The sequence below is a fragment of the Miscanthus floridulus genome, chromosome 2, assembly GCF_019320115.1.
Source record: "Miscanthus floridulus cultivar M001 chromosome 2, ASM1932011v1, whole genome shotgun sequence".
Lineage (NCBI taxonomy): Eukaryota > Viridiplantae > Streptophyta > Magnoliopsida > Poales > Poaceae > Miscanthus > Miscanthus floridulus.
The window spans coordinates 12,955,692-13,012,465 of NC_089581.1; the positions used below are offsets into that span (position 1 = coordinate 12,955,692).

The 56,774-nt window shown below is 47.8% G+C and overlaps 1 protein-coding gene and 1 pseudogene across 1 annotated transcript; one reads left to right on the top strand and one right to left on the bottom strand.

The window, feature by feature from the left end:
- The first annotated feature begins 22,190 nt into the window (after positions 1–22,190).
- LOC136517335 (uncharacterized) lies at positions 22,191–29,470 on the top strand. Its single transcript, XM_066510889.1, has 7 exons — positions 22,191–22,365; positions 26,088–26,157; positions 26,958–27,017; positions 27,108–27,222; positions 27,896–28,011; positions 28,150–28,274; positions 28,997–29,470. Exons 1-7 carry the CDS (start codon positions 22,289–22,291, stop codon positions 29,115–29,117), a joined length of 684 nt encoding a protein of 227 aa, XP_066366986.1. The 5' UTR covers positions 22,191–22,288; the 3' UTR covers positions 29,118–29,470.
- Positions 29,471–29,598: 128 nt separating this feature from the next.
- LOC136517345 (uncharacterized) lies at positions 29,599–30,396 on the bottom strand (annotated as a pseudogene).
- Positions 30,397–56,774: the final 26,378 nt, after the last annotated feature.

The window sequence follows — 56,774 nt, forward strand, 5'->3', positions numbered from 1 at the left end:
AGGAGGTAAGGGAGTTGGAAATGAAGTACCTCTATTTTGAGAGGGCTTTTTATTTATGATGCGAAATATAGGATCGCCTTTCTTCCTTTGGTTATTTGGTATATACCGATATACCTTTTTGCTTGATGTAGTCTCGCCAACTTCTATCTTGGGATATTTTCCTCTAATGGTAATGTTGGTTTCGGCTTTGAGACTTTATCAACATGCTCAAAATAGAACTTTGCGTCAGCATAGAAGGTTTCCGCCGTGGTAAATGGCTTCTTATCCGCAAAAATCCTTATTATATCTCCTGAAGGATCTTTGTACTTGATGCATTGATGGAGAGTAGATGGAATAACTTTATTTCATGTAGCCATGGGCGTCCAATGAGAGCATTATATGAGGTTGCTGCATCAATCACATAAAACTTTACATATGTCGTGAAACTTTCAAACTTTAAAACTAGACATATGGTACCCAATGCTTCTTGGCCTGATTGATTGAAGCCATGGATGACAACATTCGAGTGACATAAATCTCCTTTGGAATATCCAATCTTTTTGAGAGTGCGCATGGGCAACAAGTTTATGGCTGAACCACCATCAATCATTATACGATTAATAGGAAGATCGTCAATTTCACCAAGCATGAAAAGGGGCCTGTTATGTTTTGTATTCCCTAATAACAGATCCTCATCACTGAAGGTAATACTTTGAGCTCGAGCTAATTTTACTTCTGCTTGTGAAACCTCAACCCTATAATCTTCAGGAAATGAAAGTGCGGTAATAAATGCTTTTCGTAAATCAGAAGAGAGACACAAAGCATCATACACAGACAACATTGCTGGTATTTTCTTCAAGTGCGAGATTACATCATATTTGACCGACACATTGGGAACATGGTCAGTTACATCACTCGGAGTTACATTTGGGGGATTTCTTTGTTGAGGAGATGGTCTAGGCAGTTGACGGCCTGATCTAAGCTGAACTTCATCAACTTCTAATGTCTCTTCTTCAGGGAAGTGAAGAGACTCGTCATCATCATCCTCAAACATTCCGATGGGGAAGGCATCGTACTTTTCGAGGGGGTCGGCCTCGCGCTTCTTAATATTTTGGTAGAAGCGCGGGCCTTCGCCCTTTTCCATCATTCGTCGTAGAGCAAATCGTCTTGAGAGTTGCTGTCGACACTCTCCGGATCTTTGGGAACTTGATGGTCCTCCTTTTGGGGAGTGGATCCATCGAAGGAAAGTCTTGCCTTCATGCTGGCACTCAGCTTGCTGTTTTGGATATCCTGAGAAAGACACATTAACATGTTCAGGTTTTGATATCATATATTGATCATAACTTGGCCCTATTTTTGGAGCTGCACGACTCACCAAATCATTTTGAAAGGTGGCGACATTTGACGTTGCCGTTTTCTTCCCTTTCGTCATGTCTTTCTGTTGATCAGCATCTAAGGTGCCTTCATCTATGAGCTTTTGTATTAAGTTCTTGACCACAAAGCAATCTTTCAGTGTATGGCCTAGGATGCGATGGTAGTGGCAGAAATTAGGATCATCAAATTTAGAAGCTTCCTCGGGCCTCTTTGGTTTAGGGAGCTCAATGAGTCCTAATTCCCTCAATCCCATGAACAGATCATCCACTTCTTCAACAGGGAAGGAATATTTCTGATTTTGTCGCTCACTAAGAGTTGGTCTCCTAGGAGCGGGTGCACCTTCTTTGTTTGGCATTCTTGTGGACGTACCCCCAGGTTGGAACTTTCGGGGTGCCATTGTTGCCTCCATAGCTTGCACTTGTTTTGGCTTGGAGGAGGTGGGCTTATCTCGTGGGTTACTTTTGTCCAACGGTGCTTTATTGAATGTCCTTGGCGGACGAGACAGGTGATGCATATAATTTTCTATGTCTGTAGCCTTTGAAGACAACTCTTCAAAAGTTATTGGCCTCACACCTTGCAGGTGAATGGCCATGTCTGGACTCAAGTTGTTCATACACATACGAACCGCTTCGGGTTCGGTGATTGGCTGTGGGCAGTGGAGGCTTAAATTCCTCCATCTATTTATGAAGTCCGCAGCCTTCTCATTTGGCCTTTGCATAGTTTGAGTGAGCTCAGTTATTCCCACCATCCTTTGAGTGCTATAAAAGCGCTCTAAGAAGGCGTCCTGCATTTGTTCCCATGTGCGGACTGAGCCTGGTGCCAACTTGCTATACCATGTGAAAGCTGGACCTGATAATGTTTGCACAAACTGACGTAGGAGGAGAGCTCCATTATGCGCTGTATCTTGGCACGCAGCGAGGAAATGAGCCACATGTTCATGTGGTGACCCAGTCCCATTGAACTTGCTGAATTGCGGCTGGCGATAATTGCTTGGAAATGGTATCATATCTACTTCCGGCGGATAGGGCTTGACATACCCAGGGCGCATGGAGTAATGAGTTTGCATATATTGCGCTTTCACGCCCTCGGAAATCATCCTTTGTATGCTTTCAAGGGTAATTTCAGGTTGAGGGTGGCGATGAGGACCATCCTGATTTGCCGAAGGATGAGGAGGAGGATCATTCTGACTGGTCGATGCATTGGCCCCATTTGTATTATTTCTGGCGTTGGTCACCTGCTCGCGGAGTGCGGCCAACTCTTCTTCTTTTTGCTGCAATGCAGCCATCATTTGATTCATTTGCTCTTGCACGGATTGTCCATCATTGGTGGCAAGGACTTGTTCAGCCTCGCTAGGCTCACTCTCATTATGCGAAGAGTGTGAACCGATATCACTTGGGGCTTGTGGATCTTCCCCGTTTGGTGGGTTTGGATCAGTTGAGCCTGCAGTATCCAATAATTCATTTTCAATATTAGAATGATCATTAAATAGGGGATTATAAGACCCTACATAGATCGCATGATTTTGTAAATTACCAGAACTTGTTTGGCTTCGAGTCACCGGACGATGACCCAATGGAATTTGGTTGCGAGGCTTCTTCCTTTTAAAGTGGGTTGAAGCTGAAGAAGCATCGCTTGTGTTGCAATCCTCTTCCTCAACACCCACCGGCATAGACGAAAATACCTCGAAACGATTACTCACAACCCTTTTATGAGGGGGTTGATAAGGCGTTGTTGTCGCACTCCTCAATCTCGGAGCGATTATCCTGATCTCATTTTGGGTGTCGCCAGTGGGTGTTGAAGATGTTTCCCCTTGCACCCTGCTAGAGGTAGAGTTTGTCGGGATTGCTAGCTCTCTTTCTTTTAAGCTAGCACGCTTTGCACGTACATTTGCAGCTTGCTTTGCATATTTCTTTCGCCGTGAGTCCTTCTTTATGAACTCTTGGTACTCAGGTGATTTGGCTAGAGTCTCAGCACGACGCATGATCTCACCCTCAATATTATCCGAGGATGCAGATACTCCAGGTAACAATTTCCTTAAATCTTGGCATATAGTTCTTTCTATGGACGCTTGGAAAGCTTGCCTTGCAGCATTTCGGATCCTGTGATACTCCCTTTTTTGTTGGGCTAGGAGTGAATCACAAACGTGAGCCCTTTGTGCATCGGTCATTGAGTCAAGTTCATTGGAGAAGTCATCCCATGATTTAAGGATGTTGTGTTGCTCTTGGCGGTGTCGCTTTGGGGACACAGAAGCTTGTGCAGAAGGTCGTGATAGCGCCACCTCTGATGATATGGGATCAGAGAGTGTTGCAGCAGGATCCACATATCCTCTCTTTATATCATTAAGGGAGAGGTGAATCCCCTGCCACCGAAGCTCATGCTTTGGCTGATCATAGCTGGGATTGCAGACCATGGTGGGAATGAATTCCGGGGCCTCGGCCCGGAGTCGGCTCTTGGTCGATGAGTCACTCTCGGATGATGATGTAGACTCTACCATCATTATTTCCACCCTATCTTTAGGATTGCTTCTATCGTCATCACTTGTACTAGCATGGAAACCATGGTTGCGTAGCAACTGCTTATGGAGTTTTTGCTTTTCTTCGGTACCTTCCTTTTCAGAGAAAGCTTGACTCATAGCATGAGAAAAGGCTTCATTCCACATCCAGTTCTTTCGCTTTGCAACACCTGGGCAAGCTGGGCAAGCTGGGCAAGTGTGGATTCTTTTTGTCTGTTGATTCTCGATAAAACACAACTGTACGTGTTGATCTTCTATGTCTTCAATGTCACCCGAAGAGTCAGAGCTAGGGTTAGGAGACTGCACGAAATGAAGATTACAACCATACTCATTCTGCAACATCTCTCCGATCATGTATGGCACGACAACATCGGTGGATGCATATTTGATTTGGTCGTCTGTCAGAAGCTCATTGTCCCACTCTTTATAACGGAGTGCAGTACCCTTTCCTTCCACAGACACGCCCAACAACACTTGTGCGAGAGTCGCAAGGCTTGGCACATTGTCCCAATGCTTGCCTGGTATTATAAATGGCACCATGGCTTGCAGCTCTATCTTGTTAGAAAGTTCAACTTGGTGACCTTCCCGTAGCCGATCCAGGTCATTAGCGATTGCAACGCCAACGAAAACATGGTTTTCGTCCGCAAGGAAACTTTTGAGATCATCGGGGATGATGCCGGCGTGGCCGACCTTGAAAAGAAGACACTTCTTGCCAACACATATCTGAATAAGGGCTATTTTCTTGCGGTCCCACTCAAACCACTCGGTATCTAAGCCAACTATGAGGGCCTTAGACTCCTTACTACGGACATCTCGCAGGAAGTGCTCCACCGTTGTGGTTGAGGATGTGACCGTGACCAGGATTTCATTACCACCAACCATGAACATCTTTTCTTGGTCCATGGAGTGAGAGGGGTTGTTGTCAAGATTGGATGACAAATTATTTTTTATTACCCCGGCCTTTCCTTTGCTAATAGAAGCCTTTTCCTTGTTGCTAGGCTGTGGGTTTTGAGGAGAATCCCGCAGCACTATCCCCCTACTTGGAGGTGGAATATTTGTGGTAGGTGCGATCTTTGTTGGAGCTGCCCCCAGTATGCCTGGAGCAAGCTTGGGTGGACAAGCCCCCAACTTGTTAATAGTTGGTGGCGTTGGTGTTGTCATTCCCCCTTTTGCTTTTGCAGTTGATGAGGAGGATGCCATCAGTGAAGTCGACTTGGCAGGCGACGCCCTCTTGGTGCAGACAGGCCACTCCCCAAGTGTGGCGGGGCGGAAGCTCCGCGCCACCTTGGAGCTTGAGGGTTTGGATGAGCTAGCAGCCACAACATTGGTAGGTGCAGCCTTGTTGACAGGTGCGGCCTTGCGCCAGTTGGTGGCACGTTCATTAGAGGCCATCCTTGCCTTGGCAGCAACTCTCCTTGCCCGTCGCTTAGCAGCTTTGGACGTTACAGGAGTGAAGCCCTCCTCGGGCTTGGAGTCAACTTCTTGGTCTTGAGCAACCACAGCTGGAGAGGCAGCTGTGGTGTTGAGCGAACTTGCGTTGTTGGAGACAGCAGGACCCATGGGCACATCGACCCAAAGGGAGCCAATGCGGATGGTGACGAACTCTTGCACACGTCCAGCCATACCTTCATATATAAGAAAACCATATATGAGTCTTCTTGAATGCAAATATCTATGCATAAAACTTCATTTGACATTTTAGGTCAAAGCCATATGATGCAAACATGATGGAACTCAAAGATGAGGTGAGAAGTAGGTCCCACTGGGCGTGCCAGAATCTGATGGCGGGAAAACGGGCGGCTAACGACCCGCCTCCACGTCAGCAGAGACAAATTTAATTTTGGTGAATTTAGACGGGACAAATATAAAAGAACAGGTAATGCGAGTCCATACTTCCATAATTCTTATATTTTCATAAAAATTATGTTAATTACATCTCCGAAGAGAAAACCCCTGATTAAGAGTTCCAACATGATTACATGATGAATAAAGATTACATCATATGGCTTCCTATTACAAACTACAAAAGAAAACAAATTCTTCAGTCTTGTAGTTGCCGATGGATGAATATGAATTTCTCGATGAGCTACTTCACTTTTTTAAATATATGAGTGGCGGATAGCTTGTTTGGGTCTTTTAGTTGAGTATGCATGTATTTAACTCATGCGTATTTTGAGTGTATATCATGTTATTTATTTGGACCATGACATAAGGCTAGGTCTTAATTACTAACCCGGCATATGATTTCTGCTTAGTTGATTGGACATAGATGCCTTGCATGCATTTTGACATATGCTAATGTCGACGGAGGGACATTAATTTACTTGGTTCATTATTATATCACGTATACATGGACGTGATTTATCTTAGAGACTAAATTTGATATAGTCTCGTGCGAGACCATGGATTAACATATTTTGACATATACGATGCACTCATCATATATATGGTGCGATATTTCATTTGGGCTTAAGCTAGGACGACATTTATTTTACTATGGCCGAGGTTGCGTCACCGGCCTCGGCCAGGGTCTATGTAATTATATATATTATTTCATCAAGGTCAGCGTGCGTACTAATAGCATGGTGTTTGACCGTGGATCAGCACGTGCAATCTCATTTATTTAAATTTGATTTGGTTTGGTTTTTGATTTATCAGCTAATTAGGCACAATCATATATGAATGTTGTCTAACTGAGATGCAATATTTGACGTGCCCATATGGTGCACGGTATTTATAGAGAGTCTATGCTTGGCATGTATGACTGGTTTCGGGAAACTATGACAAATATTATTTATTTTAGCCAGAACGCCGCAGCCAGTTAATTAGCATCTGGGTGATGGACGTGGCATGGACGCATGGGATTTGGCATGGAAGGACTAATTTTATTTGATTCATTTTTGTGACACAGCAGGATCTAGGTTCAAGGATGAAGACCACCTAAGCACATAAGGGGATATTAATTCATTTATTAACTTTGGATAGTACGGCGACTATTAGGATGACGATCATTTGATTTTAATTTATTTTATCTTTACAAATTTATCAGGTATATGAATCAGCTTGGCACTTTTCTGTTCATGTGGCTTGTGCTATGGTTTGATGCCGAGACTTGCTAGCGGCGTGCAGATGTATGGACTAAATATGCAATGCATGGCTGGATCGATATATAGGTATATGTGCACATATATATATATGCTGGCTAGTCAATCGATGACGCACTCCAGGCGCATGCAAGCTAGTTAGTTCACAAAGTATGGCTGTTCTAATATACATCACATGTACATGTAGACGCTGGTTAGCTACTTATGCAATGCAAAGAAGACAACTGTCTAGAGGACTGCATATACACATATACTGCATATGGGCAGCGCTTTGCATGGAGTTTGCATCTATCTCTGTGTCTTTCCGAGCAAAGGTTCCTGTTGATTTGAACCCATGCACAGATTGACTGCAGAAGATGAAGATCTTTGCATGTTTGAGGTTTTAGCTCTTGTTCTAGAGAACAATGCTCTTCCCTGTCCGGTTTGCACGACAAATCCGGCATGGGGTCTTGAGACATCTCATAGCAACTTGCCCGATGGAGCCAAGCCGCATCTGAGGTCTTGATCTTGGAGACGATAGCTCTTGTTCACGAGAACAAGGCTCTTCCCTATCCAGTTTGCATAACAAATCTGGCTTAGGGCCTTGGATCATCTCATGGCAACTTGCTCAAGAGAGCAAGGTTGCGCACGAGGTCTTGATCATGGTGTTGATGAAGTTGTTGCCGGACGCCGCCGTGGAGCCGTGAAGATGAAGACGTGGAAGAGGATCAGCAGAACGCCATGAAACGCCGCTCACCTTCTTCGGGATGCCGGCGGACGGACGACGCAGCGGCTTCTTGCGAGGGGCCGACGGACGGACGTAGCAGCTCCTTGCGAAGGGGCCGCTGATGTGTGCTTCGACGACGCCGGAGGGCAGCAGCACGACGGTGAACTTCCGGTGGGCGGTTAGCGCAGCCTGACGGCACTATGTGTTGAGTGATGCAGCGAGGCAGCCTGGAGGCGATATGCAGATGGAGCGGGGGCAGCCTGGAGGCGATATGCAGATGGAGCCGGGCTTCTCTCTACTACTGGCCATGTATTTATAGGCCTAAAGCAAGAGCAGTTCCGTGGTGTTTTGGCGCTCTTTCCTTTGATTAACCGGTGCCGGCGCCAAAGTTTGAATCAACGGGAGTGGAGATCGTGCAGTCGTGCGCGAGCGGTGTCGACCAGACGCAGCCCTGTTTGAACGTGTAAGGCGCGCAACTGTGAACTCTTGAACCCCTTGCCTGACAACTGGTTTTTTGGGCCGTTTATTTATTCTTTAATCAAAGTAATTATGGAGAACGTACAGTCGACATCTTCTTGTGTGGGCTGGGCCGCATGCACGTACGTGTGTTACGTATATGTGCTGGCTAGCTAGCTTGTCAATTGTGTACAGATACGTATCGTATATACACACGTACGCTCATGGCCATAATTTAATTAACCCAACGTGTGTGCGTGTCCAAACGCATTTGCTTCTATATATATGTTTTTATTTCCTTGGAATGTAGATAAACAATATACATCTCTCCTCCTTTTGTGAATGAACAATATATGGTATACAAATATATACGACGGGTATATATTTGCATAGGCTTTCATCTTTGTCATGCGTCTCTTTTAGATATATTAATTTCATTCTTTTCAATTATGTTTTATTTTATGATTTCTGTATATGGCATATAACCATCTGAATTATTTATTATTTTATCTCTCATGGCATAAATATTCACATGTATTTAGGTAGGCCAAAATTTGTGCCAACACGGACCGCTAGGTTCATGGACTTCATCGCCGAACAGTTGATCGGACTGTTCGCTGATCGCTTCTAGTCAATGCTCACTTCACCGCTGACCAGTTCACCAGACTATTCGTCGCTCATTCTTCATCATCAGCTTCGCCGGGTACTCCTCGGCGCTCGGTTTCTTCGTCCTCGAGGACAAAGTGGGCACACTTCACCGCATGGACGTTGTCAGCTACGTCGGTGCTAGGACCTCACCAGATTCGTCGGGAACTCCTCGGTGCTTGGACATCGCCAGCTATGCCAGGGACTCCTCAGTGCTCGAATATCGCCAGCGACGCCGGGGACTCCTTGCTCCTCGGTGCTCGGTCATCGCCAGCGACGCTAGGGGCTCCTTGCTCCTCGGTGCTCGGACATCGCTAGGGATGTCGGGGACTCCTCGCTCCTCGGTGCTTGGACATCGCCAGCGATGCCGGGGACTCCTCGCCCCTCAGTGCTCGGACGTCGCCAACGATGCTGAGGACTCCTCACTCCTTGGTGCTTGGACATCGCCAGCGACGCCGGGGACTCCTCGCTCCTCGGTGCTCGGTCATCGCTAGCAACGTCGGGGACTCCTTGTAACACCCTGATGTTATGCCAGCATTTAGGCACTGCAAATCATGCATATCATGCATCATCAAGCATCCTAATCATACATGCCTAATCATGTAAATAATAACTGAAACACTGCTTCGAAACATACAAAACATGCTCGTGAAACGTAAATGTTGCATACACTTGTTTAGAGTTATTTTGCCCTGATTATGCTTGCTAGGTTAGTAGAACTTGTTTGGCAATGATTGTAAATCATCTAGAATTATTTAGTATAATTTTTGGAGCAAAGTTGGTATTCAAATTATTGCCAAATTTTTCTTTAAAAATAATTCTCCAAAATTAGGGTTTTGAGTTAAAATTTGACTTTAATTTTATAATTCAAAATCTATCAAGAATTGGACTTTGGTCATAAAAGCAAAGTTGTAGAGAATTAAATTCTAAGCAACTTTCATTTTTGGGACAATTTCAAAAGATGTCATCTTCTTGCTCAAAAATGATATTTGAAAACTGGTATTTAAAAATTTCTTGAAAACATAATTTGAAAAAAGGCTTTTCTCCTTTCACGGGCCGCCGCCTCCTTTCTCGGCCCACGGCCGAAGCCGGCCCGGCCTGTAGCAGCGAACCTCCCGCGCCCGCGCCAGCCCACCTCGCCTCAGCCCAGCCCAGCCCCGCGCGCGTCTGGCCTGCCTCCGTGCCGCGCCACGCCCGTTCCCGCTCGCCGTCCCGACCACGGCAGAGCATGCCCGCCGCGTGGCGGCCATGCGCTGGCAACGCTCGCCGTGCATCGCAGCCGGCCTGCGTCCGCTCCCACGTGCTTGCCTTCATCTGCCGAAGTCGCTGCGCTCCTCTCCACTCAATCCCGCCCGTTTCTCGCTCTCCCGTGCTCGCCCCTCCTCTCGTCGCGGCAGAGCACAGCACCGCAGTCGCTCCGTCGGTGACTTGCTCCCCTCCCACACCTCCCTCCTCGATTCCGCATGCCAGCAGCTCTGCCTCACTCCCCGGCACCTGGTGCTCGTGGTTGTGACGTCTTTAAGCCAAGGTAGAGCCATTTTGCAAGCTTCGCCGCCGTCAGCCATGGCGCCGCCGTGCTCGGCCGTCGTGGAACTCACCCTTCCTCCCCTTCTCCACCCTTCCTAGCTGCCTGCTCAAGTTTGGCACTTGCTTGCGAACCCCATGTGCTTGCCTGCTTGCCCTGACCTTGCCGGCAATGGCCGCCGGCCCGCTGGCAGAGCCGCGCCGCCGTGGCGTCTCGACGCCGGCGTGAACCCCCTTCGCCTCGGCCGAGCTAGGCCAAGTGGCCATGGGCTGAAGCCCCTGCCAGGCCACCGCACCCCCTTCGCTCGGTCTGAGTGGGCCAAGTGTGGCCGTGGGCCAGCTGGTTTCCATGGGCCGGCCCAGTAGCAATAGGAAGTTTCATTCTCAGTTTTCGTTATTATTTGAAAAGAGAAATGCTTTGGAAAATATTTGTATACTCAAATTTGCTCCAAATCTGTTGAAATAAATTTGTATAGGTTCCTTGTCACCAGATCTACATGAGAAAATTATTGCATGTCATTTTTGAGATACTTTTCTGTAGAACTTTATTTAATCCTTGATATTGCTGATAACTTAAAAATGTGTAGAAAAACCTATAAGCTTTAGAAAAATATGATTTCCAAGTTATTAATCTTCTTATGTAATGTACTTCCTAGGAAAAATATGTGTCATGCATGTGCTGTAGAAAAATTATGAGGTGTAGTTCAAGTGCCTTTAATGGCTACTTTTTGTTATTTTTGCTAGAGAGCAAACTTTGTATAAAACATGCATGTGATATTTTTTGTACAATAATTGTATGCTATGAAGATCATAGGAAAAATACTAACTCTATTGTTTGACACTTTTTATAGTACAAAGTATTTTCATGTTCATAATCATGTCATAGCTTGTTATTTTTGTTTAGGCTAATCCACTCATTCAAATACCATGAAAATCTGATAGTAGACTACTTAGGGTAGTACTATGCTATGGTAATTTTCTAAGATTTCTCTAAGTAATAAAAATAGATGTTACTATTCAAACCTATTATTAATTAGGGTTAAATCAAGTGTTGCTTTATGTGTGATTAAGAAATTAGTGAAGCTTTGGTGTATCTTTGAAGCATTTAATAAGATGTGTTGACTTGGCATATTAGTAGTAGTAAAGAATGCAGTAGATGACATGTGCTTGTAGTATATGTTCTTAGATGATGTTGACTACCTTGCATTCAAGCATATCCATTGTATTCATCTCATCCGATACACCGATTGCATAAGCACTTACGCACATTGCATCATATAGGATCGCAAACCGAGAACCCAGTCGTCATACCTGAGGAGCCCGAGGAGCAGCTCGAGGTGCAGCCACAGGAAGTGCCCGAAGCCGACGAGGAGGACGTTGAGGAACTTTCGGAGTGCCCCGATCACCGCCCGAGCTCCTTCGAGAGAGGCAAGCCCCAGAGCATTTTCTCCCGGTTTGCAATTATTAATTCAATGCTTTACTTTAAATGATGCATTACGTTCAGGAGTTGTTTGCAACCGTTGCTGTATTATACCTTGCCTACCTTGTTATACTATATCCTTGTTACCCTGGTATCCGCAATCGAGTCAATGCTTAGCTGGCTTAGACCGGTAGAAGTCGGGTGATTTCCTGTCACCTACGAGCTATAGGTGGTTACCTGGATCTGCTTGGATGACTATGAAGTCATGGTATAACTAGGTGTTAAATGAAGTTGAGACCGGACGGAGACTTACAGAGTTTTGAACTGTAGTGCTTTCCGTCTGTGTCGATTAAGGACCGACCGTTGTTGGGCCTCGAGTCATGTTGAACGCATGCCTTACATTTAGCTGGCCGGATAAAGTACCTTCCGACCGTGAAGCTAGGAGATTATTCATGCCGAGTAGATTGCCCGCAGCGCACTGTGCCGGAGCAGGTGTGGTAGGACATGGGGGCGAGATGATAAGACCAAAGTGCAGTCGGTCGGCCCCCGGGTACATGTGGTTCCTGGCAAACTCAAGATACCTAGATAGTTGACTCGGTGATCAATACCTCACTTTAGCGGGTAAGTGAGGTTTATGTAAGGAATAAATCACCAGCTGGTTAGGAATCGATTCGAATCGCCATCGCTCCTAGATAGTGAGCACTTGACTTGAGTGACTTCATCGTAGTAATGTTGATGGAACACTTGGACAGTTATAATGAATATGACATTATGGAAGTTGTTTAATGATCATTGGTTATCATTATCTGCTTAATCACATGTTTGCTCTAGTATAGGTGCAAATCTAGTCGACATGTTAATAACAATTAACTTGACAATAATGCTTTTGAAAAGGTTCTTGAAATGCTAAAAATGCTTCTTTTTGCAAATAAGTCAGCTACCCTACTATAAAGCCTTCATAATCCTTGGTGTCACTTATTTTTGGTTATGTCGGGTAAGTCTAGCTGAGTACCTTCTCGTACTTAGGGTTTTATTCCCACTTATTGCAGATGGGCAGATGTATTATGGCTACTGTATCAACTGCCTTTATCCTGCGATGGGTGATGCTTAGAACCATGGGCATGGTCATTCCTTATGTCTCGTCTGATGCTTTTGTTGGAGATGATCATTAGCTGGCACTGTAATTGAACTCCGTGTGAGTGTGTGTGGTTTTGAACAAATGGCTTTCGCTACTTTTATTCGAACTCGTTTTGTAATAACTATGTTTAAACTCTGATGTATCTGAGATGCAAACTTTTATGTAATATGTGATGGTGACCGCTAAACTTATTACGATCTTGGCTAGAATGGAAGTTGGTTTGAAATCCTTTGTGATTTCACGGACTACCGGGTTATACGGGCTTAAGTTTGCTAAATCGTCTGCTCTGGCGGATGATTTTCTTACTTAATTTTATATAATTGGTCGGTTCTGTTACACTCCTCGCTCCTCAGAGCTCGGTCGTCGCCAGCGACGCCGGGGACTCCTTGCTCCTCGATGCTCGGACATCACCAGAAACGCCAGGGACTCCTCGCTACTCGGTGCTCTATCATCGCCAGCGACGTCGGGGACTCCTCGCTCCTTGGTGGTCGGTCATCTCCAGCGACGCCGGGGACTCCTCGCTCCTTGATGCTCGGTCATCGCCGGCGATGTCGGGTACTCCTCGCTCCTCAGTGCTCGATCATCGCCAGCGACGCCAGGGACTCCTCGCTCCTCGGTGCTCGGTCGTCGCCAGCGACGCCGGGGACTCCTCGCTCCTCGGTGCTCGGACATCGCTAGCTACGCCGGGGACTCCTCAGTGCTCGGATCTTGCTATGTCTCATCGGTGTGCTATCAAGCTGCTCCATGCTGTTCAGATCAGGGTGCTGATCTTAGGCAGCATGTCTGGGGTCTTGATACGTGCATGTCAGACGATGTTGGCAAGCTTTCAGACTTCTTTTTCTTTGACCCTGCTACAAGATTCATTCTTCATCTTCCAGCAGGCTCGAGGACTAAGTGGGCACACTTCACTTTGCGGTGAATGTGCGCTTTTCTTATCTCATGGCTATGTCCGGGAACTGGTTGCCTGCTCGGCTGGTCTTCTACTTTCTAACCCTGGCACCACGTGACTACATCACCTACTGTCAGGCTCGGGGACTAGCTGTGAGGATCAGCAGGAGACGCCTTAGGCCATAGCACTAGGAGAAGAGGAGCAAACTCTCGAGGACCTCCCTAAGTGCCCGGATCACAGGCCAACCTCTTTCCTCAAAGGCAAGCCCCGAAGCATTCTAAGTCTCCTATGTTTTACAAAACTTCACTTGATAGCTTTATGTTTGATGCATTAGGTTATAAGAGTTGATTGGAAACACTTGATGCATAGAACTACCTTATCTAGTTACATATACCTTTAACCCTATGTAGGTTCAGGATCGAATATATGCTTAGCCATGCTTAGACTGGTAGAAGTCGGGTGATTTCTTGTCACCTGCGAGATATAGGTGAATACAAAAGCACAATTAATTATATTTGCTGCCGTGGAAAAAAACCGTGGGGGTAATTGTGGGGGTATGGCCCCCGGTATCCACAAGGCAAAACATGGGCCGCACCATCGACGGTGGCCCAGCCCACAAGATCAAGGCGTGCACGGCGCTGCTCGACGTGCACCGCAAGATATTGTATAGTACCAAATAGGCTACTTTCCTTGTAACCCTGCCCCTCCAGAGTATATAAGGAGATGTAGGGGTCCCCTAGTGGACACCACGATCGATACATCTCATACTCAATACAATACACCAAAGACACAGGACGTAGGGTATTACGTCGATCAGACGGCCCGAACCTGTCTAAATCGCTGTCTCTGCGTCTTGTGTCACCATCCGGTTCCTGATCACGCGCACCTCCACCGATCAATCTACCATCGCGGGATACCTCTCGGTGGACTGCCGAGCATCTTTTGTCGACAGTAATGTAAATGGAGGCCGGGCGGAGTCTATGGGTAGGTTGCCTCATGTGATTCTGTCTGTGCCGATTAAGGACCGTACCGTTGTTGGCGCTTCTGACAAGATTGAACGCATGCCTCTCACTTAGCTGGCTGGATAACTCGTTCTGACCGCGAAGCCGAGTAGCTCAACTCAGGTCAGGCACCGTTCTGTAAAAGTGCGCACTCTGGATGGTAATAAGGATGTGCGGGGAACCAGACGTGAGCCCATGGGCAGGTCAGGCCTGAACGTCCTGGCAATTGGTCGTCTCTGATTGTGCAGCGCTGGGCGAACCCACGAAATATAGACCTGAGTTGTACCAAAGATGACCGTTGATCTAGTCTATATGGGTTTGTGTTAGAAATATATTCCTAGCTGATTGAAATCGATTCGAATCGCCGTCTCTCCCGAACAATATGAAACTTGGCTCATCCCAACATCGTAGTAACTGTGTTATGAAATGATGGTTATGATGAACATGAAATTACTACACCGGCTATGGTTACTACTGTATGCTACTAAACGATATACCACATATTTTGCATAGGCTAGTTGCTAATCTATAGATGAATAGCTATAATTGACTTGATGACCGAATTATAACTGTATACTTGAATTGGTAAGCTTTTTATGTAAAATGTTGTCAAGTTAGCTTCACTTATAAAGCCTTACATGATCCTTGGAGTCACTTTATTTTTGATTTACGACAGGTAAGTCTAGCTGAGTACCTTCTCGTACTTAGGGTTTTATACCCATTGTTGCAGATGGTACAGTTTATCATGGCTATTGCAAAAACTGCTTCTGTCCCGCCATGGACGAGTAGTGAGCCCTGGGCAGGCATCTCTTATTAATCCTTCTCATATGCTTTTGTGGAAGTGTGATCAGGGGCTGGCACTATGTTTAAACAATGTTGCAGATGTTGGTTTTCAAACTTTTAATTTGCTTCTGCTACTATTTTACTCTAAATCATGTACGATCCTGGTTGTATGTTGATGGTTAATCGAGACCCTTTGTGGTACTCGACGGACTACCGGATTTATATGGGCTCAAGTATGACAGTGCGACCACTTGCAGGCTATCATTATACTTGTGCTCTTATAAATTAATCAACTCTGCTACAAAATTCCTAATGGGCCACAAGCTAACAGGAAAGCAAGCTCGGAAGGCGACTAAATTGAGGATGCAAGCAAGGCCGAGGTATATGTGTATGTATATGCATGCACGAACACGTCATGCATGCCACGTCCGACTACCAGCTTCCGCCTCGACGACCGACCGAGTTTGACTCCAACTCTGCCTCACCAAGTCCAACTCTGCCGGTGCCGACTATGACTTCGTCTCGCCGAGTCTAACTCCAATTTCCAGCAGTCCTGCCTGTGCTGACTCTGTTCTGCCGAGTCCGACTCCGTCTCTACTCGGCAAACACTTGGCTCGATCAAGGATCTACCAGAGGGCAGTTCAAGACATGCAAGCTACAAATTTGTGCGTATATTCCTGCGAATTCGTGCGTGTACTCGTGCGAATGTGCATGTGTACCTGTGCACATACAACCAGCAAGTCAATAGCAAAGTAAGCTATGGGCGACGTGTACACACGTATACATCGTTACGACAAGCATACACGTGCATGCTTATGCGAAGACGATCATGAGCAGGCAAACAAGAAGACCGGACATCATCTACAGGACCATAATCATCGACGAGTTCTGTGATCGAGTTTGACTCCGCCTTCACGCCGAGTTCGACTATATCAGAGCCAACTCCAACTCCAATGGCCACACATGCTGTGGATCTCTAGTGGGCACTCGTCTCCAATCGTCATCCTACGATGGCACCCAGACAATACACGCCACGGCACTCGTTATCCGTCGTCATCCCACGGTGGTACCCGGACAGCACGCCGTGTTCACGTCAACGACACGTCGACTACTCCACTCAGTCATCAATCAAGCTAAGTCACAGTTTTAATATTTTTCTAAATATTCTTTAATTTTTATATATCTCTGGATATTATATATGTGCCTCCTTGACCATACCATACTATAAAACTGCGTTCCAGACTACTCACACAGCTCCAAGTTTGTAGTCGGGACTACACCTAACATGCGTTCCATACGCATTCTCTTTTTTCGTGAAGCGTCGACTGCTTTAATCTTCTCTTAATGGTTGCAAAAATACTTGAGTAGTGTGAACTCACATGTGACGCATTGTTTACTCACACGGCTCACATGGTCACGGTCATGAACCTCACAACCATACGCCAGAGATACAAGTGCTTACACATACAGGGACAGCTACTTGGAACATTTACACAGCCCAACAAGAGTAAGACGCGCAAATTTTTACATGTCTTTCATAATACTGGGATCTGCTCCCGACTTATTATTTTACATACATGAGACCTGCTCCCGACTTGATATCCCGAATATCAATAACTACAAAATTTATATATTTATCTTACAGGGAACCAGATCTGGGTGAGGTACGCACCTTCGCAAGCTACTTTACTCGGACCACTACTTCGTAGGGTGAGGTATGTGCCTCTACGGGCTGCCTCTCGTTGATAACTCGCCGCCACGGCTCTTGTTGGCCCTCATCGACGACTCGCCACCATGGCTCGCGTCGACAACTCGCCGCTACTGACCACCTCGGCTCTCGTCGGTTCTTATCGACAACTCGCCGCTACCGCTGCCTCGACCCTCGTCGTCAATGGCTCCGGCAATCGTTGTTAGCATACACGGTGGTTATCACCGTCAGTATGCAACGACCCCGGTCGTTCCTTCTCACTACACGGACGGGTGGCCACTCCGCTACCTTACATCCACTATAGAGATATGCCGTTGATGGCTCACATCTCTGCGACTAATGTCGCATCTATTTTATAAGGTAAACAACCTAGCGTTGTTCACACCTTCGACAAGTAGCCATGCTGCTACTTTCTAAACTATGAGATAGGCCAGCTATCCACACTGCTACATATCTCTCTGACTATGATGTCGCCACCCAGCACGCAATCTTGACAAGTTGCATACACTAGATACTGGGCTATATTGCCTTTTTGTAAGGTACGCCGACTACTCGCACGGCTATACATCTCTAACTACGATTGATATCACTTGGTACACAGTCTTACACTGCATACGCCGAGTACTTGGATGTATTGCCCCTTTAGAGATACACTGACTACTCAGTCGGCTCACGTCTCTGCGGTTGGTGCGTGCCGCTAACCGATATTTAGTTAACGCTATCGCATGTCGTCCTGGGAAGGGTGATTCCTGGAAGCAAGGTACCTGATTCATTCGCTACAGGACGGGATCCCAACAGTGAACAATAGCTACAAAGGTCCCTTGATACAAGTGGTATTACGCACTTAATGCCGACGGAAGGGTCTAACATGATTTCCATCATAATGACTGCGTCGACAGCTCTTTACTCGGCTAACTTGTCTTATACGCCTTTCTAAGGACTATACAAGGCAAAAACAATCCCACACTAGAAAGACTACAATCTTATTTAAAGATTAACAGTCTAAAGCAACTTTTTATAAACAAAAGTTACTCAAACAAAGTCAACCCCCTAGAGCACTCGGTTTACTAATAGACTAACAGAATCTATTGATGATTCCTTACAGTCTTACATTGTCTATAGGCTATAAGCTAGTCTACAACAAGTTTAACTGATTAGCAAACGTGTAGGCTATCTCTTCAACGGCGCGAATGCCAACAGAGAAGCAGTCGACAAGTATCTTGATTTACAGTGCTTAATGATGCACTCGGACAGACTCGTCCTAAGTCATCCAAAACCTTTCACTCGGAAGCATCTTACTCTGCGAGCCGACTAAATGAGTTCAAAAATAAAGTCCAGATTTCTAGTCGGCCATTACCATGGCAAGTCGACGTCACACAACGGCGTCCTTCATCAGCCTGCGACAGACAACATGCAATGGGACTTCTTGACTCGGAGTTATTGGAAGTGGCTAAAGATGGCAACGGGGACCCGCGACCCGATACCCGACGGGTATTTACTCCATTAGGGTCTAAATATTGGACTAAACACACTACCCACGGGTACGTAAATGGACCAAACCCTTCACCCATCGGGTACGCGGGTACGGGTATATTCCAGCAGTCTCCGTAACCGTTTACCCATGGGTGAAAAATACTCGGCCATCTGAAAGAGATCAATGCTCCGTGGTTAGACTATAGATTCTGAAAAGTAATGCAGGTAGAGAGAAACAAATATGCTTACCAGTTACCTTGGTCATATTTGGTGCAAAAACCATAGCAATGTTGCGAGCATTCATCTTGTTGTAGCTTTTATTTTCCACCACATCTACCATGAGATTGATGGCCCATTCAAGCAATGCTGCTTCAACAGGAGGTAGGGTACATGCAAGATGGCTACACTCTTCTTCAGTGTTGCAGTGCATCACTTGTTCTGGAGTCAACGAGTCCAATACTCCACTTGGAAGTTCCCGAAACCATGTATATAATTAGTAACTTCTACATTAATCGTGACTAATGTAGAGGAGAAACTAAATGGAAATGAATCTTAATTTGCAGAAGATATTATTATATGCTATTATTTATCTAATTTTATGTGCTCTGGTTAGTGGTGGTTGCTGCTGAGTTGTTGATTTTCATGTGCGTGAATAAATTATTGGCGGGTACGGGTGATCCGACGGGTATGATTTACCCGGCCGGGTATGGGTCTGGGGAAAATTCCCCACCCATGACGGGTATGGGTATTCTGACGGTACCAAATTTTTATGGCGGGGATGGGTCTGGGGTGGCCATACCCGATGGGAATTTACCCATTGCCACCCTTAGAAGTGGCATCCTACACACTAGCTCACCGGAGTTCACTGGAATCAACATCGGGAAGCAAGTCGGTGATGACGAGATCGGCATCAGTCTAGCATGCATCCCGTATGGACGAGTATAAAGTCGGACAAACAACACATGCTAATAATCCGGCGACAGTGCCATGTAGCGGCACCCCATAGCAAGTGAGCCCGAGCCGCTGTACGAGTTGCTAAGTCACAATTTTCAAACAAGCAATACAGCAAGGAAATACTACACATCAGCCATGCAAAGTCGAGTACAAATCCTGCTTGCACGTGTGCATGCCTGTATGCATCAGGCATCCAGGAGTTGGCGTGTAGAAGAAGCAGCCCAGGCATTTATCGTGCTCAGCAGATATGGTGGCTTATCCATGATACGGGCAGCGCCACGTCGACGACCACTATTCCACTAAGCAGGGCCAACTCCACATCAACCATGGCAGAGGTGCCTGATCAATAGCACGCTTCGGTAGCATCAAGCGGCTCTTACATGCAAATCCGAGTTCGAGTCCAGTGCTGCTGCCGTGCACCGCGGTACCGGTCCGTCCCGACAAAACTCGACCAACACGGCACGCATACACGGGTCTCAAGATGTATGGAGTACACATCAAGCCTTCAAGCTGCTGGTGATCCGAGAATGAGCTATCTAAGCCGGTGGCAAGGCACAGGCAAGCCAGTCGAGCAGTAAATCAGCAAACACAAAGCAAGACGCACAGCCTACAGCAACATGCAAGAAGACGACAAGCTTGAAGCTGCTGGGAGATTTAAATCATACATACGTACACGCTCTCACGACAGGCGTACATGTATATGCTCATCCATCTACTCGGATACCACGACACTAAGCTCGAGGCTTGGCTATTATCACGGCCTACTCGGCTTCACTCGAACTACGCTCGGGGGCTCGGACTCAAGGATGGAAGACCAAATTTACAAGCATTCTACCACTCAACAAACGGTCATTGATCATTATCTTCGGAGCGATACTCGCCTGCACCCTTGAGGACATCTATAAGATCCTATAATCGACTACCGAGTAGTCGGATTATAGGCTCAAAGGCTACGGGATATATATCCTCAGAGGATGCATTCAAAATTCTTCGAAAAGGAATTAAAGACAAGACCCTCCAACTCTTTGTTCTAGACAGCAAGAGGCTTGAGGGCTACACTCAGTGAGTGCTCTTTTTTTCGAAAAGTGCACACCACTCGAATATTTCAAGAAGCACTATATGGTTTCTCTCAGACGAAGCTTGTTTCTACTCGGCAAAACCTAGAGGAATAAGAAGGCTTCCAAGATCAACCATACAGTGCTCGGGGGTTTGTGGGACATAGTCCTCGGGTACCCCGTAAGGAAGGGAGAAGATCTAGTTCAATTAGAAATTCTCTACATGTAATTCTAGTAATATTGCTACCATGTAATCCTACTAGGACTCTTACATTGTACCGACTAGGAGACTTGCCTCTTGGCCTATATAAAGGAGGGCATGGCTCCCTAGATCGGCAGAGACCAAAGCACACAATCATACCAATCAATGCAGCAAAAGGCTACACGCCGACTAGACGTAAATGATATTACTTGATTACGAGGGCCCAAACCAGTATAAACTGTTTGTCTCTTTGTGTTTACTGTCGAGTTCTGCGTACGCCGAAGCCCTTCGAACATCGTCCCGGGTAACCCTGTGACGAGTTGTCGGTCATCAAACACCGACAATCGGGCATGCAGGGACGGCGACGCGAGGCCCAGATCCTTCCCTGGTGGTGGATCCGGCAACCCGTGCAAGAGATCCATCAGTGACAGAACGTTCAGGTGTGGCCTAGATCTAATCGACGGCGAGGAGCAGCGGTTCGCGCAGCTCCACCGATGGCCCCGGCGAGCAGGTGACCGGATCCAGCCAGCGGGCGCCTGGATGGGCTCGATAGGCCTGTCCATGGATTTTCCTCTTTTTTGTTTTTTTATTTAATTAACCAAGGCGGACAGACAACCGCCTCGATAGTTCGTGTATTAACCGTGACCTTTTGTTCGAGGCGGTTACGGTTGCCCGCCTCGGTTAATCCAAAACGCCCACATCGATTAAACTTATCGTAGTAGTGTAAATCGCAAACAAGAATGGAACAACGGCAACGAGTAATAGGAAGAGGGGAGCACCACCATGTCGTGAGGTTGAGACGGCGTTGTTAGCGGGGGCGATGACCAGTGCGGCGAAGTGGAGCTCCCCGTGGTCGCACGCACAAGGCTAGGGTTAGGCTGCACGTTCGCTTCTCCCTCTCCCTATTCGCACTTGCCGCCACCGTCATTCGCCATTTCTACTTCCGATAGCGACGGATTCAGTGCCCGACTGCACTATCGAAAGTCCGAAACAGATAGAAAAAGGAACAATGATTTGGGATTTAGGTGCGCTATTAGGAGAGGGACTTCGGTGGAGGCGGACCCGTCGTGGAGCGGCGTCACGCACAGAGGGTGTAGCATGACTGGTCGCTAAATGGAGATTGCGTTTGAGAATCTGGTGTTACTATTTGTTACTATTCGTGAGCATGCCAACTGACCTGCAGGCTGCAAATTCATGGCCCAGCTGTGTGGGCCCACAAGCAAAAAAGCCTAGCTAGCATTCCGGGACATACTTGGGAAGAACCGGGTCTGAGTTGAGCCCAATTGCCCCGTCCCCAATCGTCTCGCACGTACGGTCTCTCAGGCACATCGGCCTCGCCGCTGCAGAGACGACGGCGGCGGCGAGATGACGGTCTTCCACTTCCTCAACTGCGCCTTCCTCACGTTCGGCCCCCACGTCGTCTACTACTCCGCCACCCCCCTGTACCTGCCTTTCCCTGTTTCGTCTCTCTCCCTCTCTGTCTCCGTGAGATCCGTATGCTAAACTTGCGGGATCTGCGTTTGTTAACTTGATCTGGCCGCTTTGTTGCGTGATCTGCACCGGAGTTTCTGAACGCATTATTGTGGGAGTTCTATTTTTGACCCAGCTTGTGGGATGGGGTTGTAGTCAGTGCAGTTGCAGTGAATTTCGCAGTGAACTTGGTTGGCGAACTTACGTTGCATTAGTTTGAGTGGATTAAGGTTTTCCATTCGAATCTAGTTAGCTGAGCCGCAATTATTGTGGTGTTGTTTGTTGGGATTCAGAGCTTAGTTTGAGTGGATTAAGGTTTTCCATTTGAATCTAGTTAGCTGAGCTGCAATTATTGGTCTTTTAGGAGCTGTACCTGTCATGTAAGCTCACTTCATTAGTATATCTTTTTGTGGGTTGGGAGAGCAATATGATCGAGTGGAAGGCGCCGGTAAACTACACACTAGCAATATGAAATGATGCTACTGATTGTTGAATCTTGTGAAGAACTTAATGTTACCAGAGGTGGAAGTAAATGCTTACTGGATCCATATTGTCTGTCAAGACTAGAGAGTAACCACATGTTAATTATGAAATTGTCAAGTACATTCTGCAGTGGAAAAGATTACATTGAAAGTCATGTAAATAACAGGCCGACGAATTGAATATTAAATGGTTGCTAGTATAGTGTTTTTTCTGTAGGTTTCTGGTTGTGGCGACCTGCCTTTTCAGTCACATAAAGGTCTGAATATCTCATTTCTCATCTAATACAATAGTCACATCCAGTTCAACTAAACCCGTCACCCACTTGAGCATTGCCGGTGGGGCGTCTACCCATAACCCATGGAACATGTAGACTAGTTCATGGATTCTTGGCAATGTATACCTAGCTGACCTAGTTTTATCTGAGCATACGAGGACCTTTACCAACATTTGAGTACGAAGGAAGGAGAGAAGGACATTTATAGGATGGCTAGGGTTTGTGAGAGAAAGACAAGGGACTTCAACCGAGTTAAGTGCATTAAGGATGAAAGGGAGCATCTCTTGGTGAAGGATGATGAGATCCGACATCGATGGCAAGAGTATTTTGACAAATTGTTCAATATCCCCGTCCCTCTGTAGCATTGATCCTAAATATCGAAAGGTATCCTTCCTAGGCACTACTTGACCTTCCAAACTAACATCTTCCTCCTCCCGAGTAGTAGTGCCGAAGTCACATCTCATATACTCAGTTTTAGTTCTACTAGGTTTTAGACTTAGTAGAACTAAAACTGAGTATATGAGATGTGACTTCGGCACTAATACTCGGGAGGAGGAAGATATTAGTTTGGAAGGTCAAGTAGTGCCTAGGAAGGATATCTTTCGATATTTAGGATCAATGCTACAGAGGGACGGGGATATTGATGAAGATGTTAGCCATAGAATCAAAGCAGGGTGGATGAAGTGGCGGCAAGCGTCTGGTGTCCTATGTGACAAAAGGGTACCACAGAAGCTAAAATGCAAGTTTTATAGGATGGCGATTAGACCTGCTATGTTGTATGGTGTAGAATGTTGGCCTACGAAAAGACGACATATTCAACAGCTAAGCGTCGCGGAAATGCGTATGTTGCGTTGGATTTGCGGTCATACAAGAAGGGATCGAGTTCGGAACGATGATATACGTGAGAGATTAGGGGTAGCGCCAATTGAAGAAAAGCTTGTCCAACATCGGTTGAGATGGTTTGGACATGTGCAACGGAGACCTCCAGATGCACCGGTGCGTAGTGGAATCCTAAGTCAGGATAGTAACGTGAAGAGAGGCAGAGGAAGACCGAAGTTGACTTGGATAGAGGCAATAAAAGGAGACTTGAAAGGATGGAATATACCCAAAGACTTAGCCATAGATAGGAGTGCTTGGAAGACAGCTATTCACGTGCCTGAACTTTGATTGCTTCTGTTGGGTTTCAACTCTAGCCTACCCCAACTTGTTTGGGACTTAAAGGCTTTGTTGTTGTTGTTGTTGTTCAATAGTGAGAATACGGACACAACCTTTCAGTTGGATGACTCTTTTGATGACACCAATAGGCGCTTTGTGCAGAGAATCCAAGAATCTGAGGTCAGAGAGGCGTTGAAAATGATGAAAGGAGGTAAGGCGATGGGACTAGATGGTATCTCAATCGAGGTGTTGAGATGCCTCAGGGACATAGCTATAATATGACTAACCAAGCTGTTCAACCATATTTTTCGATCGAACAAGATGCCTGACGAGTGGAGGAGAAGTATATTGGTACCGATCTACAAGAATAAAGGGGATATTCAAAGTTGTACTAATTACCGGGGAATTAAGTTGATGAGCCATACTATGAAGCTATGGGAGAGAGTTATCGAGCATCGCTTGAGAACAATAACGCGGGTCTCTATGAACCAATTTGGTTTCATGCCCGGAAGGTCAACCATGGAAGCCATTTTCTTAATAAGACAAGTTATGGAGCGGTATATGGAGAAGAAGAAGGACCTACACATGGTTTTTATTGACTTGGAGAAGGCTTATGATAAAATACCAAGGAATGTTATGTGGTGGGCTTTGGACAAACATAAAGTCCCAACGAAGTACGCCGGGCTCATTAAAGATATGTATAACAATGTTGTGACTAGTGTTCGAACAAGTGATGGAGACACGGATGACTTCCCGATTAGGATATGACTACATCAAGGGTCAACTTTGAGCCCTTATCCGTTTGCTTTAGTGATGGATGAGGTCACAAGGGACATACAAGGGGACATCCCTTAGTGTATGCTTTTCGCGGACGATGTAGTGCTAGTTAATGAAAGCAGGATGGGAGTGAATCAGAAACTGGAGTTATTGCGGGAGACTTTGGAGTCCAAAGGTTTTAGACTCAGTAGAACTAAAACTGAGTATATGAGATGTGACTTCGGCACTACTACTCGGAAGGAGTAAGATATTAGTTTGGAAGGTCTAGTAGTGCCTAGGAAGGATACATTTCGATATTTAGGATCAATGCTACAGAGAGCCGGGGATATTGATGAAGATGTTAGCCATAGAATCAAAGCAAGATGGATGAAGTGGCTCAAAACATCTGGTGTCCTATGTGACAAAGGGTACCACATAAGTTAAAAGGCAAGTTTTATAGGACGGCGATTAGACCTGCTATGTTGTATGGTGCAGAATGTTGGCCTACGAAAAGGCGACATATTCAACAGATAAGTGTTCCGGAAATACGTATGTTGCGTTGGATTTGCGGTCATATGAGAAGGGATCGAGTTTGGAACAATGATATACGTGATAGATTTGGGGTAGCACCAATTGAAGAAAAGCTTGTCCAACACCGGTTGAGATGGTTTGGACATGTCCAACGGAGACCTCCAGAGGCACCGGTGCGTAGTGGAATCCTAAGCCAGGATAGTAACGTGAAGAGAGGTAGAGGAAGACCGAAGTTGACTTGGGTAGAGGCAATAAAAGGAGACTTGAAAGGATGGAATATACTCAAAGACTTAGCCTTAGATAGGAGTGCTTGGAAAGCAGCTATTCACGTGCCTAAACCTTGATTGCTTCTGCTGTGTTTCAACTCTAGCCTACCCCAACTTGTTTGGGACTTAAAGGCTTTGTTGTTGTTGTTGTTGTTGTATATAAGAAAGCAGTGTTCTGCATCCAAAGGTTCCTTGGACTAAACATTTTTTATCCAATCATCTGTTTCAGGTCAGAGTATGATACAATCGGCACTTCTGTAAAAGCGGCTGCTGTTTATCTTGGAACTGCACTTGTAAAGGTCAGCAACCAGTCCAGGATTCTTACGTATTGCAAATCTAAAGCAGTAAAGGGATAATCTAGTGCAAAATCATGATTAGGTGCAAGTTTGGAAAACAGATCTTTTTATTTGGGCACCAAATAACATGAAAAATTCCAGAAGGAAAAAGAAAATTAGATGTTGCCTCTGGATTATCGACTTGTTCAATATAGATATAGGTAGGTAATAAAAACCAAAACTTTGTATGTACAATAATAATTTGAGGTGGTATGCCTAGTTTTTGAATTTCTTTTGGCGTTATTTGGTACACAACTTTTTTGCCTAGCAGTGCTTTGTCATATTTCCCAGTGAGAACCATATGGTTGTTTAGCCAAATAATCTATCATTAATTGATCTGTTACCCAATCATTTTTTTTTCTTGTTTGATTGTGTTCTCATCGCCTTGTTGTGTCTACCTTTTTTTATTAATACTTGATGCTCTTTCAGTAGTTTGTCCTATTAATAACCTTAATATATTCTGCAACCTATATACATCCTTTTGATTTTTAATACAAACTTTTGCTTTCTGCGTAACATGACACATAAGGAACAGATTTTTCTTTGATTGTTTTAAAGAAGTTATTCAAAACCTTTCCCTGATTTCAATTTTCTATAGTTTATTTTGCATGGTATAAAGTTTTGTTCTTAACTTTCAGAGGCTGATGTTACTTGTGTAATTCCTTTTCATAGCATTCTATTTTTTTCTATGCTTATTATCATGATAAGTTCAGTGAACCAATGGTAGTTAATTGTCTGCTAATGTTCCTATATCATATTGGCAGCTTGTTTGCTTGGCAACATTGCTCAAAGTACCTGAGAATGATAGCTTTGATCCCTATCAGGTATATTTGCTACACTTTATTGGACACGCAAAATACACTTTGATTCCAACCTTGGTGTCCTCTAATCTATCCTGCTGTTTCCACTTTCAGGAGTTAATGAAAGTTTTTATTGGATTCATAGATGTAGCTGGACTGTATTTTGCTTTGACACAGTTGACCCACAGAAACATCTCTCAGAATCATAAGTTCCAGGCTGTTGGTCTTGGTAAGTACAGAGTTGTCTCTGAAATTTGATTCATGTCAAATTTTCAAACTGCATCCATTGGCTATAGTCACATTTATTCTCTCTTCTAATTTTGCATCTTCATCCTGTGCCTTTTTCTATTTGTCCTTGCGTGCTATGTGCTGAAAATATATGCTTAAGCTTACCTGTGCCCATCTTGAGTTGCACTGCACCTAGTTTTCCATGACATGGTTTTGGCTTGGATATATGGAAGCACACTTAGGCCCTGTTTGGATCTCCTAAGAAAAATGAGATGAGGTAGAAAAACGAGATTATGAGAATGAGATCCAAACACTTGGGTTCTAGAATGAGATTCTAGAATCCAACTATCTACCCCAAACTCTATTTAGAGATTTCAGCTATGCAAAGGCAATAATGACTATGAGAATGGGATGCAAACTCCCTTTTTTTCATCCAGAATCCAGATTCTACATTCACTATCTAGAATCCAGAATCTCGCTCTGAGAATGAGATCTGAATCTGAACAGGCCCTTAGACTTTGGCCCTTTCTCAATGTCTGAAATTTGACAGCATCTCGTTTTGTTAGTTTCTCTGCATAATTTTTTTTTTAAAAATGTGAGATTTTGGCCCTTTCTCAGTGTATGATAACTTTATTGTCACTTATCATCAAAGGCCGGTTGTTTTGTGTTTTCAGGTTGGGCTTTTGCTGATTCAGTTCTGCACCGACTGGCACCTCTCTGGATTGGGGCAAGAGGGCTTGAATTTACATGGGAGTACATATTTCAAGGACTTGAAGCGAATGCTAATCTTGTATGCACTCAATACTATGTGAAAATATAGTACCAGATTCCTTGATTTGAAGAAAGCAACTTCCTAGTGCTGCAACCCATGATGTTTATTTGACATATTTGTCAACAAGAAGAATGCTTATTTATGTTTTTTCTACAGGTGATGACCCTCTCCCTTGCTGCATTAGGATCCTTGATGTGGCTTAGGAAGAACAAGCCTAGGACTTTGATTCCAATAATTTATGCATGTGCTCTGCTCTTGGCAACAATGCCATCTATCACCAGGTACAATGCTCCACTTTGTTTATATGTTCTTATTTCCCCTGTTTTCTGAAACAGAAAGTGCTTTATTACAAGAAATAGTAATTTCTAGATGTGTATGTCATCTTTTTTTGTTGTTCAGCCATGTCTGTAGATTATTCTAGCATGATTTGTATGGACTCGAGACTAAAAGGTTTCATTGTTGTTGCTGGTGTTGTCATTCAGTATGAACTCGGAAGATTATCTGAGTTCTTAACCGTTTCAACACCATGCTTAACACCTGATGGATTATATAGCAAATTTATTTTTTTGTCAACCCTAAACTTTTATATTATAATTTAGAAGTCCTAATTTTCCATCTCCATTGGATGTATCATCGTCATGTGCAAGGTTCCATGAATACCTTGAATTCTTTTCGCTTGCTCCCTGTTAATCAAACTTAGTACACCAAAGGGCGTTTGAGTTTTCTGTTCAACTACGGCATGGATAGTAATTAATCTTATTCTTTGAGGAGTTATGGTGGCTCTTATATTTACCTAAGCTAGGACCAACTTTTGCATAGTGTTTCATGCTACCCAATTATGGTGGTGGACTATATATCTTATACTCTCCACTGACCAGGAATACCATTCCTTTATACCAATCATTGTTTATTGAATTTGCTGTGATTTGAGCGTTCCATGCTTTGTAGTTCTTTAGTATCACTGTCGTATTATTCACTGGGCCAAACATGCTCAAATATGCAGCTACTTGAGGAGGTCATTGGAGTGGCAGACACCAAAGGTGGTTGGCTTCGAGCTCTTCTCCTCGCTTGTTATGGCTTTCATCAGCTGGCAGCTGTTCTCGGCTTGTCAGAGACCGATGTAACAAGACATCCATAGCACTGCCAATTTTACGTGCGATTTGAAGCTCCTGAAGATGCCTTCCTGATACGTCAGAAGAATTAGGATGATAATTTGGCCTTTCCACTGCAACTCTTCTTGGCGTTCGGTTATAGCAACATTTTACTTAGAATCATCTGTTGTGAGCTGTAGAGCAGAAACCCATGCCTCAAATGAGTTGTTCTGTAACAGATGCTCGTGAAGGCGTTTGATCTGAAACCTTTTTGTTGTTATTATGGTGTGCATTTTGAATGATCAATTTAGTTGCATCATCTAGCGTATAGATCAGATAATTCAGGTATCTCACAGAATTCAAGAATAAAAACTTTGGTTCCATCTTTCTCCTGCTACGAAGCTGTATATGATTTGATTTTCAAGACATCATGATGTTTTTGGTTTCAGAGTGTCGCAAAACCGAATGAAGTCCTCTTGTTGTGAACACCTGGAGATCAATTGCAGACCTCGACTCCACAAACATGTTTCCACAGTATTCATCAATTGTCATGGATTACATACCAAAGTAAATTGAATCGAAAGCATACATCACGTTTTATATATATCACGGCTTATGAAGCAGAGGAGGGCCAGAGGCGACAGTCGAGTGGCTGTTACTGGGGCAGGCGCGCGCACCCTACTCGGCCTCCTCGACGGCGGCCTCCAACCGGAGCAGCACGAACCCGACGGCGACGCCGACGAGCACGAGGCCGTTCATGATGACGGCGATCCTGAAGATCTCCGCGGCGGCGTTCATCTGGGCGCCGAACGCGCCTGCCGCGCCGCTTGTTGCCCGCGGCGGGGCTGAGCGACGCGACGATCTTGGCGAAGGAGTAGTCGGCGGTCTTGCGCACCCCGAGCATGTTCACCTTGTTGAGCCCCTTGAGGCCGCTGTAGGCGTTCATGCCCTCCACGTACGTGACGCCGCCGGACCTCTTCTTGGCCGCCGGCGCCGCCAGCGACGGGATCGTTGCCACGGCGAACGACGCCATCCCCTGCGCTGCTGGGTGGAGTAGCTAGAGAGCCTGCTGGCGACGGGCAAGACAGGCAGTGAGAACAGGTGACTGTAATGCAGTGCGGAGAATTGGAACGCGGCATGAACCAAGGACGCTTACCTGTGGCTCGTGAGAAGTGTGGCCGGCGGGGTGGTGGTGGACGGGATGGATGGCTTGAGCGGCGGGCGGGCGGGAGGGAGCGCGGTTTTCTACGGGTGATGAGGGGAGGATAAGGCGGGGCGGGGAATGGACGGTCGCCAAGGGGGAGTTTATCCTTGGTGGTGACATGGAGGAGGTCCATTTGGTGAGCGGAGGGACGCTGATTCGCCAAGGGGGATGTTTTCGTCTTCCTTCTCCCCGTGGGCCGGTGGCGTCCGTGGGATGCACACGCACACGCTGCCTGCGGCTGCCGTTCACTAGCAGCTCTCGACAGCACGACCTTTCTATTCTAGGATGAAATTTGTTACGGTGCTCATCAGAACAACCTGTGAGTCTGAGTCTCATCTCTCGTTCGAGCGTGTGTGAGCAGGAACCAGATCCTCTAACTTCGGAACCAGATCCTCTAACTTCACCCTCGATGACAGCAGAGTGCAGTCGAAGTATCAGGACCGTCAGCTGCGGATCGGACGATAGCTCTGCAATTCCCTGCAAAAGTGACATGGGCTGCACAAAAGCAAGGCCCATCGTAGCCCACGGGTCCTGCCGAGGGCCGCATCGTCGCCGCTCTCATGCCGAGCGGCACGCCTTCGCCGTCCCTGGCTGAGCGCCGTCGCCGTCCTGGACCCTGCTGGGCTGCAGCGTTTCCACCTCGCCCACGTCCTGCACACCTTATACCAGTGCGGAGCTTGAGTTTGGCTAGCTGCAGACATGGCTCCTGTCACAGGAGCTTTTTCAATTGCTGATTGTTGCAAATTCAGAGATGCACACAATGTTCTGGTGTTCTCTGTCATCCAGTAGGTGTATATGACCTTATTGCTGGTCATATGAACTTTACAATTCTCTGAATTTCAGGAGGCAGAAGGCATTCTTACAAATTTGCAAAAAGATAATTCAGAACGCAACCAAATATCCATGCTACTAGCATTCAGCAATAACATTGATTGCCCCCTGCAAAATAAAAGGTTCAGAAAAACAATGTATGGTTCAGAGAAACAGTCTATCACTTTGAAATATTACAGTTAATACTTTGAAACACAATTTGTACATCTAGTCATTCATTTTGATAATTCAGTGGTCACATTCTCACATGTTTAGTCACAATATCTCTTTACAATCTCACAATCCTATGTAACCACTCTGCTATTGAACTGCCAACAATCAGCTCTGCTATTTACAGACCATTCTGAACATCTGAATAGCATGGGACACACTCTGAACATTTGACAGCCTGAAACTGCAAGGACGTCAAGAATATCCATGGCGCATCCATGCAAGAAACCCGTTCATGCTCGCAAGCAAGCCTAGCTCTCGTGTAGGCATGATCTACTTGCCGTGAGCCCACGGCCTGCTGCTCGCTAACTTCGCCGGCACACGGAGCAGACCAAGTCGAGCATTCAAAGGCGAAGCATGGCGCGGCACACGGCAGCGAGCGGCGGCGCAGCAAACGGCGGTGAGCAGCAGCGCGGCGCCTAGGTTCTCGTCGAGGGAACTTGCGGATGCGGCCGCAACTCGACGAGCTGTCGACAGCGTGGGCTGTAGTTGGGCCGGACCGGACTGGAGGCTGTGAACGCACCCGTAAGTGCTAGCCAGATGCGCGGACGTCCGATTGTGAAGGAACGACGATCCTTCATCGACTGCACCCGGCAGTCATCCAAGTCGAAGTTAGAGGATCTTGTTCCGAGTGAGCAACCCTTCTCGGTTCACCAGTACGAGACATACGTTTGATATCCATGTACAGGCTTGTTACAAAACTAAATGCATAGACGATTTGATGCGAGAGATCTACAACAACCGCCATATGGGGTCAGGGGTTTCCATCTACGATCTACTACAAGCGGCATCGCCGTGGATGGTTGCCACTGCGGCGTTGGTTCCCTACCGAAAATATGTAACGACGCCGAATCAATGCATCATTCATCCCTCTCATTTGCCTCGCGTGCATTGTACATCCACACATTAAGCTCCGTCTGCAAGCTCCACAGTCCACACCCCTGTTCGCGTCACCTTTTCCTCCTGTCCAGACGTTAATGTAGCGGATTTTTACACATTTTTTTTGTACGTTGCCCTTGGCGGGATTCCATTTCCAGGTCTCGTTCGAGAAGGCGCAGCCAAAATACCCTGCTTCTCTGCCTCTCTATGGGAAATGGTAGGAAGAAGCCTAGCCCAACAAGCGCCAAATCCTGCTAAAACAGCCCACAGAAGTAACTTTTTTTTTTAGGCAACCCACGGAAGACGTGTCAAGAAGCCCCTGAAAAGCCCATCTAAAAGTCTGACGAACGCTAAGGCCGCAAGCCCTCAACCCACAGCCGGGTGCCAACAACCGCTCCGAAACCGGCGTGCGATTGTGCGAATATGCGATGCCTCCGACCGTTGCGTTCACCCGCGCCGCCCACTGTGCCGTGGGGGTCAGGCGCGTCGCTGTGCTCGCGTGTTCCCCCGCCTCCTGCCCGTGCCCGGCTTTGGCGGGGGACCAGAACAAATTTGACACCAACGGATCAACCACGGCACGGACCGGGAACAACAGGGATGCTGCTGCTGCCATTGCTGGCGTTCTCCTGGCCACGCTCCATGCCGTAAAAAGCTCCTAAAAAATACCATACCAAACTTCTCATTTCTCGATCCACGTTTCGCGTTGCTATCCTCTAGGTAGATGAGGAAAAACGCTCGAGCGATTAACCAGCTGAGGAGGCGCGCGAGGCAAGCATGTACGAGCGTTTAGCTATAGGACGTACGTACTGCAGTGCATCGCCATGATGAGAATGAGACCAGTCCACCACTCCACCCTCGGCCCTAGCCCACAAACTCACAAAAGATATCCGGTGTTTTTGCCGGATCCGATCGCTTCCTCGCTCGCCGGCGGGGGCCCGGCGGTTCCTGACAGCGTATTTATGAGCGGCGGCAGCAAGTCGCGGAACGGACGAGCTGGACCCGGCGAGGCGGCGATGGTCTCCCACTAAAATTTGTATCTTTCCATTTGTATGCTTACTGGTACACTACCGGTAATCTGATGATCTTGGTGGCAAGCAAGTTGTTTCGGCGTGTTTGATACCCTGCATCTGGCCGGCCAGAGTCCGGTCCAAATGGTGCAAGTGCTCGTGTTCGGAAACATTGGCTCCGTTCGTGTGCCCTTAAATCTTGATCCGTTTCTTTTTTTATTCGAAATAGTATTTTTCTCTCATAAATTTCTCCAGATTCATCCAAGCGAATAGACCATTGCCCAGAAGAGCCGAGCTCGGTTCAGATCGTGTTTGTTTTGCCTGTACAGATGAATGCGGTGACCCTGGACTCAGAACGTGGTAACATTACCCCAAAACGTTATCGAACACGTGCAGGGCGAGTGGCATGGGGAACGCGGACTCACCCACCTCGGGCAAGAAGCCGCTGCCGCTGCCCTTCTCCGGCGCCATTGCAGGCCAGGAGGAAGAAGATGGGGAGGGAGAGGTGGAGGGAAGCGTAGGAGCCGCGGTCGAGGCCCAAGAAGCTGCACAAGCCGATGGCGAAGGACGCAGGCGCCAGGACGCTGTTAATGCCGTCGCCGGCGGCGGGGCCACCCGTGAGCTCAGCGTTCCTTGTGAGCTCGCCGGCGCTGGTGTTGGGGGCGGGAGCAGCGCGTGACCTACACAGCCAGGTCGTGGAGCTTCGCGGCACGCGACCGTGACCTCGTGCTCGGCATCGCCGTTGTCGTGCGCGGTGGCAGAGACAACCAGCCCGCGTATGACTCCGCCCACGCCACTCGACACGACCGAGACAACCTCCGCTCCTTCGGCCTGTACCGCTTCCGCTCCGGCGACCTCGGACCCAACCTCCCTGCCGCCGAGACAGAGGAGATGAACGAGAAGAATTAGCAGGCGGTGGCGCACTACGGGCGGAGCCGGTCTGAGACGACGCGGCAGCAGGGCAAGAAGAAGCAGGAGGCGAGGATGAGCAAGTCGACCTCGAGCGACGTCGTGGAGGAGGCGGCCGCGGAGACGGAACAGTGTGTGGACGCGCGCGCGGACAAGCAACGGAGAAGAAGGGAGCGGTGGGTGAGAGAGGAGTCGGGAGGTGATTCCATCTCCATGCGCGAGCACACAACGCGCTTCAGCGAGCTGGGCTGAGAAGAAACGAAGGTCCATCTCGTTTCCTGAGAGCCATGAGAGAGAGGACGATTTGCACGGTTTAGGCCTGGCTCGCTGGTGGGCCTGAGGTACTAAACAGATGAAGTTACACGTCGATGGCGTAGCCGGGCCGACGGGCCACCCTTGCAAACACGCCCTTTGTTTTCCTGACACGGACTCCAAGAGTATGGCTAAATTTGGATATGGAAATTGGCTCTCTAAAATAATTTAGCCTATCAAAATGAAAAGGTTCCGCAACAGCTTGGTTAAAGCTGGCTCTCTATTTGTTGAACCGGCTGCCACGTCATTAGGCTTGGATTAAACTCATACGTCATCACTTTAAAGCATATCATCGAGCACCTCGGGGGAATGGACAGCGGCAGCTCGGCGCCTCTGCTTGCTGTTGGTGCCGAAGGTCTACTTTGAACAGAGCAGGCGCTACACTTCCCTCCGCAAGGCATCCACCTCGCCGCACAACAGCAGCACCTCCTATACGCTCTCCTCCTGGTCAGTCAGATTCCTTGGTGCTCATGGCCCCACGAGCAAAGGCAGGCACAAGCACACAAACATGCCTCCTCGTTGCTGCCATTGTGGCGGCGGCGGCCAATCTTGGTTTGGCCTTCATCCCAGGAGTAGCAGTTAGGTGCTCGTTTGACTTCGGGTGGTGGTACACTTGATGCCCGCGGCTGCACAGCTACCGGAGCCTATGAATGCGTGTTGCTTCCATGACCGTTGCTGCTCGCAACTTGTTGCTTCATGGCCTGGGGGCATGGACGGCGTGACGCTTGGTGGGAGCGTGGGACGTGAATGGCAGTGGCGCTCGGCGGGGATGGGAGCATGGTCGGTGTCGGCACTCAGGCGGGGATACGGGTTAGGACGACAGCGATGCTTGGCGGATGAGGCCCACAACGGATGGGATGGCGAGCGAAGTCTGCTCGCTATTTCTCCCGAGCGATAAAGGCAGGGATACCGAGTTTGTCATTTTGGAGATCCGTTTGACGAGGCTGTTGGAGCCTGTTTTTCTAAAGTTTTGCCAAAACCGAGTAGGATAGCCAGTCTGTAGGAGATGCTCTTAGGTTTGTACTACGTGCCTGATTGTGTTTCCCTGCCTGGGTGCGCGCGATTTCCACCCTGGGGGCAGCGAAGTTGGCATGCACCAACCATCCAGCACGGCGGGCACTGGTTAACAGGCACCGACGGGGACGTGATGGGCGGACGTCGGAGTCGCCGAACTGAATCAGTGCACGCGCGAAAGGCGGCCTGGGCGAGCGGGGTGGGGCGGGTGGTTTTGGCCTTTTGGGCTATGTCGCGGCGGTGCGGCACGAGCCAGAGCCGCAAAATAGCACGCTGGTTTGCGTTTGGTGGTCGAGCTGGGCGGCGGCGATCGCCCTCAGCTACTGCACAACTTTGCTACCCAACTCCACCATGTGTCCATGTCATGGTAAAACCCTGGCTTCGTCGTTTCGACATGATGAGGAATCAGCTGTAGGTTTTGAAGAACACGAGACGAGCTATCTAGAATGCTAACGTCATGGGATGAAACAAACAGTTTGGGTACGATTTATGCAGCTAGGAATAATGCACTATGACATGTACTCTGTACTAGGAGTCTGTTCCATTTTCTTATGGTTTCCCATCATAGTTGGCCATGCAGCCCGAGCTCATCGGCTTGGCCCAAGGCCCATTTTTTTGGCCTGGCCCAAGCACGGTCCGGCCCGACATCTAGCAGGCCTAGGCTGGCATGGCACAGAGGAGCAGGCCGTGCCTGGGCCTTACCCTAGGCACATGGGTCGGTACGACATGGACCTCTATAGAACCAAAGGCCTGCTGGCGGCCCGGCCTGCTCATCTGCCGTAGGCCACAGCCTCCTCCCCCTGCACTGCTACGCAGCTGCAGCCCCATGCTCCTAGTTCCCACCTACACCCTGGCCACCCCCGATCCCCCTCCCCCTCCCTGTGTAGCCCCCATGTGGCCTCGAACCCTAACTCCCTTTCCCTCCCCCTCCCCGTCGCCCCATGTCATCCCCTATCCACGTAGCCGCGTCGCACTCACTCCTCTGCGATGCCACCACGTTCCCGTGCTGCCCCTTGCCTCCTGTTGCCCCTCATATAGCTCCATCGACCGGGACCACACCACGCTGGTGCTGGCACATGGCCCTAGAGCGGCGGCGCATGGTCCTCGAGGAGCAGCAACATGTGGTTCTCGAGGGACGGTGGTACGGCCAGGAGCAAGTGGCGCATCCACTGAGCTCTCAGCCCCGATGAGATCTGGATCCGGTGGCTTCACGAGATTAGCATGAGGAGGCAGAGGACGACGAGATCCACTGCGCGAGGAGGTGTGTGGCGCTCCCCGACGGCGGATCCAGGGTGGGCGCGCTCATCGGTGGTGGATGCAGGGCATGCCCGTCCTCCGGTAGTGGATCAAGGGTGGTGGCATCCCCTAGCGGTGGATCCAGGGCGTGCTCGGCCTCTGGCGGTGGATCTAGGGTGGTGGCATGCCTGGCGGTGGATCGAAGGCGGGCACAACCGGATCTAGGGACGATGAGCATGGTGGCTAGCCTCGAGTGGCTCCTCTAGATCCATCTTCGAGGTCATAAGCCTCCTCGGATGGCGAGCGCGCTGGCCTCCTCCAGATTCGGTGTCGATCTCCTCGGCGGTGAGCGGCGTTGTCGGTGCTAGAAAGTGACCAACAAGTAAATATTTATAGTTTTGTCGTACGTTGTGATCAGGAGGTGGCCTAGCACTCAATGACACAGAGTTTATACTGGTTCAGACAACGTGCCCTATGTCTAGTTTGAGTCGGTCGGTGACTTTATCCCTAAGCCCTAGGTGCTTGAAGTTTGCAGTGTAGTTACAAATGAGAAGGAGAAAGATGGGGGTACAAGAGGTCTGGCCAGGCTCCGGTCAGAAAGGCCGAGAGCAATAGGAGCTCCGCTATGAGCTAAGTATTCAAGCGTGTGCTTGTGGTTTGACAACGCTATACTAGTTGATGTCCTGAGGCATGTGAGGAGTTTTGTCATGTTCACTCGGTACGATAAATGCCGGCACCCACAACACCAGTCGATGCCTAGAGGCACATGGGGGCCTTACCGTATGGGAGTTTAATGGCGCCCACAATACTGTAGGAAAAATATCGGTGCCTAGAACATTGTTTGTGTTAGGGCGGTTGTAGAGTACTATTCCTACAGGTGTACAAGGTATGGTCCCTGGTATCGTGGTTTGATTTGTGCGTCTTGCCTTGCTTTCTCTAGTCCGTTCCCTGGTCTTTTTCGAGCTGGGCGTCCCCGGTTGGTTGGTCCCAGTCAGCTCTGGTTGCACCAATCGGAGAAGAGCAGTGAGCAGGGTCCTTGCATACCCCAGGTTGGAGACATGGGGTCAGAGTCAGGAAGTAGTGCTTTGCTAGGCCTTCCGGTCAGAGAGACCGTCTAGAGGCGTTCTAGAGACCAAAGCGAGCTGCTTCGGTCAGAAGAGGTGGGCTGGAGTCAGAAGGCGGGTGTCGTTCCTCCTTGGCCAGACCTTCCAGATAGTGATTGGATTGCCCTTCTGGCCTATCGTTCAGATACATGGGCTGGCTCATGAGTTGTGTGTTTGTCCTGCTTGAGCCGAGCCTTTGTTGGGAAGCTAGGTCCACTGAGGGACCCCGGGTTTATGAACCCGACAGGAGCCCCGCCCCCGGATGATTCAGACAGAATCATCTGGGGGATTTTTGCCTTGACGGCGGGTGCGCGTGAGGGCACCCACGGGTGTAGCCCCGAGCCCATGGGTGGTTTGGGCAGAACCGTCTAGGGGTGGTTTTCGTGTCGCCAGTGGGGGAGATTTTTGTTTTTGTTTTTGTCAGCGGGTGCGCGCGAAGCACACCCGCGGGTGTAGCCCCTGAGCCCCCGGGTGATTTGAGCAGAATCGTCTGGGGGTGTTTGTCAGTTGGCGTGTGTGCGTGTTTTTTAGTTGAGATGGAGTTTGTCAACCAAGGCATCGTTGCGCAGCCGTAGCATTTAGTTTCTTAGGGATCGAGTGAGACGGAGCTCGCGGATCCTAGCGTCGATGCGCGCTGGGGGATCAGGCGAGGTAGTTTAGTCAAGGGATCAGATGAGATAGAGCTCGCGGGTCCTAGCATCGGTGCGCGTCACGTGATCAGACGAGTCGGAGTCGCGAATCCTGGCCTTGGTGCAGTCTATGTAGCTAAGGTAGTTAGTTAGTTAGTTTAGGGATCAGTTGAGATGGGGCTCGCTGATCTTGGCATTGGTGCGTGCCGTGGGATCGGGTGAGTTGGAGTCATGGCTTGTGATGGGGCGAGTTCGGAGTCGTAGACCTAGGCATTTTTTGGTGTGCAGTCGAAGCATTGCTAGATGGGGCAAGTTTAGGGTCGTAGACCTAGGTAGTTTTGGAGCGCAGTTGAAGCATAGCCGGATGGGGTGAGTTTGGGGTCGTAGACCCAGGTAGTTTTGGAGTGCAGTCAAAGCATAGCCGGATAGGGCGAGTTAGGGGTCATAGACCCAGGCGTTTTGTGTCTTGAGCCCCCGAGCCCCGTTGGGCTTTAGTAGGGGTCGGATTGAGTTGTCTGCGTTACCCCATCCTCGGTTCCTCATAACCGAGGGGCTGAGTTTTATCGCTTGTCCTGATCGCTCGAGCTCGAGTGACGCGCTCGGTGAGTTCGCTAACGGGTATGATTGAGTGGAATCTAGGTCTATCATTCATGACGGGGTCAGCATAGCCCTCTTGTGACATTCCACTGCTCCTTTACCTGCAACCCGGTAGATGCCTAGGTCATTCCAGAGACCGACCTAGGGTGGCCTAATGGCCTCCCCTCGATGAAGATTCTGTGGGCTTAGTAGGAGGCTTAGGATCGAACGAGAAGATTGAGATGACCCTGTCTGCCAGACTAGGCAAGGGCTACATGGGGCTCATCTGTGTTTTTCTCCCCTGGCTCTGTTTGACATGGGGCAGCCTCGAGCCTTTTGTGGGCTGGCCTTTGAACCCCGGTTGGTCGTTGCTCATGTCGAATGAGGCAACTACCGCTTCGTGACGCAACACGGAGCGTTGTGATGCATCTCGCCCTGCCTAGGGATACGGAGAGACGCCTATGTGCGTTGACGCTTTGGGTCTTATGCCTAGCGTGCGGTAGTGGTGGGCCATACCTAGGCCACGTCCCATCTGATTAGGAGCCGTTCCATCAGGCAGGGCAGGGCTCATCGGTCAGGGCACGTTTCATCTACATTAAATGGGAAAGAGAGAGGGGTTTTCGCTCTGCTGCTTCGTCTTTCCTGATCGGCGCACCGTCCCCTAACTATCGTACCCTTTTCCTTAAGTAGGAGAAGGAAGAAGGTTTTTGCCCTGTTCTTTCGCCTATGCCTCATCCGCTGCCTCCTTTCCTTTTCCTTCTCGAGAGCGTTCTTGAGAGCCGTGGTGGTTTCTAGGAAAGAAAAGGGAGAGAGCGAGGGAGAAGAGAAAAACTCACAAATCCTTTTGCAATCCTGGAGCGAAATGTCAGATTAGAGGTCGTCACTATGAGGGAGTCGGTGTTGAAGGCCTTCACTGTGAAGGGGTTTCTGCCGCCGAAGGAGGTGGCGCACTAGAGGGCTCCTAGGAGGGAGGAGTTCCCACAACCTCGGCCTGACAAGGTGGTTTCCTTTCTCACCTTCCATGAGCGCGGGTTAGGATACCCCACGCACTGGTTCTTGCGTGGGCTCCTCAATGAGTGGGGTCTGGAGCTCTAGCACCTTAATCCGACAGGGGTGCTGCACATCATCGGCTTCATCACCGTCTATGAGGCTTTCATCGGGATAGAGCTGCATGCGGACTTTTTCTGACGGCTGCTCTCTGGGAGAGCTTTGACGGTGGGGAATCCAGCTAAGGTCGCGCTGATGGGGGGTTTTGCCCTGCAGAAGAAACCTGAGCATGGGAGGCTCGTATCCTGCGTATATCCCCTACGACTCCAACCGGGGGTGGCATGAGGAGTGGTTTTATATTAGGAATCTGATGGAGGTGCCATTCCCGGCGTTCACCGGTGGGAGGTCAGAGAAGCAGGATAGTTGGTCGTGGGGTTGTGCCCATCGGGAGAAGAAGAAGGTCGAGATCAATTGAGGAGGAGCTTTAGAAGCTCGTGCAGTGCGGCCTTGATGGGGTGCGAGTGTTCCACACCATCTACCGCCATAGGGTTGCGTCGTTGGCGGAGAGGATGCAGTCGATGTGGAAGTACAAGCGGCCCATCGGACCCTAGACCGTGCGTCATCGGAGGAGCTGCCAGGATGATGAGGTCTAGAGTCACCTTGGCTAGGTGCTGTAGGTGAAGTCCAAAGAGAGGGTCGATAGGAAGCCCGCACCTTGCAACTCCATGATCATGTCCAGACTGATATGCTCCCTTCTATTTAGTTCGTGATTTCTTCCTCTGCTTTCCTATTTTTTGATTTTGAGCCACCCGTTCCATAGGAGCTTGGAGTTTACAAGTCCTAGCCTGCACCTTCCTAAGGGACCAGAGGGCGTGGCTCGACAGGTCACCTAGAAGGAGGCGGTAGATGCCAGGAAGAAGAAGAGAACCAGGGAGGTTTGGCGGAAGCAAGATACGGAGTAGGAGATCGCACGTTGCGTGAAGGCCAAAGAACGTAGGAGCGACGTCGAGTCAGAGCTCATGTCAGAGGATCCCACAGATGTGGATGACATGGTTTTCTCTGAGGAGGAGGAAAGTCGAGAGGTTGTTGTGACCTCAGTGGAGCGTCATGACCCGACGGCGATGTCCGCTAGTGATGAGCAGGAGGCGGGGAGGCACTCGGTGGTTCCCATGCCGAGGAAGCGTGCGGTGAGCGCAGACACCATTGGCGAATGGGAGGCAAAGCAAACACGGTCACCGCATCCCTTGGTGGCGTCGCCAGTCCTGTCCCCACCTACCGCGGACACGGCCGAGCAAGCTGAGCAGTTCGAGGAGCGAACTGGCACCACTGCATTGCCAGGACCGGTGCCAGCACACGACTTGTAGCCGGAGGATGCCCCGCCTGCCATGGACGCGATCGAGCAAGCCAGACGGTCTAAGGAGTAGACTGGCTCCCGTGTGTTGCACGACTCGCAGCCAGAGGATGCCCTACCCGATGCTCTCATTGGAAAGTCCCGAGTCAAGGGTCGCGGCGACCCACAAGCTAGGCAGGAGCCGGTTGGGGCGACTCTGCCCTCGGCTAAAGTGAGGGGGCATGGGTCATAGCTTGGGAGTGGTCCTTGCCCTATAGGCATGTCAACGTCGGGTCTTGCCTTCAGAGTCATGCCGCTCACCTCCTATTATATTTTTCTTTGTTTCTTTTCGATCTTTTGTTGTTGAGTCTTTTTGGAGTGCGACTTACCTACACTTTTGTCAGTGGCCGGGTGATGACGGGGTTGAGCATCGCCCCAACTCCTATGCAAGAGACTTGGATGCCCACCCAGCAGTGTGTTGTGGTGAGCGATGGGGGGAACAGGGTGGTGGTGGTGAGCCCTTTCCTTTCGGGGGTGGTGCTCCTTAGGTCGGTTGTTAGTATGGTGCCAGTGACAGCGGCGACATTGGTGGCCATCCCGGTGCTAACGGTAGTGGTCGTGTCGGAGGTAACCCTCATGGCTCCTCCTCCACCAGCTGTGCGTGGAAGAGGAGAGCGAGACCAAACTCCCTGCCTTGTTGGGTGGAGGGCTACATGGCTCACCCTCATGGTTGGAGCCAAAGGCGCCAGGGGGGACATGGCCGGGATAGAGTCGGAATGCCCAGCGGTGGCCCATGTAACCGAGGTGGTGGATATCTCGTCCGACGACAAGGCTGATGACATGGAGCTACCGGTGTCATCGTGGGAGCCGGCGGTGGTTTAGTCAGAGGCTGGGCCCTCCGACAGGCTACTGGAGGGTGACCTAGAGTGGCCCTGCCCTAAGGACCTGGTAGAGATGTGGTTTGTCCTTCGGGATTCCTAGGAGTGTTAGCTTTGGGACATCCTTGGGGGGAAAGGACTCGCCATGGTGTCTGAACCTCGCCAACCTGTCCATGAAGCTCGGGGACACCCAGGAGCGGGTTAAGTCCGCCCAGCAGTTAGTCAAGGTCAACCTGCAGCTCGTTACGGAGGTGAGTTTCCTGTATTTGTCCTTGACCTCTGAATCTCTTGTTGGTTGCCTTAGCATGCTTGTTTTTATAGGGTCTGAAGGAGATGTCATCCCATAAGTCCCTGCTTCCTCCAGATGGAGCATGCCTGGGTGGCTAAGCTTTAGCGTCAGCTAGAGTCTGCTCTCCGCGAGTCCCAGGACCTAGTGGCCAAAGCGACCAGCGGCTCAGGCAGAGGGGCAGCATGCAGTAGAGTGGGCGACCATCAGCCGAGTGGGGGCTTGAGGCGACAAAGGCCCACTAGGTAGAGACCGAGGTGAGGTTGCGGACATCCTTGGCGGACACCGAGGTGGCACTCCAGAAATCCCTAGAGACCCTTGAGTCAGGAGCAGAGGGCCTTGGTGTTAGAGCGGAACGCTCTAGAGTCAGCGGAGAAGGCCCTAGAGTCAAAGCGGAAGGCCCGGTCAGAGGTAGATCGGGAAGTGCTCGTGCTTCTGGGCCGAGTGATGGGGACGAAGGAGGCGAGCGCCCGGCTGTGTGAGCTAGGTGGCCTAGGCTAGGCAAAGGAATTCTCCACCCTTGAGAACTTCCGTGTTGGTACGTACCTTTTCTATTTTCATCATGTTGGTTTCTTCCTTCAACCTATTTCTGAGCTTGTCGCCCTTCTTTTAGAGCTGAGTTGAAAGGTGAAGTCACTAGAGCGGGACCTGGAGACGGTCAAGGCGAACTTTTAGCTAGAATGTAGAGAAGATGGCCAAGTCCCATGAAGAGCGACGTGCTCTCGAGGGGGAACTTGACTAGATTCCGCAACTGTTGCCCGACTTGTCATCTCAGAGGTCTTTGGGTCGGCGCCAAGCACTAGCGCGCTCGCCATCCAACTAGCGGAGGTCTCAGATGTTGTCCGAGACCTTATCACAAGTGGGTTGTTCTACGGAGCGTCCAGGGGTATTGACCTCGGTGGTGACGTATCACCCAAACCTAGACTTCACCACTATCTATAGTGGGTACACTGACGGCTTGAGCATGGAGGACATCCAAACGCTCGGGGAGAGCTTGCATGCCGCACGTGAAGTTGGTGGCAGAGCAAGTCTCTTTGCAGTGGGTGATGGACGTCTATCGTGAAGACATGGCCAGAAGCGTGCATCGGGAGGACGTTGCCCTAGCCTGCGGATGGCACGGGGCCTAGGTCAGAGGTGGACATCACCCCGGCTTCGACCGAGCCGAATGTCAGTCCCGTCAGGGGAGTGAGCAGCCTGAGCTTTCAGTGGTCGCACCGACAGCAGATGTCGTCGAGCCACCCCAATAGCTTGTAAAGTATAAGTAGTTTAGTAGATGTAAAAAGTTTAAGTCTGTGGGGGAGCCCCTGTGTAAACGTTCTCATGTACTTAATGCCTACAGTTGATTTCATTTTTTTGTGATGGAGTCACTCCGTTTGGGGAAGCTTGTCCCTTTCATTCCATAGTTTTCCCTTAGCATATATTTTGTTTTTTATTCTTTCTTTTTTGTACTTGCCCGTTTGTCCCGTAGGCTGCAACCTTGGGAGCCCAGGGTGTGGCCCGTGAGGCTCAGCTACTTGTAACCGTAGGTAAAGGTGGGGTGTGATTGGTCGGAATGTTTTGAAGCAAAGCTACATAAGGTAAATTAACGGAACGATCTACCCTTTTGTTCAGGTAGGAAGGAGTTTCACCATATGATAGCAAACAAAAAAGAGAGGTAGTAGTGCACCCTCGTGGAGCCCCCGAGCAACCCAGGCCAAAAAGTGTTTGGGTCGGGGTGCTATTATGGGAGCAAACGCTAAGTAAATAATGGTAAGACTGAAATTTAGGGGAAGAAAAACGACATAGCTATTCCAAGCGTTCGGTGAGAATGTCGTCGTTGTCGTCCTTCAGTCGATAGGCATCCGGTCGGATCATTTCAACCTCCAGTCATCTGGATTCTTGCCTGCTACTGCCTCTTTCTCGGTCGCCGCTTCTTTGCCTTTTTCTTCATTTGGCCCACCAGCTTGCCGCAGAAGGCACTTGAGGAGCTCATAATCCTCGTAGAGGTGTTTGACGGGGTAGTCATGGTTGGTGCATGAGCTCTCCATGAGCTCGTGGAAGTGGCCCGGAGGGTCCTGCTGGGGCTGCTTACCCGTGTGATCAGCCGTGGTGACCAATGCGGAGTTGGCCAGTCGGTGGCGATCTTTTCTATTCTTTTTCCCTTCTGTGTGGAGGGGCCCTCGTCCTAATCCTGATGCTTGGCCTTGCCTTTGCCTCGGCCTCTGTTGGAGCATGATGGGAGCGGCGCTCGCTGGAGGCGTTGGACAAAGTTCTGTTGTCCCTAGGCCATTAGGGCTGAGACTTTAGTCGCCACTGCGTGCATCTTGGTTTGGCCCGAGCCACGTGTATGTAGGCGGTCAGTGTGGAGCGTTCGTCAAGTCAAGATGAGGCACGGGTGTGACCTCTTGTGCCGCACTCGGCAGTTGTAGCGGTGAATGGGTGGAGCGACTCGTCTGCTGCGTCCCCATCACCTAGTGGGGAGAGAGGCCATGAGTCGATGTCGTGATACGGAGCTCTCCGCCTGTTGAACAGCGGCGGTCTCCACTAGTGCCCTGAAGGTTTCAGGTGGATCTCCTATTTCTTAGGGTCATTCGGCTCAGGGGAGGCCACGCTAGAAGCATTGCCGCGGCGATGATGTTCTGATTAGCCCGAAGCAAACTATGGGGGATCAGTTCCCCCTATCCATGGTGTTGTGCTAGACCCGACGGGCATGACACCATGCGCCGGTCACCGGTCTATGCGTACAGGGGCACAGTGTGGTGCGCCGAGCGCGCTGGTGCAGTCGGTGGCTGGTGCAGCCACTATTGTCGTGATTCCTCAGCCGTGCTGCCGTGCTGAGCTTCGAGGTCTCCGCATGAGGATCCAGAGGGGCTGTGAGTCTGCAAGGACTGTGTTATCATCGGTGGCTAGTCCCGGAGCATCCGCCATAGCGCACTCTCGGGACAGACGGTGGCTAGGCGCCACGTCGTCGATGCTGGAGCCATCACTCTCAACATCGTCATCCATGAGGTCAAGGAAATAGGTGGGAGCGTAGCTCGCCATCCCCATTGAATTTGGACGTGAGAGGGGGCGACGTCGGCATCCTTCGGAGCCCCTGGGCATACGCTGTCAACGGGAGACGCGAGGCCATAGGGGAACCAGTCGTATGTGAAAGGTCCTTGTTTAGGTTTTGGTAATTGAGTGACAACCTAGGTGGACTAATTGTGTTTATGTGAGATATACAGGTGATTAGTCCATAGGTACATGTGTGTGAGCAACATATGCCATGAAGGTGAAAATGGCTTGGAGATGTTGCAAAGCTCACACATGTGATGATGAAGGAGCTCATGGCACATGAGACATGACATTGAGTCATGTGATCAAGGTGGAGAAGATCAAGACAAGACTTGGCTTGATGGACCGGTTGCAAGCGTGAAGGGCAAGTCGGAGGCTTTGGAGCGATGGACCGTGTGGCGGTGAAGCTTGAGCAAGACTTGGCGCCGATAGACTGAAGGCAATGGTGAAGAGCAAGTAAAGTCAAGATCGAATGAACCAATATGATCACGTGATGATATGAAGTGGATCATATCATTGTTGATCATGTTGGTGCATGTGTTGCATCAACATTAGAGGAGATGGAATGGAATGCGCAAGGCAAAGGTATAACCTAGGGCATTTCATTTCACCGGTCATAGGTGTGTAGAGAAGTTTATGACCGGGTTTAGGATAGATGGCCGTACTATCAAGAGGGGCAAACTTGTTTGCATATCGCTCATCTAGTGCCACTCGAGTGATCTAACTTTGCATCGTCGCTAGGATCGAAGTGGCGTGGCAAGTTGAGTGGCTAATCCTTTGAAAAATGATTGTGAAAATACTAACACACATACATATGTTGGTGTACACTTGGTGGTGTTGGCACATTTGCAAAAGAGAAGAAGTTGGTGATGAAAACGAGTGAGTCGCGCTGGTTATAGAGTGACCTAGATGCGTCCGGTATGGTGACCGAACACGTCCGGTATTTGGCGGCGTACTCAGCGATCGGACGCGTCCAGTGTGAATCAGAAAAGGCGGTGTTCGGCAGTGCAGTCGATCGGAACGCTGGCAGCATCTGGTCCGGTGTGACCTGGACATGTCCGGTCAGTTAGAGGATGCTTACTGTACTTGACCGAACGCTGAGGCTCAGCGTCCGATCAGTTTCTAACAGGACACGTCCGGTCGGCCGTGGTGGCTTACTAGACTCGACCAGACTCAGTGGTTGAGCGTCCTGGTCGTTTCAGTGCTGAGCGTCCGATCAGTCTTGTCAGAGAGCCGTTGGAGGCAATGGTCGGACACGTGGCGGTTAGGCAGCTACCAGACACGTCCGGTATAGCGACCGGACATGTCCGATATGCACGGTCGGTGCGTCCGGTGCAGCGTCCGGTGCTACGTCCGGTCGGCCCAAAAAACGCCTAGTGAAGGGGCAATGGCTCTATTTGTTCATGGGGTTATAAATAGAAGCCATGGTCGGCCTTGGGCCGGCAGCTAAGCACACTAGAGCCTTGGTGGCTTGTGTAGTGGTGCTTGGGAGCCCTCCATCTCACACATACTTGATAGTGATCATTCGATTGGGTGAGTAAGTGATTCTAGTAGTGATTGCATCGTGAGGTTGCATCGAGTGGCACTAGGTGATCGAGTTGCAAGCCGGTGGTGCTTGTTACTCTTGGAGGTTGTCACCTCCTAGATGGCTTGGTGGTGGTCTCCGTCGAAGCCCTGCAAGAAGCTTGTGCGTCGCTCCGGAGAAGTGCTTTGTGAGGAGCATTGTGCTCGCCCCATGGGAGCCGTGAAGAGCAACTTTAGTAAAGCGTGTCATTGAGCTACCCTCACTCAAGGGGTAGGTTCTTGTAGCACCCGACTGTGCGGGCTTAGTGGGTGATGCTAATTAGCCGCCGAACCACCAAGTGAGCGGTTCGACACAACAGGGACTAGCGTGTTGGCAAACACAGTGAATCCTCGGGAGAAAAATTCATCGTGTCAACCTTGTTCTTCCCTGTTGGTTTGCATCCCCGTTACACAAGCTTACAATTACTTTCATATACATTGAGCTTATGTTGATGCTTTTGTAATTAGTTGGATTGTGTAGCTTACTAGTTACCTTCTTGCTTGTGTAGCATAGAAGTAGCTCCCTTGCGTGGCTAATTTGGTTTGTGTAACCTTGTTAGTCACATTGCTTAGTTTGTGTAGCTAAGTATTTGCGCTCTCTAATTTGGCATTGGTTGCCTTATTATTGAGCATTGCTAGTGAGCTTAGTTGGCTTTGTGCTTTTGCTTACTAGCATGTGTAGGAGCTCCCTTGTTGCTTAAAGTACTAGTGGCATAGGTTTGTGTGACCTTGCTTCTAGAATTGGTTAGGAGAGCTCTAGCTAGCCCGACACCTTTGTTGCTTGATTAGTATCTTTGCAAGGTGTTAGTGAACATAGATAGAGGGGTGTAGTCTTGGCTAGACTAATAATTTTTAATTTCGCACTTGTTTTGGTTAGCCAATGTAATTAAGTTTTAAAAGGACTATTCACCCCCCCTCTAGTCGCCATCTCGACCCTTTCAAGTGGTATCAGGAGCCAGGTCTCTCATTTGTGGTCTTCACCGACCCGAGAGGATGGCGTCTAATGGGCTAGATGTTTGTGAGGCACACATTTTTATGGCATAAACTTTGTACTTTGGAAAAATCACATGCTTGATCATTTTTGTGCAAAGGGACCTAAATTTTGGTGGGTTGTCACAAGTGGTCTCACCCATGTCTTGGACCATAGAAATCTCACCAAAGCTCAAAGGGTTCTCTATGAATTTGATGCACATGCTTGTTATTTTCTAATGGATGCTTTAAGCTTTGATTTGATGAAACAAGTAAACATCAAGGGAACCGCTCGTGAGATATGGAAATCCATCAAGGAAACGTTCGGTGATTCCTCCACATGGGATGATGGGAAATTCAAGGAGGATGAACCAAAGAAGGAGGCGCATGAGTGTGTTGAGCATAACCACAATTTGGTGATTGTGGAAGATTGCTCCACCTCATGGTCAAGTGATGATGATGATGATCAATCTACTACAAGTTCACTTGACAAGGTTGATGATGATGCCACAAGTGTTGCAAGTGATGATGCTAGCCCATGCACACTTGATGGTGATGATGGTTCATGCTCAAGCCATGATGAAGATGCTACTACATGCTCTCCAACCACACCACATTGTCTCATGTCACAAGGTGACACCAAGGTAACAAATGATAATGTGGTTGATCATGTTGATTCATATGATGAGCTTGTTAGTAGACTTGCTAGCATGACCATGTCTTTAGAAAATGAGAAAGCTAAAACATTGAACTTAGAAAATGAAAACTCATTTCTAAAGAACTCTTGTGAAGAACATAAGAAATTACTTGATGCTTATAAATCTTCACATGATGAGCTAAAATTGAATCATGAGACACTACTTGCATCTCATGATGAATTATTAGAACAACATGCTTCTCTCATTAAAGTATTTACAAAGAAACTTAAAAATAATGAGAGCTCATCACATGGATCAAATGATAAATTGCAAAAATGTTACTAACCCTTGTGATGTAGGAAAGAAGCATGTATCCACCTCTTGTGATGATTTATTAGATATGCCATGCTCTTCACATATAGATGCTTGTTCTACTTCTATGTCTTAGTGAGACTAACATTTTGAAGGAGAACATTGAGCTCAAAAGTAAAGTGAAGAAATTGAGCAATAAGCTAGAGAGGTGCTACAACTCTCAAGTCACCTTTGAGCATATGTTGAAGACTCAAAGAAACTTTGGTGACATGAGTGGAGTCAGGCTTCAAGACTAGCAAAGTCAATCATCAAGAAAGCCTGCAATGACATAAGTGGCATTGGCTTCAACAAGAACAAGATCAAGGGCAAAAGATGGGGCAAGAGAAGATATGAAAGAGAGACGAAGAAGCAAGAACAAGAGAAGCTTTCTCATTTCATGTGCTTCAAGTGCCATGAAGTGGGACATCTTGCAAATGGTTACCCCAATGAAGAAAAGCTCAAGTTGAAGAAAGAAGAAGAGAGGCTAAAGCATGTCAAGTGCTTCAAGTGCCGCACTTGGGGTCATCTTATCTCAATGTGCCCAACCAAGCAATTGGTGAAGCAACAAATGAAGCCTCAACCAAAGCCACAAGTTGAGCAAGAGAAGACACCCCAAGTTCAAATCAAGATCAACCATGAAGATGGTGGTGACTTGATGATAAAGAAGAAGAAAACAAGAAGGGGTGGAAAGGCAAGGCATCCAATGCAAACTCAAGATGCCAAGATGATGAGCAAGAATGAAGATGAGAAGAAAGATTATGCTCACATCAAGTGCTTCAAGTGTGGAAAATATGGGACACTTTGCCTCTAAGTGTCCTATCAAGCTTGAGAAGAAGGCTCAAGTAATCCATGAGAGGCAAGGCAATGAGAAGCACCACATGAAGCAAAGAAGAGAAGGCTCAAGCAAAGAGAAAGTGCTACTCATGCCAGGAAAGGGGACACATGGCACATTCATGTCCCCTAGGTAAAATTTCTAAGCCTATTTCAATTGATGATCATGATATGCTTAGAAAGGATGGTGATGGTACCTCTATGGTTGCTATTGCAAAACATCCCACTACTCATACTAAGGCATTGCCTAAGTATGTTGCTCCTAACTTGAGAGGACCCAAACTTATTTGGGTACCATCAAAAAGTGGATGATTGATTGTAGGTACCATCGGCATTGGAGACTTGATTCAATTGATCTCTCATTGTTCATCATATGTTGAATCAAGTTATGAAGCTTAGTGCTCATCCAAACCCAATGCCAAGTGAAAATTAAGTGAAGTCCAAGTGCTATCAACATACAAGTGCTATAATTCAAGTTGTTGGTAATTTATTGGATATATTTGATGACTTGCAAATAATTGAGTTGAAGCTTGCTAGTTGGATGATCATGAGCTAACCAAGGTATATCTCTTATTGATCATTTCATTTAGGTGCATATGAGTTGATTGAATTGGATAAATATGCAATGTTGCTTGCTATAAGTTGATTAAATGGATAATTGCTTAGTAATCAAGTTTGGATTGATTTGTGTTGGAGAAATTCATAAGATGACATTTAGTAAGTGATTTGAATGGATATATGTCTTATGGAAGTATTCAAACAAGTTAGTTTCAAGTTTGATTCACATTTGATGAAGTATAGCTCAATTGTTGAAATCTATCCTATATTACAAAATCTGAGCTAGCTGAGATTTTAGCCATGTTTGAGTGATCAAAACTTATTCGGATTGGCATGAAAATTGGTATACATGCTCTAGACTTATGGTATAAGATGCTGTAGAAATTTCATGAAAATTGGATAAGAAATGCTTCGGTTTTGGAGTGGTTCTTGTCAGCTATAGTGCAGCAGTTTTCAGCATATAGCAGTGATGGAAGAATTGATATATGGCAGCAATATAGAAGTCAAATAAAGCCTCAAATTTTTACAGCTGCTAGATAACTTAGTAAATAACATCTCCATCAAATTTCGTGGTATTTGGATTTGTACTTTGGGAGATATGCTTATTTCTTTGAAGGGTACAAAATCTGTCAGAAAAAGTGACAAATGTTGGATTGATCTAGAGTCACTTTGATTGAAAGGTCCTCAAGTTGGAAACATGTTTACAAGTGTTTGAGGTACCTAAGTTTGGTTTTGAAATAATCTATAAGCATGACAAGATATGAGTACAAGGCTATTTGATTGTGGAGTGTACTTTGCACACCTTTGGTACTCAAGATGAAGATCAAGATCAAACTCAAGTTGAAGATGAAATTTAAGTTCTAGATATGATTTGAGATCATTTGGTAGAAAGAAAAGGACTTAAACAAGAAGAAAGAAAAAGGACTTAAAGAAGGAATCAAGGTTACTCACCAAGTTAAGTCCATCACTTGGATCAATCAATCAAGTTATTTCAAGTGAGTATCAAGAATGATTCTTGGAGAGAGGTCACTTCTCCCTAGTATAGGGGCTTGCCGCCTATGTGTAGGTGAACCAAGTGTGGTACTTGAAAGGCTAACATGGAAGTGGTGATCCGAGGAACATTTAAGATGCTTAGTTGAAGCAATCAAAAGGATTGATCAAGAAAAGCAAGCAACATCCAAAAGAGAGCTAGTCATGATATTTCAAGTGGTATTCTCAAATTGATGCTCTCATGCAAGCAAAGATCAAAAGATAAAGCAAGCCAACCACAACTAAGAAAGTGCACTTGATCATAAGTGGCATTTATTTCATATGGGTGAAGAATGAAATTCAACATGGTATCTATTGGTCTTCATCAAGCTTATAATTGAACTTTCACATTGCTATTGGAGTAATGAATTGGAATCTATGTGACTATCCTCTACTCCAACATAGCAAAGGTATCATTGTAATGTGCATGATCATTTCATCCCTTACTAGTATGCGGTTAGTGCATATAGTTCATACTTCATAGGATCATGCATAACAAATAAAATGCTTAAATTCATAGCCTACCACTATTGTTTGAATGATTAATTGATCTAGTGGTTGGTATATAAATTTGTTCATGAGCTAGTAAACCCTAAGTACTTGACTTAATTTGGATTGCTAACAAGTAACAAGTACAACATTGCCAAGATAACCCTTGCAAGATGTGTGAAGAAGCTTGTCATTGGTTCAAACCGGACTTGGAAGCTTAGGCAAATCAATTTAGTTCAAGTCAATCATAAAAGCTCATGATAGTGATAAGAGTACAAGCACAAGACAACAATGCAAATGGATATCTAGTTTGTATGTTTCAAATAGTATCTAGACTCAAGTATTTTATCAAGAATCTACAAATAATGTCCAGATCAACTCACAAGTGATATCCTATAAGTGGTACTCTTGAAGATAGCAAATGTTAAAGAAATAGTCTTTATTGATAAATCCAACAAGTGGTTCCAAACTAGAAGATTCTTTCAAGTGGTATCTACTTCATACAAGTGGTATTACATCTATATATGATATCAACCATGAAAGACGATGGTTCCATAAGTGATCCTCAACTTTAAGTGATCATCAAATGAAGAATGCATCCCTCAACTACAAGAGCTCAAGTGTATCAAATGGATGACCCATGCTATCACATAGGGGAGAGGTGTCCCACAAATTGATATCAAGATCAAAAATCTTATGTGTGGTATCTCAAGAAGCCCTATACAAGTTACAAGTGGTGTCATTCCAACAATCAAATGATGTCCATAAAAAATGCAAGATTCAAGCATCAACCATCTACCCCAAATGCATACCTTTGCATCAATGAGAAGCACACATTTTATGGAAATTGATGACAAAGGGGGAGAGAATGTACAAAGATATGAAAGCCTTTATAAGGGGGAGGGATAAATTGTGTAAGGGGAGAAATAAGTTATGAAAGCTTAGGAGATTGGATATGGACATGGACAAAGAGGGAGCAACATTGAAGAAAAGAGATGGATCAAAATTCTTGGACAAGAGAAGCACACAAGTAGGGGGGAGCAAGCTCATGAACTTTGATTGATTGCATTTGATATGTGCATATTCATGTGATTGCTTGCATTGCATAAGCTTTCAAATTCAATATGCATCCTTGTGTGGTGTATGCTAGTTGTAGAACTTGAATGATGATTTGATAACTAGCATGCATAGGATGATAGCTAGACACTTGGTATACTTTTCAAGTAATGCTAGTACTTTGCTTTTAATGTTGATCTCACAAGGTATCTAGTGCTTTTATTTCCAAGTGATATCTAGCTAACCATGGTGCTAAGGATGAACTTAAAGGTGCAACTCCGATTGATACACGCTTCAAAGGTTTATTCTATACACCTTAGCATCATTTAGTAGTAATTACTCTCCCACAATTTTCAATCTATGCATATGTGCGAGCTTCAAATCAAACACTCTAGCACATATGTAGGGGGAGCAAATACTACCATTTCGGGTTTGTGGTACTTGTCCAAAATCATTTTCACATGGTAAAATTGCTTGGGCAAGCAACATGAATCCAAAAGAGCTTAATTTCTATATCTTTGTAGAATTGTCATCAATTACCAAAAAGGGGGAGATTAAAAGGTCCTTGTTTGGTTTTGGTAATTGAGTGACAACCTAGGTGGACTAATTGTGTTTATGTGGGATACACAGGTGATTAGTCCATAGGTACATGTGTGTGAGCAACATATGCCATGAAGGTGAAAATGGCTTAGGAGATGTTGCAAAGCTCACACATGTGATGATGAAGGAGTTCATTGCATATGAGACATGACATTGAGTCATGTGATCAAGGTGGAGAAGATCAAGACAAGACTTGGCTTGATGGACCGGTTGCAAGCGTGAAGGGCAAGTCGGAGGCTTTGGAGCGATGGACCGCGTGGCGGTGAAGCTTGAGCAAGACTTGGCTGCCGATGGATGAAGGCAACGGTGAAGAGCAAGTAAAGTCAAGATCGATGAAACCAATATGATCACTGTGATGATATGAAGTGGATCATATCATTGTTGATCATGTTGGTGCATGTGTTGCATCAATATTAGAGGAGATGGAATGGAATGCGCTAAGGCAAAGGTATAACCTAGGGCTATTTCATTTCACTGGTCATAGGTGTGTAGAGAAGTTTATGACTGGCTTTAGGATAGATGGCCGTACTATCAAGAGGGGCAAACTTGATTTGCATATCGGTCATCTAGTGCCACTCGAGTGATCTAACTTTGCATCGTCGCTAGGATCAAGTGGCGTGGCAAGTTGAGTGGCTAATCCTTTGAAAAATGATTGTGAAAATGCTAACACACATACACATGTTAGTGTACACTTGGTGGTGTTGGCACATTTGCAAAAGAGAAGAAGTTGGTGACGAAAACGAGTGAGTCGCGCTAGTTACAGAGTGACCTAGACGCGTCCGGTATGGTGATCGGACACGTCCAGTATTTGGCGGCGTACTCAGCGATCGGACGCGTCTGGTGTGAATTAGAAAAGACGGTGTTCGGCAGTGCAGTCGATCGGACGCTGGCAGCGTCCGGTCCGGATGTGACCGAACGCGTCCGGTCGTCAGAGGATGCTTACTGTACTCGACCGGACGCTAAGGCTCAGTGTCCGGTCGGTTTCTAACAGACACGTCCGGTCGATCGTGGTGGCTTACTGGACTCGACCGGACTCAGTGGCTGAGCGTCCGGTCGTTTCGTGCTGAGCGTCCGGTCGTCGTGTTAGAGAGCCATTGGAGGCAACGGTTGGACACATGGCGGTCAAGCAGCTACCGGACACATCTGGTATAGCGACCGGACACGTCCGGTATGCACGGTCGATGCGTCCGATGCTGCGTCCAGTCGGCCTGAAAAACGCCCAGTGACGGGGTAACGGCTCTATTTGTTTGTGGGGTTATACATAGAAGCCATGGTCGGCCTTGGGCCGGCAGCTGAGCACACTAGAGCCTTAGTGGCTTGTGTAGTGGTGCTTGGGAGCCCTCCATCTCACACATACTTGATAGTAATCATTCAATTGGGTGAGTAAGTGATTCTAGTGTGATTGCATCATGAGGTTGCATCGAGTGGCATTAGGTGATCGAGTTGCAAGCCGGTGATGCTTGTTACTCTTGGAGGTTGCCACCTCCTAGATGGCTTGGTGGTGGTCTCCGTCGAAGCCCGCAAGAAGCTTGTGCGTCGCTCCGAAGAAGTGCTTTGTGAGGGGCATTGTGCTCGCCCCACGGGAGCCACGAAGAGCAACTTTAGTAAAGCGTGTCATTGAGCTACCCTCACTCAAAGGGTAGGTTCTTGCGGCACCCGATCGTGCGAAGCTTAGCGGGTGATGCTAATTAGCCGCCGAACCACCAAGTGAGCGGTCGACACAACGGGGACTAGCGTGTTGGCAAACACGTGAACCTTGGGAGAAAAATCATCGTGTCAACCTTGTTCTTCCCATTGGTTTGTATCCCCAGTTACACAAGCTTACAATTACTTTCATATACATTGAGCTTGTGTTGTTGCTTTTGTAATTAGTTGGATTATGTAGCTTACTAGTTACCTTCTTGCTTGTGTAGCATAGAAGTAGCTCCCTTGTGTGGCTAATTTGGTTTGTGTAACCTTGTTAGTCACATTGCTTAGTTTGTGTAGCTAAGTGTTTGTGCTATCTAATTTGGCATTGGTTGCCTTGTTATTGAGCATTGCTAGTGAGCTTAGTTGGCTTTGTGCTTTTGCTTACTAGCATATGTAGGAGCTTCCTTGTTGCTTAAAGTACTAGCAGCATAGGTTTGTGTGACCTTGCTTCTAGAATTGGTTAGGAGAGCTCTAGCTAGCCCGACACCTTTGTTGCTTGATTAGCATCTTTGCAAGATGCTAGTGAACATAGATAGAGGGGTGTAGTCTTAGCTAGACCGATAGTTTTTAATTCCGCACTTGTTTCGGTTAGCCAATGTAATTAAGTTTTAAAAGGACTATTCACCCTCCTCTAGTCGCCATCTCGACCCTTTCAGTATGGCGGTCACGTCGGGGACAACGGGATCCCTCCGGGTAATCGGCGAAAGATAGAGAATAATAAGTAAATAATAGTATGTACATTACTCATAGTGGGGTTTGAGCAGAGAGTTTGCTCGGAATGAAGCGCAGATGTCGCGTTGTCGAAGTCATGCATCCCGGAGTCTATGGAGGGCGCCCCTTTGACGGGTGTCGGAACGAGTGCCTCCTCACAGAGGTGTAGTACACCGAGCCGGTTGGCGATGAAGTCCAGGCTTCTGAGGAGAAAGGCTTAGGGTGGCTCGAAGACGGGTGGAACCCATATCTCAACAGGTGGGAGCACGGGAAACTCCAGTGAGCCGAAGCGAATCGAATCACCAGAGCCCGCCATGGCGAAGGTGGCGGAAAAGTGGGCCATCCAATGACCAAAAAGTGTCTGTGTAGAAAGTGACCAACAAGTAAATATTTGTAGTTTTATCGTACGTTGTGATCGGAGGTGGCCTAGCACTCAATGACACAGGGTTTATACTAGTTCAGGCAACGTATTCTACGTCTAGTTTGAGTCGGTCGGTGACTTTATTCCTGAGCCCAGGTGCTCGAAGTTTGCAATGGGGTTACAAACGAGAAGGCGAAAGATGGGGGGTACAAGAGGTCCGGTCGGGCTCCGGTCGAAAAGGCCGAAAGCGACAGGAGCTCCGCAATGAGCTAAGTGTTCAAGCGTGTGCTTGTGATTCGAACCTGACGGTTCTGTGGTTGTGTGCTAGTGAACTTGGTCGATCTAATAAATCTGGAATCACCTCCATATTGAAAGAGAGCGCATCCCCTTTTATAGATAAAGGGGATGGCCTTACAAGTGA

Bases quoted from the DNA above. Each gene is read 5' to 3' on its own strand.
- LOC136517335 (XM_066510889.1), top strand. From the start codon at position 22,289: ATGACGGTCTTCCACTTCCTCAACTGCGCCTTCCTCACGTTCGGCCCC. The intron at 26,158-26,957 runs GTCAGCAACCAG...TCATATTGGCAG, and splicing joins TTGGAACTGCACTTGTAAAG to CTTGTTTGCTTGGCAACATT. The intron at 28,275-28,996 runs GTACAATGCTCC...TCAAATATGCAG, and splicing joins ACAATGCCATCTATCACCAG to CTACTTGAGGAGGTCATTGG.